This window comes from Rattus norvegicus, chromosome 2 (genome assembly GCF_021556685.1).
Source record: "Rattus norvegicus strain SHRSP/BbbUtx chromosome 2, alternate assembly SHRSP_T2T, whole genome shotgun sequence".
Classification (NCBI taxonomy): Eukaryota; Metazoa; Chordata; class Mammalia; order Rodentia; family Muridae; genus Rattus; species Rattus norvegicus.
In genome coordinates this window covers 197,797,756-197,867,581 of record NC_141535.1, presented here as the reverse complement: position 1 = coordinate 197,867,581, position 69,826 = coordinate 197,797,756, and the positions used below count along the sequence as shown (strand labels likewise).

Genomic DNA, 69,826 nt, shown 5'->3' with positions numbered 1-69,826 from the left:
CAAATCCCCAACCCCACCCCTTACAATCTTGATAGTGTCTGCTATTGGCTGAAACATTCCAGTATCCTCAGTCAGGCTAACCTCTTGCCCATCAAGAACTCGTGATCTTCCAGGCCAACCTGATCCCTCAGTCCCCTCCCACTTTGCCCGTGCCTGTTCCCTCTAAGCCGCTTATCCTGAACCTAGACAATCTGCTTAGGCTTAAAAGATCTGTCTCTGTAGTCTCTGTTCCCTGTGTGTAACTCTTGGATCCCTTACAGCCTGGTCCAGCTTACAAATAGGCCCCGAGTGTGTCCGTGGGCTCTGCTGCTCCAATTCCCCAGGTTCTCTATGGAAACCTGTCCTAGGAAGCCAGCTTGCTGCTACACAGAGCTATCAGCCACACTTCAGAAGGACCATTGCTGTTTTGGGTTCCTGGTGTGTGTGTGTGTGTGTGTGTGTGTGTGTGTGTGTGTGTGTGTGTGTGTGTGTGTGTGTGTGTGCCAGGCGTCAGTTTCTTACGATCAGTTTCCCTGACTGACCCACTGAGACACTTTTACCATCTGCACCAGCCAGGGATCTGCTTAGGATGCATCCAGTTGATGAAGCTGCCAGATGTCAGAGGCTTTAGAGCACTTATGTAACAGAAAGCCAGGAGGGAGTTTCTGTTCTTAAAGACTCCTCCTTCCCCATGTCCCTCCCCTCCCTGCCAGGTTCCGCTGCTTCCAACATCTTGAAAGCAAGAAGTATCCAGTCTGCTTGGCAAAACCCAGGAGGCTTATCCTCGAGTTGGGATCGGGTGGTGGTGCTTCATGAGTCCATGGGTGAGGGACAGTCCTGGTTACTTTGCGGCACAGGTCTCTGACTACAGGTTTGGGGTGTGCCTGCACGGCTGGCCGGGGGTTCTTGGTAGTTGTTGAACCAAAAGGAAGTGTTATTGCAGTTGGGTAGCCCAACCTTATCTTTGCCCAGCCCCAGGGGAAGTAAACCAGCTCTGGTAACCCTGACATTGTGGGTCTCCTTGCTGTGCCTGTGCAGGCTCCAGAGTAACTTTGCTAGCTCTAAGCTCTGCTTGGTTTCTTAGCGTGAGACTGAAGCAGAGTAAGGGGAAGGCACCCGTGCTAGTTCATCTACTCGTGTCACTCACCAAGCAGCAGCAGCTTGACAGTCTTGGCTTCCTTGTCAGCATCCTCCTGCAGCTTCTTTTCCAGCTCCCTGGACCTCTTGGCAAGTTCTTTGTCCTCAGCACTGATGCCACTCCCCATCTCTGCTGTCCCCTCAGAGAAGGGACGTTTTCTCTGGCTCTTCAATTCTTCCTATCTATGAGACAGAGAAAAAGGAAAACTCGGTTAGGATAGAGTAACATTCTCTTGCTCCCGTACGAGCTGAGCGAGAGTGTGGAATGGTGGTGCTTGTACCCCTGTCTACCTTGGCTCCAGACTCCCTAGCCCAGCTGGAGAACTACTTCTTAATCCAGGGATTGTCCCCTTTATGTCTAGCAGTATGACAGAGCAAGCCAATTAAAAGCTTTGCCAGTCAGATAAAGGGCAAAGGCTAACATTTTTGTTTGTTTGGTTTTGTTTTGTTTTGTTTTATGAGGGAAATGATCTGGGTTCTGACATAGCCAGAAAGAATGAGGGCTCTGGAGTTCTGAGAGGAAGCAGCCACCTCCTCCCCTCTGATGAGCTCATCTGAAGGCCTCTGGCCTGTGGACTCACTTGCTTTGGAGAGCTGAAGGTTACAAAGTCTTAGTTTTAAGAGGTCAAAGGGATAGTCCTGGCAAAAGACGGGTGCTGCTCCAGGAGCTATTACTGATCCTTTGTGCTGGCTCATCTCTCAGGATGCCTCTCCTGTCCTTAGCACTGGGTGAGTGTGACAGGGCCTTACTGTGTAGCCCTGACTTGTGCAGACTAAGCTATCCTTGAACTCAGATCTGCCTGCCTCTGTCACCTGAATGAGTGCTGATACTCAGGGTGTGTACCACCACCTGCTGTTTCATATTGTACATTGTTTTCCTGATTTTATTTCCCACTGTACGTTTCTTCCATTCAGGGACCAAATCTGATTTGCCTCTGAATCTGTGGTTTACTAGTAGGTTCTCATCAAGTCTCTGGTAACTGAAGAAGTAAAGGACGGAGTATGCGGTAGGGAGACTGTGTGTGTTTCCCTCTTGTCCCACACCAGCCTCACTTGGTTACGGACACTTTGTGTGTGTGGATGTCAAGGTCACCTCACACAGCAAACTTCTTCCTTGGGCAGTGGATGCTAGACTCTGCCTACTGAGAGGCTGGGTTAGCTCTGCCCCTCACCCTCATCTCCATGGTTCTTCCCTGAGATTGAGGACAAGATCAGGCAGTTCCCTCACAGACACCGCATACACCTCTGTGCCAGTGGTTTCATTTAAATGATTCTTTCTAGGGCAGCCCCTTTACCTAGAGTACTTTAACTCAATGGTTCTCAGCCTTCCTGCTGCTGGGATTCTAATACAGTTCCTCCTGTTGGGATGACTCCTATTTTGCTACTGTTGTGGATCTTAATGTAAATATCTGATAGACAGGATATCTGATGTGAACTCTGTGAAGAGGTCTCGATCCACAGGTTGAAAAACATTGCTTTCGGATGTTGCTAACCCATGCGTAATCCAAGGGCCAGCTAGCTGCTTCACATGCCCCGGAGTTTTGTTAGAAACACACTCTCACACCTCAGCTCAGAAAAGTCCAATAAATAACCTATATTTTAACAATTTTTCAGTTAACCCACAGGGCATTCAAGGTTGGGAAGAGCTGCCCTAAGTTCTGTGCCCTAAGGAACTGTTTCTCCCCAAACTTGCCGGCTCCTTGTGTCTATTTCCTAAAACATGGTTGGAAGATCACATGCTTTTAAAAAATGTTAATACTTTAAAATATTTGTAAAGGGTATACTTTAGAATCTATGTTTCAGTAACAGTGTAATCTCTGGATCCCGAAATGAAGCTAATATAAATGGTTATTATCATCTGGCAAGTTTGAAAAATCTGCCCTACAAAAATATAACTTGGCGTGCATACACTGGCAGTTACTCAAAAGATTTTTGATATTTTTTTTTAGCTACGTCCAAGCAGCCTAGTATAGGTCTGGACTTGTATAATGAAGGATGGACTTGAAATTCTGATCCTCCTGCTTCCACTTTCCAAGTACCCTGGAGTATAAACCCAGGCTGGTGTGCATACAAGGCAGTTCTTTTGGAACTCACTCTAAAAACCAGGCTGGCCTCGAACTCAGAGATCTGCCTGCCTCTGCCTCCCAAGTGCTGGGATTAAAGGCTTGCATCACCACTATTACCATCTGGTTGATTGGTTGGTTGTTTTTAAAGATGGATTAAATTGGTCTGGAGTGCAGTCCAGGCATCAGATTTAAGTGTCTCCCCAGGCGATTTCTAGGTACAGCTGAGGTGAAAAAGAACCCTTAAAGGTAAACGTACTGGAGCCTTTTAGAGTCAAAATTGTGTGACAGCTGAGTGACAAAAGGAGAAGCTAGGTCCCCAGAAACCAGACAGTGGAACTTGGAACCATAGCTTAGCATTTTCCTCTGTCCTCCTCTCTGTGAGTATCTGGGAGACTAGGCTACGAGAAATAGCTGTGGAGGTGCCTGCCGCCACAATCCTGCATTCCCAACCCCAAATTGGCAAGTGCTTAGTGACTTAAGGGAAAACAAAAGTCCTTTTGAAACTGTGACTCTTTGGAATCTTGGCTAGGAGGTTCCAGTAATTATACCTCACCACCAGCCCTGCCCTGCCCTGCCCACAGCGTTGGTAACTTACTCCAAGCCCAGAGCTGTGCTGAAGGTGGCCCTGTTCAAAAGGGACCTGACAGGAAAGGACTGTGCTGGGCTGTTTCTATGCCTTTGCCGCAGGTGGCTGTGCAGCTCATTTTGGGTCACGTAGCTTAGTAACTAGAGGTAACCTTCCTTTCCCTAACCCATCCCACTGGGTGAGAAAAAGAACAGTTGAGCAAGTGGGGAAAATGGACAGCTTGTGGGCCTCGGCTATGAGAGAAGCCATTAGCTTGGTTCACATGAAGAGGGGGACTCATTTTTTTCTCTCTTTTTTTCTTTTTTTTTCGGAGCTGGGGACCGAACCCGGGGCCTTGTGCTTGCTAGGCAAGCGCTCTACCACTGAGCTAAATCCCCAACCCCGGGGGACTCATTTTTTTGCAGCCTCTGGTGCTGCTTCTGCTTGGTCTGTGGCTGTTGCTGGAAGCACACCATCTTCACACTCAAGTTGAAGGATTCTTGTCCCTCCCCTAGCTGCTGAGGGTACAGCGACCCCCTGCGTCCCCTCTGGTTGTCGCCTTTGATTATTAAGTTTAGGGACGGTGTTCTGGTGAAGGGGGCAGGGCACAGAAAGTACATACAGTGCCTGCTCTAGAGGTGAGAGCAGCATAGTGACCCCCTCTGTGTGAGGGGGTGTGGCCAGCACCTGGGGTGGTGGGGTTGATTCACAGCCTTAGATGGCCATATCATTTTGAGTGAAAGCAGTTGTTATTTCCTGAGGAATTTGGGCATGTTTCCTAAATGAAGGAGATTTCAGGATCTGCCTCACATTTTGTGAGAAGCTGTGCCCCAGATTGAGTGTGGGACATTGACACAGGAAGAGCTGACTTTGGGAACTTGCAGTCCACAGGAGGAGGCTGGGGAAAGGGAGTAACAAAGAGTTGGTGCTAATACGGGGATGGGGATTCAGGGCTGTTAAAAACCTTGCTTCTACCCCCTGGTAGGTGAGGCAATTATACACACATCTCTTGTGATTTTTTAGTGTGTGTGTGTGTGTGTGTGTGTGTGTGTGTGTGTGTGAAAGCCAGCAGCTCATACCCTAACAGAGCATGCAGTAGGTTGAAGCAGGAGAAGTGTGTGAAAGCAAGGGGTGGTTGTGAGGTGTACAGACTTTCCACAGGGAACCAGGTCAGCAGAAATGGTGGATGTGAGTCTAGGAGGATGAAAGAGAAAAGGTTTGAGGTAAATGTGGGCCTAGAGAGCCTGGAGAGTTTGATGTGACAGGACGTGAAAAGGTAGGAGTGCTGGGAGATGAGGGAAATTGAGGCTGGCTAGTGAAAGGCCTGGATGACAGGTTAAAAGGGTTTGGCAGAAAATGGCTGGGTACCTGACCTGCAAACACACACGGAGAGTGGTCAGCAACTGTGGTGGGAGGAGTTAGCAGCTGGGTCAAGCTTAATTCTAGAAGAGTCTGGGAATAGGTTGGACCTTGGGATAGTGCCCTGGGCAGGTATACCTTGGAAGTTTTAGATACTTTTCCCCTGAATCTCAAAGTGGTCTGTCCTGCCAGGCTGACGTTCCCAGGGGAATGAAGATCAGGCAATCAGGGACGCGGTTCTGAAGAAACACCAGGCATGTGGTGAAGTTTGGCAGGGTTCAGGAAGGTCCGGCTGAGAAGCTGGGCGGAAGCTGGTGAGGAGGAGGAAGCTGTGTTTACAGGGAAGATCCCAGCAGTACGACTTCAGTACCAGGAAGTCTACAGCCACAGGATGACTCAGACCTGCATTCCCTATGCTCTGTTCTGCATGGCAACGTAACCCCACCACAGCTCTTGCCTGTGTTGAATGGGTGAGGTACTGATGCTTAGCTGGACGCAGGGCAGACTTCCTGACAACCACTGCAAACCATGTGAGCTGGAAATATGGAGGTGGGGAAAGGTTATGGACTGAAGGGCGTGTTGACGCTGGTGGGACTTCAAGATGAAGGCTCTCATGAACTGGTTTGCCTGGCTTGGGTGGAGGAAAGAATTGCCACCCATTGGCTGGGTAGGTAGGTAAATCTGGATTAGGGGATCCCCATAGGCCTGGCCCAGTATAAGGCGGTGACTCTAAAATTATGCCAAGACCTGCGTCTTACAGAATATAAGTGAGCATCCATGGTCACGTGGTACTTGATTGTTAATTTGGGGATTTATTTTGTTCATTTTTGGAAGTCAACAACCTCACACTGTTGAAGGGCTGCATTCAGAAGAGCCCACTTTCTAGGTCCGAGGAAGACTGCAGGAGATTGGAGAGTTCTGCTGGATTTTTGTTGATTTCTATGACAATTTTCTGTGTGTTTCTTCTCTGTGCCTGTCAGATACACCACATGATTAGGACATCCTGCTTGTGTAGTTCTTTGAATCCATCTAACTTTATGATGTAAAGATATTCATACAATTAAAAAAATTCTTCAAGAACAGTATTAATGGTTGTATTTCATTGTGTTCATTTAAACATCCCCCTGATGTTGGGCCTTTCATGTTTTCAAATTTCCTGTGGTAAACATTGCAGTACTGAACAACTTTGTGGGTATTTTTCTGACAACCCTTTTATTTAGAACAGATTAATGATTCCTAAGCCCTGAGGAAATCCCTAGAGGTTGCCACGAGGTTTTCTGGGTCCCCCTACCTTCCTGAGCCCTGATTCAGAAAGGTACAACCTTTCCTTTTGTTCTTTCTCTTTCTTTCCACATGTGTTTCCCTTTTCCTGTCCTCTTCCAGACAGTTGAGAGTTACAACTTGCACACTCTGGGGCTTTCCCTTTAAACACTAATAAAATTATTTTTGAGTTAAAAAAAAAAAAGAAATACTTGTTGGAAGTGGGTCACTGGGTCAATCAGTGAAACTTATTGAGATTCTTTATATTTTGCTGAATGGTTCTTAGATTATATTAGTGTTTATGGCCACATAATGCATGTCCCAGTTCAGTACACCCTCACCTGTATCCAGTGCTTAATAAGAATAAGGTATCTTCTTGTTCTAATTTTTAGTCTTACTGATTCTCTGTGAGCTGGACCCCCCCTCCCCAGTTGTTCTCCTGAGTTTATGGAGGCCACTTGTAGGTTTTTTTAAATTAGAGTTTTCATCTTTTTTTCATTTCTTTTTTGAAATTCTGGGGGTTGCCTTCACATGTAAGGCAGCCAGATACTGCCACTGAGCCCACAACCCCAGCCCAAGGCAATAGTTTTAAAGTTTATTCTAGTATAGTGGATAGGAGACTCCCTGGAGACCACATCGGATGCAGACAGAGAGTGGGGAGAAGAGGGGAGGGAGATGGTGGGGTGACCTGACAGCAGCCGCACAGACAACTTTAGAGCAGTTGGGTGAGGGGGTAAAAGGCTCCCCTAAGGGAGAGAATAGGGAAGGGACCAATTGCTGCTCATAAGGTAATCACTTTCAGCGAGGAGACACATTCCTTTACAGGTCTCCTTTAGGAAGGACTGCTCCTTGGAGACAGGAATGCTTGTTTGAGAGGGTGTCTGTGGCCCTATTCAAACAGCCCAAATTCACTTAACCCACAAGGAGAATCAATGTGTTGGCAATAGGGAACCCAGGCCAAAGCAATCTTAATTACGGGACAGACACAATTCTAGGCACTTATAATTATCTCATTTATCTTCATCAGAGCAGGTGTAGGAGTCAAAGTTAACCTGTAAAACCCAGAGAGAGGTTTACCATCAGTCAGGAAGTAGGTGGAGATGTCTGAATTTGAACTTAGGCATTCTGGCTAGTCTAACCTCAACATAGAAATTAATGTGGGATGGTGAACCAGCTTTGAAGGGCACACCCTGCCTGTCAATGTCTGATAGAAGGAAACAAACTTCAGGTGGGAAGGTGGAGAATTCAGGGGCAGGGCTTCTGCTTAAAACGGATTCTGGGACCCTAATAATAGCTACCTGACTTTGTGCCAGGCATTGTGCAAAGGATATTTACATTCAGTCCTCAGTAACTTCTTTGGATGAGGTGTTGTCATTACCTCATCCTATTTTACTGATGAGGAAGCTGACACACAGAAATCACCCAAGACCAAAGGGCCAAGGCAAGGCCAACCCTGGCTGGGAGGCTGCCCACGTGGCGAAAGGGAACAGGGAACACGGTGGGGGCGTGGCCAGGAGGCCGGAGGCGTGGCCGAACGGGGCGTGGCCGCGGACTTGGCGGGGCCTGGGGTAGGCGAGATTGGCGCGCAGCCCGGAAGATTACGGCGGGGGGTCGCACCTGTTGCGTGACTCCCCGGTAGCCCGGCCACGGGAGTCGGATCCCTAATTGATACCCAGAAAGTGGTGAAAAAGCCCTGGGCGAATTCCGGGTCCGGTTTTCTGGGGAGCACGTGGTCTGTTTCCTCTTGAGTGCGGGCTTGGGGTCGCGACTCCGGGGTCTCCTGAGGTCATTCTGGCCGCTGAAATCGGTGGGAGCCCGCCCCCGACCAGCTGGCCATTTTGAAAACCTGCCTTCCTTCCAGCTTCTCAGTGCGGGTGCAGGGGCCAGTGTGCGACTTCGCCCCGGTGGGGGCCCTCTCCCCTCCTCAGCCGGGCTTCCTCGCTGTGCAGACTCTCGTAGGCAGCCTTCGTGGTGCCCCTCGGGACTCGGGCAGTATGGCCTCTGGTAAGTGTGTGGCGCGTGTGTTGGTGATAAAGGGTCTCCAGGACAGAGGTGCCTTGGTCGGGTGGTAAGTGGGTGGTCTTGACAATGCCTGTAAAACCTAGGGGATATGAAGAGCCTCTAGAAGGATCCAGGGAAGTAGACCTTGAGTGTGCAGGCAGAGGGACAAGTCTGAGTAGGCTGGGGTCTTTCCCACCGACCTCAGACAAGACCCTGCCTCCTACTCTTCCTATCTTCCTAGGAGGCAGCTTCTGCCGGTCAGTGGAATTTTCCCAAGACAGGCCCCTCCCTCCTGGGCTCGAATTCTCAGTTTTGCCTCCTCCCGGAGCTGGGCTGTCCCTAGAGCAGGGGTCAGATGGAGAAGAAAAGAGGGGGGCTCTGGGTTTTCATGAGTACGCTTGCTCCGTCCCTGGAGGAAATGGATTTTGAGCTTGGAGAAGCTCAGGCGGTATTCTTGCCTATTATTTTTCTCGCTGGCTGCCTGGACCAGCCCCGCCTGGACTTTGGCTTCTTTGCCTTGAAGCTTTGGCAAAGTATGAGGGTTCCAGAGGTGGGGTGAGGGTGGTAAAGAGCTGAGAACTGGCGCTGCTGCATCTCTTTTTCTCTGCACCCCCACCCCAGTCCTAGCCACCATCAGACACGGCACTCCAGAGACTGGAGTGGGAAGGGAGGGATAAGGGGCAGGATGGAGGCCCCACTCCCCGAGGTTGCCTAGACAACATCAGAAATCGTGGCCAGGGCCTCTTCCGCCTGCGGGGCGCTGCTTCCTGCATCAGTCACTCCCGCTGGGGGCGGGGCGGAGGAAGGGGTTGGATGTGGGAGAGCTTGGCCCCAGCTGGTGAGGTTCCTCCGCTGTCGCCTTGGCCCCAGCCATGGCATCCTATCCTGGCCCAGGCAAGTCCAAGGCCAAATATCCCTTTAAGAAGCGGGCCAGCCTGCAAGCTTCCGCTGCCGCTCCAGGTGAGAGTTCTTGGCTTCAGGCATGGGCTCCCCCTCCTCTTGTCCAGGCCATTGAATGCCTCTGAGAAGGCCCCCCTTCTGCAGCACCCTCTCTGCAATGATGCCTCTCGACCTCGGTTCCAGGGCTGACTGGCTGGCTTGGTGGCGCAGGGAGGGAAATGGGAGGGGGTGCCTAGGTTTCCATGTCAGGGATGCTGCCCTCCCGTAACAAGGAGTAGGTGTGAATGTGGGTGCAGAAGCGGTGTATATGCACACGTGTCCGCTTGTGCAGATGCTGCGTGTGAAGTGTATGTGAATGGAGTGTGTGTGGGGGTGTGGGACTGACTGCGGACTGGCTACTCTGATTGGTGCCTGTGCCTATACCAGGCAGGCTCGGACTCTACTTGCCTTTCCTTATTCTTTCCCAGACCCTAGATCTAGCACTCCCTCACTGGTGAGTGGGGGTGGCGGGGGTCTGACATATGGGGTCGTGTATTGCTAGCACATACACCAGAGCTGGGGCTCCATTGCCAGTATCTGTGCTGTTTGCTTGTTCCTGGTCTGTGTTGTGAGTCTCTTCAGGGGTGTGGGGAGTCCTTGGGATGGCTGGCGGGCTGTGCACGCTGCACCCTTCCCTTTGGTTTACTAATGGGGCTAGGTGGACATCTCTGCACCATTTACAGCTGGTCGTGTAGTCCATCCAGCTGAGGACTTAGCTACTAGAGATCGTGCTTCCAGGGGTGTGTGACTGTCAGCAGTTCTCAAGTGTAATGGCTAAAGAAAGACCTTTTGGTGATTGATTGGATATTATTAACCCCTTATAGCTGCCCGTATTTACACCCTGACTGGCCTCTAGCTATTCTTACACTGCGGAATATACCTGTCTAGGCTTTGTACGGTACTGAGATATGTTCTCTGTGCTTGGATCTGTTTTCTAGGTGAATGCCCTGGGGCTAGCTTTGTGCTGGTTACTCTGTTGCTGAACCAGAGACCCTTAGGTGCTTAGACCATGAGAGCATATTGTCCTTGGGGTCAAAGCCTAGGGAAGCAGCCTTGATAATGAATGAGGAGGCCTGGAGTCAAGGTGATGGACTAAGCACCAGAATCCTGGAGCTGACGGAGTGGCCCCCTTTGGCTTTCGCCTGTATGTGTGTATATATGGTGTTGTAAATGCCGAGTTTTGGCACGGGTTCAGGGAGATGGTCGTGGCCCCGGGAGAGTGGAGGCTCTCACTGTGTCTCACCTCTGGTGAGTCCCAAGTAATTTTTTACAGTCATGTGGCAGACTAGGAGAATGATTCTGGCTGCTGGGACCCTTCCTACTCACCTAACACTTCTCTGTAGGTCCAGGGCTACCTCATAGGAAAGGGTTTAAAATGAGTGCCTTATCCTCATTTCTGCGGCTCTGTGGTCTGCCTTCAGGGGTTTTGGAAATAGTTGGTGGCTTGGCTCTTTGGGAAGCTGAGGCAGGAGGATCATGGCTCAGACACTTAAGACACTTAGACTCCTGCCTAGAAGTAAAAGTAGAAAAGGACGAGGATATAGCCCAGTAGTAGAGGACCTCTCTAGCTTACACAAGGCCTCAGGCGTGGTCTTGGTAAAGCAAAAGAGAGTAAACAAAGCCCCCAAAGGGTCTGGAACTGTGTTTAAGAAGCCTCTGGATTCCTTTTTGTTTGTTTGGTCTTTGAGACTGGGTTTCTTTGTGTAGCCCTGGCTGTGCTGGAACTCACTCTGTAGACCAGGCTGGCCTGAAACTCACAAAGATCTGCCTGCCCTTGCCTACTGAGTGCTGGGATTAAAGGTGTGTGCTGTCACCACCTGGCCTAGGATCTGAACCCTGGGTTCCGTGGGTAGGTGTTGATCTTTGCTTTTTCCTCCTATTCTGCTCTCCTGCAAGGGAGAAGTAGCATCACCTCATCCCTGCAGAGTTCCTTTCTCCTCAGTGCGCTTCCCTTCTTACCAGCCCTAACCCTGCCCTGGGCTCAGAGACCTTCTCATCCTCTTCACTGAAGAGCCCCCAGTGGGAGGTGCTTTGAGGGTCCCAGGCACCCCCAGGCTGTCCTGTGGGCTGAGGGCCCTCACCTAAGCTTTATAGAACACTTGTAGGACATTCCCCTGTGAGTCCTGGGGCTGTGGCCAGGTAGGACAAGGCTACTTGTCACCCACTGATAGCCTGGGTCCAGAGGTTCAGAGAAGCAAGTAAACAAAGGCAGAGTCCTAAGTGTCTTCCAAATGCTGTTCCCATATTCCAAGGTGCTCTTTCTGAACAGGCTGTTCTCACCCTGACATTTGCCTTGGAACTGCTAGGAAGCCTCCGTAACTATCTCCTACCCACATTAGACCAGTGGTCCATACCAGGCAGCTCCTGTGTAGCAAAGACCTTGTCTCTCTTGCGGAGTCCATAGTCAGGGCCCAAAAGACAGTGGTGGGCAGAGGAAGCTGTCCTGAGCCTGCAGGGCTCAGGGGAGGGTTGCTGGTTTCCCTCTGTGTCTCTCCTCCTACTCTTTGGCCAGCCAGGCTGTGTCCACTTTCTGTCCCCTAGGGCTGTGGTTTTAAGGAGACTTGGCCCCTCCCCTGCCAGGCTGCCTTGGCCACATCAGCTTGTCTTGTTTGTCCCTATCAAGACCCTGGATCTGGGTGGCCTCGCTGGCATGGAAGAGGTTAACGTGCTGCTACAATTCTCATCTCTCAACTCCTGCTCCTTCTCTGGATTTCTGAACTCCCTGAGCTCTCCCAGCCCCCTACATGTGGCCACCTCAGGGTCTCCCCCGCTTATAGCTGCACTTGGTACAGCCCATGCCAGCCCCTGAGCCGTCCTGGGGGACTGGCTGCAGCTTCACAAGGCAAACAGGCAGGCAAGGGGCGCAGGGCTGCTGAGCAGTACACTCTTGAACTCTCCAGTAGGGACCAAGGCAAGTAGGTAGCTGGGTTCTGACCTAGGGTGAGGACCCCTCTTGTCCAGTGTTGGGACTGTACCTGGAGTCTAGGAAGTGGGTACAAAGACCTTAGGGCATAATGCCCGAGTCCTTTTCTAAGCCAGTGGAGGTGGGGGAGAGGGTTCTGGAGAGATGGGTCTTCTACAGCTGGCAGGAAGAACCAAATGGTCTGTGGAAAGCTCCAGCAAGAGGAGGTTGAGACTGTTGAAGGACTCTGGGAGGTTCCTTCCTGGTGGGCTAGCAGTGTAGGCAGCCCAGGAGGCTAGCAGCTTCTGACCTTCAATGTTAGCCTTGTGGTAGGGCCCATGGAGAGGTCTGCCCTTTGGGGAATAGAAAAAAATCCCTGGCTTCCAACTCTCCCTTTCCCAGGGCCCTCCATGAGGCCTCCAGCCTAGATCCTAAGGCCTCCAAGTGGCACAGACTACAGCAGCTCCCTTTGGAGGACTGGCCAGTTGTGGGACAGGTAGTGTAGGATCAGTCCTCATCTTGGCAGCTCCAGGATCCTGGAGAGAACAGGCCTCCAGTGGGACACCAGGTTCCTTGCCAACCAGGCCCTCTTCTTGAGAGTTGCTTCTCGGGGGTAAATCTGACCCTGGGTTCGTACCCTAGAAATTGATGATCCTTAATGATCCTTAGTATGGCCACTAAGCGAGCGTCCTGAATGAGTGCTTGTGTGCATGCATGTGTGATGCGTGCATGCATGCGCGTGTGTGTGCATGCGTGTGTGTATACATGTGTGTGTGTACATCCCTTTTTGGAAATAGTCATAGGCAGATAAATTCTCCTGATAGAAAGGAGTGGGCTGCTCCCACCTCAAGTTGCAGAGTTGGCTGGATCCATTTGGTCCACAGGCAGGCCCAGGACCTCATCCCTGAGCCTGGGGTGGTGAAGGGCCTCTGTGTAGATGTGGATGAAAACTCTGGGGTGCCCCATATGACTGGCTCTTCTGTCTCAGTGGAATTATTGTCCAATGTCTATGCCCTGGGTTTTAATAGGGTCTGGCACCAGGGTGGGGAGGGGCTCTTGGTTTTCAGAGAAGCATCCAGGCCCTGTCCCTGCTCCCCTTGACCTTGGGACTACTGTCTCTGCAGAAGCTCGAAGTGGTCTGGGGGCCTCTCCACTGCAGTCTGCCCGATCCCTGCCAGGCACCGCCCCCTGCCTTAAGCATTTCCCGCTCGACCTTCGCACGTCTATGGATGGCAAATGCAAGGAGATCGCTGAGGTAGCACCCTTTTACCTCCTCACCTCAAACTCTGCCTCTGTTGCTATACCCTCTACCTCAGCCACCTCTCATCTTGGGACATCCTCTTGGCAGGGACAGTGCTTGACTGGCCCTGATGCTCAGACTTTTCTGGGAACCCTGGTTCCTGCCTTCACCCTTTGCCCAGGCTCTGCCGGGGAGGACGGGGCAGAGGTCTTGACGGGCCACCTGACCTTCCTCCTCTCCCGCCCTGGTACCAGGAGTTGTTCAGCCGCTCACTGGCTGAGAGTGAGCTCCGTAGCGCCCCTTATGAGTTCCCGGAGGAAAGCCCCATCGAGCAGCTAGAGGAGCGGAGGCAGCGGCTGGAGCGCCAGATCAGCCAGGATGTCAAGTGAGTCTATTACTGTCCCTTCCCTGTCCCCTCTCCTGTTGTCTCTTTGAGGTCTGCCTGGAAGGCAGCATAGAGCACATTCTTGGGAACCAGACTACTGCTGGATCCATCTTCCTGTAGGCTCTGAGTCTACTGGATAACTTACTTCTGGAGCTGTTTTCTCATCTCTGAAGTGGGGTGAGAATAGCCCAGGGTGTACAGGCAGGCCCATGGACCACATAGGATACTATGTAGACAGAAGCTGGCACTGTGCTGGGGCCTGAATGCTGCAGCCACTGCTTTTGCTCTACCAGACCTTACTCCTCCCACCTTTAGGCTGGAGCCAGATATTCTGCTTCGGGCCAAGCAAGATTTCCTGAAGACAGACAGTGATTCGGACTTACAGTAAGGAGGGCAGAGGGGCATGCGCAGATGGTATGGGGATGGGTCTGTACCATGGCTGTCTCTGACCCATTTTTAATCTCTCTTTCCTATAGGCTGTACAAGGAGCAAGGAGAGGGACAGGGGGACAGGGGTCTTTGGGAACGTGATGTGGTACTGGAACGGGAATTTCAGCGGGTCATCATTTCTGGGGAGGAGAAGTGTGGGGTGAGTGTGGAGTGAAGCCTTAAGTTTGCACCCATGTGATCTAGAGGGTTCTGGCCTGGGGGACTGGTGGGAGCTGGAGAGGGTATTTCCTTTTCTGGTGCCTGGAGTAGCAGAGGTTTCGGGTTCACTGATTGGGTGGGACCAGAGAAGGCTGGAGGTTCCTGGATTTGAGGCCTTTGGGGCTGGGGGGTAGGCAGTGTGAGGGCTGGGCAAGGAAGTGACATGGCACAGAGACCAAAGGAAGTGGCTGTTTGTCCTTGTCTTCAGGTGCCATTCACAGACCTCTTAGATGCAGCCAAAAGTGTGGTTCGAGCACTGTTCATCCGGGAGAAGTACATGGCCCTATCGCTGCAGAGCTTCTGTCCCACCACCCGCCGTTACCTGCAGCAGCTGGCGGAAAAACCCCTGGAGACTCGAACCTATGAACAGAGTCCTGATACCCCTGTGTCTGCCGGTGGGAGCTCCCATCCCTCTCCAACCCCAACTGTCCTGGGTGTCTAGGCTTGGAGCCTAAGCACTTCTGCCCTGTCTTCATCTCCCCGACCTCTCACCCCAGGCTCTTCCTAGCTTCTTGACATCCAGGAGGGTGGAGGGTGGGGACCAGAGCTACTCTTGGGGCTTCTGATGTACCTTGTCCTTTATGGAGCCTGTAGACTGGGCAACTGCTGGCCGTGAAGCTCCTAGTCTTGATTCCTCCTCTTCTTTGCAGATGCCCCAGTGCACCCCCCTGCGCTGGAACAGCACCCATATGAGCACTGTGAGCCAAGCACCATGCCTGGGGACCTGGGCTTGGGTCTGCGCATGGTACGTGGTGTGGTACATGTCTACACCCGCAGGGACCCTGATGAGCAGTAAGTGTGGTGTCGTGTGTTGGGGTACACCATATGGAGTAATGCATTGGCTTGGGAGGGGCCAGGGGGCTTGCTTGGCTTGCTCTCCTCACCCAAGCTTCCTGTGTGTTAGCTGTCCAGAGGTGGAGCTTCCATACCCTGACCTACAGGAATTTGTAGCTGATGTCAATGTGCTGATGGCCCTGATTATCAATGGTCCCATGTAAGTTTCTGCCTGTCCCTTCAGCTCGTCTCACAGCCCAGATTCTCTAGCCCCAGCCCTGCCCTGCCCTGCCCCAGACAACTGTCACCTTGTCTCCTGCCACTCCCTGGTCACCTACTCCTAGTTGGCTGCCCTCTTGGCTGCCCTTATTCTGTGTGTTCCGGTCTTCAACTAACCCAGGAGCATTCACCCGAGCCTCTCTCTTCCTGTCCAGAAAGTCATTCTGCTACCGCCGGCTTCAGTACCTGAGCTCCAAGTTCCAGATGCACGTTTTGCTCAATGAGATGAAGGAGCTGGCTGCTCAGAAGAAAGTGCCACACCGGGACTTCTACAATATCCGTAAGGTGGGCCTCAGCTCGTGGCTCTGTGCCTTCCTGTTGTCCCTCCCACTGCCGCTAGCATTCAATATGAAAGCCCTTTTATACCTACGGCTTGGGCCATGGGCCCTTCCTTTAAAAGTGAAAATTTTATTTCATTTTAATGTAATTTTTTGTAATTAATGCGATTTAATGTAATAGAAATTTAAAATTTAAAAATACAGAATAAGTTTTTATTACATTTTAATTAATTTGTGGATGTGGGCAACTGGAAACAGAGGAGCTTACCAGGAGTCACTTCTCTTCTCCTACCATGTGGGTCCTGAGGCTCTTGACTTTCTCAGGTTTGGTGGCAGGTGCCTTTACCTACTGAGCTGACTCTCCCAAACTTTCCATTTGTGTGTGTGTATATATATATATGATATGTGTATGTGTGTGCATGTGCGCTTATGATATGTATGTGTATGCATGTTTGCAAGTATGTGTGTGTATATGATATGTGTGCATGTGTGTATGTGTGTGTGTATGCATGTTTGCAAGTATGTGGTCGTGTGTGTGTATACATATGATATGTGTATGTGTGTGCATGTGCGCCTATGATATGTATGTGTATGCATGTTTGCAAGTATGTGTGTGTGTGTATATGATGTGTGTGCGTGTGTGAATGATATGTGTGCGTGTGTGTATGTGTGTGTGTATGCATGTTTGCAAGTATGTGGTCGTGTGTGTGTGTGTGTGTGTGTGTGTGTGCGTGTGTGTGCTTGTGTATGCATGTATACATGTGTAGTAGGAAACCAAAGTTGACATTGGGTATCTTCCACCTTCTGTATTGAGGCAGAGTTTCTTCCTTAACCCAGTTTCAACCCAGACTTTGCTGTTGGTTAGTCTGGCTCACCAGCTTCTCTTCTGTACCTCCTCTGCCTTCCTCATATTAAGATGATAGGCAGGCTGCTGCATGTGCTTGGCTTTTATGTGGGTTCAGTGGATCCCAGCTGCAGTCCTCATATTTGTATAGCAAACAAACACAGATGGCGGAGCCATCTCCCCAGTCCCAAGGCCTACCCTTGGTTGGACACAGCAGTCCTTCTCTACCGCAGGTGGACACACACATCCATGCCTCGTCCTGCATGAACCAGAAGCATCTGCTGCGCTTCATCAAGCGGGCGATGAAGCGGCATCTGGAGGAGATCGTGCATGTGGAGCAGGGCCGAGAGCAGACGCTGCGAGAAGTCTTCGAGAGCATGAACCTCACTGCCTACGACTTAAGTGTGGACACGCTGGATGTGCACGCGGTCTGTCCCGTGGGATGGGCTGGGGTGTTGGTCAGTACTGGGGCCAGGGATCAGGGGTGACCTAGGCCTTCCCATCTCCTCCAGGACAGGAATACCTTTCATCGATTTGACAAATTCAATGCCAAATACAACCCTATTGGGGAGTCTGTCCTCCGAGAGATCTTCATAAAAACTGACAACAAGATTTCTGGGAAGTACTTTGCTCACATCATCAAGGTATGGAGACCATTCTCCCCTGCTGAGCTAGAGCCCACGTGTAGGAGGGCTCAAGGGACAGGAGGAGGGAAGTGAGAGGCCTGATGAGACATGTGGTGGGTACACGGGGCAGGGAGGAACCTAGGTGTCGTTGCTTCTGGTGTCTAGGAGGTGATGTCAGACCTGGAGGAGAGCAAATACCAGAATGCAGAGCTCCGGCTGTCCATCTACGGGCGTTCGAGAGACGAGTGGGACAAGCTGGCCCGCTGGGCAGTGAACCACAGAGTGCACTCGCCCAATGTCCGCTGGCTGGTGCAGGTGCCCCGCCTCTTGTGAGTGTCCCTTAGAGTGGAGTGGAAGCTCCATAGGTGTACAAGGGGCCAGGGCCTACCTCCTGCTCAACTGAGCGGCCGAGCCTTCAGTGCTGAACACTCTGAGTGCCAGGACAGGTCTCCCAGGCCAACCCACAGTTGGTCCAGCCTGGTTTGTCTGGATGTCCCACTCTCCCACTGTGGTTCAGATGCACCCTGGTGCTTCTCCTGACAGCTTTGACTCCTACTGGCCTGCTGTTGGCCCTGACCTGCATATGTTTGTCCCCTGTCTCCCTGCAGTGATGTATACCGCACCAAGGGCCAGCTGGCCAACTTCCAAGAGATGCTGGAGAACATCTTCCTGCCACTGTTTGAAGCTACTGTGCACCCTGCCAGCCACCCAGAGCTGCACCTCTTCCTGGAGCATGTGAGGAGTGGCATGGGCCGGGAGGGGCAGGATGCCTGGGCTCGGGCCCAGCCGTGGCTATGGGCCTGACCACCAGTTCTTTGCCAGGTGGATGGTTTTGACAGTGTGGATGATGAGTCTAAGCCAGAGAACCATGTCTTCAACCTGGAAAGTCCCCTCCCAGAAGCTTGGGTGGAGGAGGATAACCCTCCCTATGCCTACTACCTGTATTACACCTTCGCTAACATGGCCATGCTGAACCATCTGCGCAGGTGCTTACACCAGGAGTGTCGAACCCTTGCTCGCTGCGCTTTGAGTACCCTGAGCTGAGGTCACAAGTGCCCCGACACACACATTGCTCCTGCACCCAGACCAACAGACTCTTTTTCTGCCCTTAGACTTAGTTTTTCCATCCTTCCCTGTCAAGGGTCTGCCCTGTCTTCTCTCCTAGCTCCCCACTGCCTGTCACTAGCTGGAGTACACACATAGGAGTGATGTGGGATCTGGGGGGCAGGCGCGCTTAGGCGAGCCCAAGCTCTGGAGCTGACTCTGTCTTCATCCCCCTCAGGCAGAGAGGTTTCCACACGTTTGTGCTGAGGCCCCACTGTGGGGAGGCTGGGCCCATCCACCACCTGGTATCAGCCTTCATGCTGGCCGAGAACATCTCCCACGGGCTGCTTCTGCGAAAGGTCAGGGTCTACACCCCAGCCTCCACATGCAGCTGTTTGCCTTCCTGATCCTCCTCCTCCCCCAGCCATGAGATCAGATTCCTCCTTCCCAATATAATTAGCTCTTCCCACCCATCCTCTAGTTGGGGAGCCCAGCCCAGGACTCATCATTCTTATGTGGGACCTAGCCTGCACCCTCACACCCCCTTCCCCTAAGCCCCAGGACCAGCATGCAGGCCATCCCGCCCTCCCAGCATTGAGACCACCTGACAAGTCCTCCATTCCTCCTACCTGCCCAGGCCCCTGTCCTGCAGTACCTGTATTACCTGGCTCAGATTGGCATTGCCATGTCCCCACTCAGCAACAACAGCCTGTTCCTCAGCTACCACCGGAACCCTCTACCTGAGTACTTGTCCCGTGGCCTCATGGTCTCGCTGTCCACGGATGACCCCTTGCAGTTCCACTTCACCAAGGTCAGACCCAGGCCAGCGGGAGGGCAGCCAAGGCCGGGTGTCTGGGGGATACTGGGTGTCTCTGGGTTGGTGCTGCCCCCTTGCTGGTGGAACTTAGCAACTGTTAGCTAAGTCCTTGAGGGAGGGAGAGAGGGACTACAGGGCCTGATGCCTCCCTCAAGGAACCTGGCCTGTGCAGGAGCCCCTGATGGAGGAGTACAGCATCGCCACCCAGGTGTGGAAGCTCAGCTCCTGTGATATGTGTGAGCTGGCCCGAAACAGTGTGCTCATGAGCGGCTTCTCTCACAAGGTACGACACTGAACTTGCCTGGGGCTGGGCATCACCTTTCTCCCTTTGCACTTTGGGTCCTGTGATCATGATCTACTGCGTCTCTCCCTGATACCTACACCCCTGCAGGTGAAGAGCCACTGGCTGGGACCCAACTATACCAAGGAGGGCCCTGAGGGTAACGACATCCGCCGCACCAATGTGCCGGACATCCGAGTAGGCTACCGCTACGAGACCCTGTGCCAGGAGCTGGCGCTGATCACACAGGCCGTCCAAAGTGAGATGCTGGAGACCATCCCAGAGGAAGTGGGCATTGTCATGAGCCCTGGGCCGTAGGGAACCTGGCCTGAGCAGTGCGTGCCCCATCTCAGCGACTTGATTGTGTCTGTGATCAGACCCCTCCCACCTGGTGTGGTCTCTGCATGTCTCCGTGCTATGTCTCTGTCCTGCATGTCTTTGACCATGTCTTGCCTCTGGGCCACCTCAATGAAAGCCAAGTCCAAGAATCTGCTTCGTTATTGTCTCAGCTCAGGTGATACCTGATGGCTGAGATTTTAAAAGTTGGCCCTGCTAGTGACCCGTCCCAGAATCGTCAGAAGTCTGGCTGTCCTACGGTGTCTTCAGTGTCCACAGGGGCTTGGGATGGTTGTGTGGGGCTGGCCCCTTGAGCCCTGGAAGCCCAGGCTTTGGTTAGAGTTCAGGTTGAGTTTCTCTCCTGTGTGTGTGGCCATGGGGCAGGAGATCATTATATCTCTGCTGTGGCACTGGCTGCTCAGCCTCTGAAGCCCCAGCTGGTCTGTGCTGGGCAGAGCAGGACTTGGGCTCGCTCATGGCCCTGGAGGCTTGGCCTGAGGGGCTGGACCACCACTCATCAGCCTCCGGTTCCTCCCCAGTCCACGTGTTCCTTTGTTACCAACTCCCTTGTACCCCCATGTGAGGGGCAGCTGCCCTGAACCGTCTACAGTTGGAGGCTGCTGGAGTTGGAAGGTGCTGGGACTGTCACTAGCCCTGGAGATGGCACCTTCTTTGGGGTTTCCAGGTCTTTGACCAGACCCAGTTCCCAGCTCGCCTCCTGTGTTATGTTCTAGACAAGGTCTTTGCTATGAAGAACAGTGTTTCATATGACCCATTTTTCCTAGTGCATGAGAAATAAAAAGATTATTTAATTAATGCGGCACGTGAAGGTCTCTGTTGGTGGAGGGAGAGGAAGGGTGGCAGAGTGGTAAGACACTCTGGTGGAGTATCACATGGGCCGCTGTATAACAGGCTGTCAGTCCTGCCGACGCTTTTGAGCGCCCGGATTACAATGTATGCTGCCAGCCTGTGAGGTACAGCACATTCTGAGGTGCGTGGCATGGATGAAGTGGATTGTGTACACACTGAGGTGTCTATAGGAGAAGAGATCCCATTGAGCCTCACCCAGTTTGCCCCTTCTGAAGGGGTCTTGAGGCTCCAGGTCCACAGTGTGTATTCTGGAAGGATGACACCCTTCCCACCTCGTGCCTCCTGTGTAGCCTCTTAGGACATCGAGGTAGATGGGGACATAAGTCCCTACATGGCTGGCTGAGGCATTTAGGGGGCCTGTTTAAGATGCTCTTCCCAGGTCCCTCCCTCAGGGGTTCTGACACAGGTAGTGGGTGTGGTGACAGATACACCTACCTGTCAGGTTGTAGTGCGTGGGTCTGGAGCTGCGTGTACTGGAGTCCATTGCTCACAGTGCACCTCCACCGAGTCTGTGATACAATGTGCAGAGCACCTTTTTGCCGTTAAGGTGGCTAGAACCTGCTGCCCGTGTAATGGAGGGGAGCAAAATGGACTCGGTAGCACAGGGTACTTACTACATAGGCAACAGATGCTTGCAACAGCTGCTGCTGGGTGGAGAGGGATTAGGGGCTGCTTGCCTCAGAATTGCAAGCCTGTGTGATAAGAGGACCTGGTTGGGAGCCCGTGGAGGTCAGCATCATGCCCCACTCCCAGCCCCCCTGACTCTGAGCAGCAGGTAGGAAGGCCTCAGACTGTAGCAGGTGTCCCAGAGACCCAAGGCAGAGCTCTGCCTCCCACGGGCTCCTAGCCAATTCATTTTCTCTGTTTATGTATCTAAACTGAAGCTGCAGTTAGGGCACGAGCAGAAGGCTGTACAAACAAAACTGATTTCTGCCTAGGGAAATGAGCTGAGGGGACAAAATGGCCAGCAACAGAATAGAGACAAGCAGCCATGTCTGAGGTTCTCCAGGCCTCACTGGGCCTTCTCTGCCCTGCCCCCACATTAAAGTTTTTCAAGGGTGATGGCACTGACTTTTGGAAGTCAAGCAACCTGGATTAAGAGATCCTTCTACACTGTTCCTTGAAGGCCACCATTCCCTGTCCACACCAGCACTGAGGACTCCATATTCTTCTCTGAGTTTGTCAAAAGGTCAAATCCTTTCCTTCATTTTCCTGTCCAACTCTTCTTAGCTTGTGCTGAGGCCCAGCCCTCAGTGCGTCGCTCGCTAACTAACAAGGTTTCTTAGCAACCTCTCGTTTCACACGACCTGGACTTTGGTTTTTCATTTTTCAGACATTTCTCTTAAACATTCATCAAGAGTGGATCTTTTGAAAAACATCCTTTTTAAAGCTTGATTTTGTGGTGCTAGGGACTGAACACAGGACTATATACACTAGGTTAGTGAGCGGTACACACAGCCTAGGAATCAGCAACCTTTAAACGATAAGGGACTCTGCTTTGATAATGGGTCACATGAACTTACTGGCTGACGTTCTCCAGTATAAACAAGGCTGAAGAGACACATCCCTGGCTCCTAACTGCCAGTAGGAAACATGGACGTGGTGGTCATCACTGATGACCACAACAGCTGGAAATGAACGTCACCACCAGGCTAACCAGGTATGGCATGGTCAGCCCCAGATCTGACTGATGTGCAGCTCAGAGATCTAGAGAAACAGGCAGAATGATCCACTCCCGCCCGCTGGCTTGGCTCCATCGTACTGACATCTTTAGAAGACAGCACGGACTGAGATGAAAACACAGGAGGGAGATACCGGGAATCTTTTTCTGGGAATACAAAACAAAGACACACGTATAAGTAAAATGCTTCTGTAGAAAAGATTTCTTAAAGGGGGTTCTTTGACGATATAGGAAAATAGGAAGCAAAAAGCCCATTCCCACTACCAGTTGTACCAAGTATGACCACATACCTGAGCTATATGTATGCACGAATATATTTTACATATTGACATTTTCCTTCTAGTTCTTTTTTTCTTCAAAAAGCCTTTTTATTACATATTGTGTGCTCGCGCATGTGCATACATGTGTGCATCTGCATGAACTCGTCATGGAGCATATGTGGAGGTCACTTGGTCCTCCTACCACATGGGTCCTGGTGAAGGGTCAGGTGGGAAGGCTTGGCACCCATCACTTACTGAGTTACCTTGCCATCCCCACTTCTTGTTTGCAAGTAGCATTTTGTTTGTTTTTGAGACCCGGCCTCCTGTGCAGCTCAGGCTGGTCTTCCACAAAGCCTTCTCTGTGTGGAGATCATGCCGCCACATGATAAGTTCAAGGGAGTTTGAATCGAGACTATGTTCTTGTTAAATTTACCTTTACAATTATTAACCCATCTTTCACGTTCTGTTACTGCCATCTATAGATGTAAATTTTATTGCTGTGTCCTGCCCCATGACGGTTTACCACCGTAGCTTTTCTCTGTTGAGAATAACCAGGCCTGGGCTTGTGAGATGGTAGAGGTAGATGGTCGATGGTAGCTGGTAGAGGTCATTGATGCCAAGCCTAGCGCCCTGGCTCAGTGCTTGGGTTTTACATCGTGGAAAGTGAAAGTTGATTCTGGAAAACCCCTCCAGGAACATGCTCCGTGGCACGTGCATATGCGCACATGCTCAAGATGTAGAAGGAGTAGTAAGTAGGCCTGGAGTGTGACTGGCTGCGCACTGTGGAGCCATGACCCCTGGCCTCAGCTCTACTCCTGATCTGTGCGACCTCAGGCAAGATGCTTCCTTCTTTGTGCCTCCAGGTCCTTACCCATAATGCTTTCCTCGTGTTGAACTGGATTTAAAGCATTAAGTAAGATTCTAGTAAGCTTTAGCTTTGGTTTGCACAAGGCTTGAGAGTCTCATGCTAACCTGCATGCCCATAAGAGAGAATTAATTGCCCAGTTTGAGATGTCTATTTCACTTGATAGGATGAGGCAAAGCCCTTTCCTGGCTTGCTTGCCCTCTGCCTGGTCGGACCTCTAATACAGGCTCCCTGCCAGCCCCTCCATGTGACCTGTGTGGGGGCTGAGTGTGGACCCCTCCTGAGGAAGGTAGCACCTTACCACCCTCCAAAGGCTGACCTTGAATTCACTGTGTAGTCCTGGCTGGGGCAGGAACCTCCCTCTCACTTGCTGGGTTGAGATTGGTGGTGGACTTTTAAAACCAATGCTTTAAAATGCCCCGGCATGAAAACAGTAGAAGAACTTTAACCCCTTGTGGCCCTTGGACTGGCACAGGGTGACGTCTACACACCTAGGCACTGCAAGTAGCCAAGTAGACAGCAACCTGGGCTGCTCTGAGGGCGCCCCCTCCTGGGGAGCTGGAGAGGTGCAGGTGGGGACGTTTCTTGCGCTCATCCAAATGCTGTCACACTATTGCCTCCTGGGTGAATTTATTCAAGGAAAGTCCAATAGAACATTTAAACATTAACTCATGTTTAGTCTAATGTTCAATAATTCACTTTGTCTTCCATATGGGAGCAAAGTCGCTCAACTTGACCTTGCCCGGTTGATGACTTGGGGTAGGTGGTCTCTCCAGACAGAAGCTGCAGGGGCTCATGAGCATCTGGAGTTGGGGGACCCAGGGTCGCCGGTTTTGGATGTAAACCCCGCAGAGTGGACTTTCAAAGGCTCAAGGAAGGCTGGGGAGCTAGAACTTTGGAGGCTATAAAATAAGAAAAAGAAGAGAAATCGAAACTAACAAATGTTTAAAGAAATGCCTTCAGAAAATAGCATGTCAACTTCAATATTTGTTAATTTTAGTATCCCTACAAATGTCATTATATTTGGAAACAGTTTGTAAACTGGATTTGGCAAACACTCCAGAATCCGCAGCATGACTGTAGTCATAGCCAGTTCTAAACTAAATGAGTTACTCATAGTCTGGTAACTTCAAAAGCAACTTCAAAAGCGAGTTGAAGGGGGCCCCTTTAGTTTAAACCAAAGACAAGTTACGTCAAATGAAGATATGGGTGCATTTGAATGTTGGTTACTCTTGGAGGGGAGGGTCCTCAGAATCAGATGCAGGGTCTGCACAGGGCTCAGGAGAGCCCTGCCTCCCGCCTTCTTCCAGAGAAGATTGGTCCGGCCTTCAGATCAGTGCTTCTCCCTGTCTGCCTCTGCTGTCTCTCCTGTCGGCAAAGCAGCCACATGAGTGGTTAGATAGATGTCCGTCTCCACTTCGCTCCTGAAAAACTGGCCTGCTTGTGAGCCTGTTAGCTGGCAGAGTGAGCCCTGAAACTTCAGGCAGGTAGGAGAGTAAAGCCCAGCCTACCCCAGCCTGGGGCCCTACGAAAGGAAACGAGGGGACTAGGCTGTTTCTAGCACCCTGCACCCTGTCAAAGTTCTTTCCGTGTGAGTGTGTAATGTGCTTGGGCTGCTTTGCACGTCAGGCAGCATCGTAGCCCCACTCTCTCTATCCCAGGCTTGACCTCACCATGTAGCCCTGGCTGGCTTCGATTTTGTTTTGTTTTTGTTTTTTCCGGAGCTGAGGACCGAACCCAGGGCCTTGTGCTTGCTAGGCAAGTGCTCTACCACTGAGCTAAATCCCCAACCCCTGTTTGTTTTGTTTTTTTGTTTTGTTTTTCCTGTCTGGCTTTGAATTAGCAGCAGTCATTCTGCCTCCTAAGAACTGAGATTTCAGGCGTTCTCCTCCTGCCCCCAAGAGAGAAACGCCAGGGTCAGTGAGGTTGGGGGTGAGCTGGCTCCACTGGGACGTGCAGAGCCACCCTCCTATGGCCTTAAAGGTCTGTATCTGCTTGAGGGCAGAAGTTGTCTCTGAGAAGGGACGATGTCCTGCCTCATCCTGGTATGAGTGATCTGGATGAGGCCGGTAGCTGGGAGTGGAGAAGAGCGTTTAGAGAGGCAGTTAAGATCTGTAGTTAAGCGGTGTGGTGGTGGCAGTGCACGCCTTTAGTCTCAGCACTTGGGAGGCAAGGGCAGGGGCAGGGGCAGGGGCAGGGGCAGGAGCAGGGGCAGGGGCAGGGGCAGGGGCAGGGGCAGGGGCAGGGGCAGGGGCAGGGACAGGGGTAGCTGGATCTCTGAGTTTGAGGCCAGCCTGATCTACAGAGCGGGTTCCAGGACAGCGAAGGCTACACAGAGAAACTCTGTCTTGAAAAACCAACCAAGCAACCAAAAATCTGTTGTTATTGACTGGAGGGCTGGCTAAGTGGTTAACAGCTCTTCCAGACACTCTCCAACACCAACATGACAGCCCACAATTGTCTGCAACTCTGGTTGTAGGCAATCCGCCGCCTTCTGACCTCTGTGAGAATATGGTGAACAGACATCCGTGTGTGCAGAACACCCATGCACATAAAATAAAAATAATGAGTACAATTAAAAAGAGAGATCAGTGGTTAGGGGTTAGCAGGTTAACAATTGGTAAAGCCTTGCCTTTCAAGTACAAAGAGCTAAGTTCAGTTCCCAGAACCCCAGTGCTGGGGAGGTGCAGGTAGGAGGTTCCTTGGGGCTCACCATGCAGCTAGTTTAGTCTAATTGTCTCAAACGAGGTAGACAGTGTTCCTGAGGATTATATCTGAGGTTGTCTACTGGCCTTTAATGTGTGTGTGTGTGTGTGTGTGTGTGTGTGTGTGTGTGTATGTGTGTGTGTGTGTGCTTTAAAAAACAGGGCGGCATAAGTAGCCACAGTGTCATGATTGGCTGGCACAGTCTGACAAAAGATTGAGAGTTTGCATCCTGAGAGATGATGACAAGTCCTCATCTTTCCTTTCATAGGCAAGAGAACGAAAGCTCAGAGTCCATACAATTTTTCCAAGAGCTCGTGTTATGTTGATAAATGACAGTGCATCAGGCTGTGTGTGTACATTGTCACGGGGCAGAATACCCAGGATAAAACTTAAAAGCAGAAGATCATTTGGTCCACATTCAGAGATCTGTATCCAAGGCCACGTGCTCCTTTCGCTATGGACTGGTGACTTTCCACATCCGAACAGGGCACAGGCTCTACTGTTTGTTGTGGAGATCAAATTCTGTGTAGTTAGGGGTGAGTTTGAGCAGGGGACTTGGACAATTTCTGGCTTGTATCAGAAATTCTACTGTGGGAATCTAGAGAAGTTTAGGTCAGTTACTTTTTGGAGAAAATTATTCAATCTGTTTTATGACACCCAGTTTTTCAGGTTTAGGTTTTACAAGAATATCATGGGTTAAACAGGAATGTGGCTATGCCTACCCACATCCTCAAGGCCTTTTAGAGCAAGGTGGGGTCAACATTGTTCAGAGGGGACTATGGCAGAGACAGCTGAGCGGCCAGCCATATACCTCACCTGTCTCAGGCTAGGAAGTGAGGCCCAGTATTTAATCTTTGAACATCCTTTGGGACACCCTGGAGGTTTTGGTCAGGCCCTAGATAAAGGCCTGAATGAGGAACAGAAATAGTGGGGTTTAGGGTGAGGGTAGAGAGTAGAATAAGGATGGATCTGGGCCTCCACTAAGGGCACGCTTTCTTTTCAACATAATACTTTTTTATTTCATGTACCCTGATCACATTCACTTCCTGGTCCTCCCAGACCCACCCCCTAATACTTGTGATCCCTCCCAGTAAGAAGAAGGAGAAGGAGGGGGAGAGGAAAGTGGAAAGGGAGGGAAGGAAGGAGGAGGAGGAGGAAGAGGGGGAGGAGTAGCAGCAGCAGCAACAGTCACACTCCCAGCAGCCATCCCCTTAAAGAAAACTGAGTTCTTCCCCACCCCACCACTTCCAGAAACCATCAATCGTGGAGAGCAACACTTATCATCCTTATTATGATTTTTAGAGTTCTTTTTCAATGGCTTTCTAGTCTGTTACTCTTGTTGTTGTTTTTGGTTTTTTTTTCAGAGTAGAGTGGGGGTAGGGGCTGTCACGGAAGCCTTTTGTGTCCGGCTTTCTCGACTGTGCACCTATAATCATCAATACCACTGCAAAAGTAGTTTCCTTGCCCTTTGCAGTCAGCAGGAGCATGGATCACGGACTCCCACATGGTTTCTGGTGACATCCTGGTCTCTGGTGTTGGCACATACCACGGACCTCAGCACGGTCTCCAGTGGCAGTATAGACCATGGATATCAGTGTGGCCCTCTGCCGCTGCACGGGCCATGGACACCATCATAACCCTTAGCAGCAGTGCAGGCCGAGGACATCACGTGGAAGGGCAGACTTTTGAAGGCAAGCACCCCGGTGTCTCTTAACTCCCAGGATTTCCTCCTCCTCTGTTCCTCCTGCACACCCCAGCCTTGGTGCTGAGCACCCTGGGGGAGTTCCCCCAGTCATGAGTCTTAGGAGTGACAGTGGAGACTCAGACATACTGTCCCCCTCCCAGGGCTCCGGAGCTCCCAGCCTGCACCAGCCAGCCAATATTCTCTTTATCATGCTCCTTTCTAGCATCGCTTTGCTTTCCAGATGCTCACAGCCCACTGGACACCATCCCATTTATAATCTACAGCTCACGCATGGATGTCTTTCTTTTCTTGGCTTTGGATTTTTAAAGTGTTTGATTCCTTGAGTTTCACATCATGCACCCCAGTCAGTCCTGTTCATCTTCCTGTCCCCTCGTAGCCACCCTTCAGCCTTGCAGTCTCCCCCCACTAAATAAAACACACGCAGTATGTCCCACAGTATACCTCTGTGCACACATCCACTTTCCAGTGTTCAGTGCAATGAGTCGTCGGTCTGGTTCAAGGCCTCTGGCTTCTATGACATCATCAATATTAGATCCTTGTCCCAGTTGTTCTGTTGTTGCCCTGGGTCATGGAGATCCTACAGCTCTGGATCAGCAGGACTGGCCCCATCATACATCTGCATGTATGTGTATCAGACATTTGCAGATGATACAGATACACACACACACACCACATGCACGCACGCACACACACACGCACACGCACACGCACACACACACGCACACGCACACGCACACACACACGCACGCACCCACACACGCACACACACACGCACACGCACGCACGCACACACCCATGCACACACATATGCACACACACATGCACCCACACACACACACACACACGCACGCACACACACACACACGCACGCACATATGCACACACACATGCACCCACACATGCATGCTCATGAACACATGCACACACACAATTTCCTCCTTCCTTTACTCCTCTACTTCATCAAACTGGTCCTGGACCTTGAGCCTCTGTTACCCAGCAGTCACTTCTCCCAGGCTGCTTCTCTGGTCTCTTCTTTGAGGTTTTCCATTGTGTGTGGGTCACATGTGGGTCTTGGAGCTACCTTCTGGTCTCTTTGTCTTTCTGCTGCCCGTCTTGTCACCAGACAATCCTGTCTCCTGAGAAGGGCTAGGAGATGCTTCTTCCGCAGTTAACTGTTCTTTGCTCTTTTTCTCTCAGATCTTGGAGTCAGAGGCTCCTGCGGGGACAGACATGGGGAGGAGAGCACAGGAGAGGAGAGCCTTGGCAGTGTTAGTAGAGGCCCCAGGTTGGGTGAGTATATCAATCAGCAGGTGCTACAGTGAGTGAGGAGTTGATGTTTAGGAAGCTCCAGGCCTCACAGGCCAGATCCTCAGCTGGAGGCCTGGAGATGGCCAATCCTGGAACCGACTCTGTCTCACCTAGGAGTGAACCACTGAGCCCCATGCAATAAAGACTCAAATTACCAAACATGGGGTTTGCAAAAATGTCCATCAGGAGTGCTTTGGGGAGCAGGAGGTTGAAGCCATGGTTTTGAAAAGCAGGAGTCAGTCTTGCATCACCTCTTTTTATGCATCAATGTGGCCTGATTAGAGACATGCTCATCTGCAGTGCAGTGCCTTTGTGCATTCGGAAGCTCTTCTTCCATGGCTGATACTGCTGCCTGCAGGGAAGCATGGCTGTCAGATGCAGTGGTCAAGAGGCTCTTGTTTTACTCTTGTGGTGGCCTTGCCCTGGGGTCCCTGAGGCCTTCCAGATTCATCTGAGTCATCATTGATACCTCTGGTTCTTTAAAAAATGTTTTAAATTTATTCTTTGATAATTATGTATGCAATATATTTATATGTTATAAAAATATAAGCAATTTATCTTGACCATAAGTTTATCCTATGCCCCTGCCCCACTACTGGCCCTTGTGCCTGAGGTTGCTACTTGACTGGGTGTGGAGGCAGCAGGCAGCCTCCTACATGAGCCGACATCAGCTGATGGTCCTGGTACTCCTGTCACCAAACAGAAGCTGAGTACAGCTGGAGGTGTTCCAGTGTGGACATACTTTTCATATTCACGCCAACGTATCCCCAGGGACCCCACTGCAGGGAATCCTGATGTATGGCTGCTTTTCTCTCCTCTGTCATGTTCTGTTCCCATGAACCTTGCTCGGCCTTTGCATCATGAACAAACCCACGGCTGTTCTTCACACCATGCCATCTTTGTAGAAGAAGGGGGGCTCTCTGGGAAGAGAGTTCTGGGTCCAATAGCTCAGAGAACTGGTGGCATCTTTGGTTAAAGAAAAATATCTTCCCTTTTAGGTAGTCATGCCTGTATGGCTGGGTGGTGTTTGCTGATTGAAGACAAGTTCTTCCATATAATGGGCTAAAGGAACCTTAAGACCACTTCCTTGTAGTTGCACATTTTGGACACCAAGGGGCACTGTAGGAGTTGTTGATGCCGGAAACCTCGTGGGGATTTAAGTCTCTGCAGCGCACTAGTTACCTCATGCTGCTGGGTTGACTGGTGATCAGGAGGTCTAGTAACTTTGGGATGTCGGGATTTTCCTGTTTTACTTGTTGACCTAGTAGGTCTGGGGTTTATCTAGTCCCTGTGGCAGCTTTCTGAAGAGAGTCTCGGGCTGTAAACATCTAGGAGGAGGAAGTTGTAGCCCATGCTCTCTGTACACACTATCAGCATTTACAAATAGACAGGAAGTTTTGCCAGCTCCCATACATGAGGAGCTGGGCCCCTGTCAATAAGAGACATTCACTCAGGACTTCACCTGTCCCTCCCCCACTGTAAACACTAATACCAATCTTGTGGGCATAACTATTGTGAGCAGATCAAGTGTGTTCATAAAATAAAACTGAGAAGCAAAAATGCATGAATACATATCGCTGTGGCTGGGACTTGCATGCATCCAGCTTTTTAGCTGTAGTCCTCTAAATATCTTAATGAAGTCTTTTTTAAAAAATGAATTTTTATTATATTGTATATAGCTGGGCATGTACATGTGGAAGTCAGAAGACAACTTTGTGGAAGCCAGTTTTCTCTTTTTACTTTTACGTGGGTTCTTGGGATCAAATTCGGGTCAACAGACTTGTGTGGTGTTAAAAATCAGAGTGATGGAGCTGGAGAGAGGGCTCAGCGGCTAAGGGCATTTGCCATTCTTCTAGAGGACCTGATTCAGTTCCCAGCACCCACATTATGGCTCCAGCTCCAGGGGATCTAAGAACTCCCCTCTGACCTCTGGCGGCACCAGCATGTATGTACACATGCACATACACACACTTGTACACATGCGTGTACACAGCTACACATACCTGTACATAAATAATAACTTGTAAAAGTCGGAGTAGCAGTGTTAGGAAAGAAGCTGATGTGAAATTGCTCTTCAGGAGTGATCTTAGTTAGATGAGAGAGCCTCGTGACCATGGAGAGGGGCTGTAACTGGACCTTGAGGTAAGAGATCAATTTGGATCTCTAGCAGACATCCTATCAGAGAGAGCATGGTAGAGCATTCAAGGAAAAGAGAGGAGGTGTGGTGGTTCCATTGAAAATGGTCCCCGTAGGCTCACATATTTGAGCACTTGTCTGCTCCCCCACATGGTGGCACTATCTGGGAAGGTTACACTCTGGGTAGGAGGAGGAGCCTCGCTGGAAGGAACCAGGCAGTCACTAGGAGCAGGCTCTGTGTTTAGAGCCTTGTTCCACTTTGAGTTTGCTTTTCTCTGCCCCGAGCTTGCACTCAAAGATGCCCTCTCTCCATTTCCCACTGCTAGCCGTCGTGGCTCCTCTGCCGCTATGATGTGCCTTCTGGAACTCAATACCAAAATAAACTCTTTCATCCACAAGTTGCTTTCTGGTCATGGTACTTGATCATAGCAACGAAAAGTAATGAATGCAAAAAGTTCCCCTTTAAAACTCGGAGAGGAGCTTCACTGAGAAAGAGAAAGTGGGGCTGGAGAGATGGCTCAGCGGTTAAGAGCACTGAGCTCTTCTAGAGGTCCTGAGTTCAAATCCCAGCAACCTCATGGTGGGCGGCTCACAATCATCTGTAATGGACATCTGATGCCCTCTTCTGGCATGTGCAGACAGGGCACTCACATATATTAAATAAATAAATAAATAAATAAATAAATAAATAAATCTTTTAAAAAAGAAGAAGAAAGAAAGGAAGGAAGGAAGGAAGACAGACAACAAGAGATCATATGCAACATGATGGGGCCTAGAGAGGAGAGACAGAGAGATAGACAAGAGTAAAAACGTCTTAATGGGGAGGGCATCAATGGGCGAAGACCATTCTTTCCTTTCATTGCTGTGATAAAACACCGAACCAGAGCAGCTTTAGGAAGAAAGAACTTATTTATACCAGAGGGGTAGAGCCAATCTTTGCTCTGACAGGCAGTCTGAAATTAGGGTGGTGGGAGACAACTGGGGAGGGGGGCTACAACACAGGAGGTAGGGCTGGGATATAAAACCTCAGAGCTGCTGGGCAGTGGTGGTGCATGACTTTAGTCTCAGCACTCTGGAGGCAGAGGCACGTGAGTCTCTTGTGAAGTCGAGGACAGCTTGGTCTATAGAGTGAGTTCCAGGACAGCCAGGGCTACACAGAGAGACCCTGTCTCAAAAAATCAAAACAAACAAATAAACAAAAACAAAAGTCTTTAAAAATCCCAAACAAAACAAAACAAACAACCAAAACCCAAGCTACAAAGCTTACTCGTAGTGACGACTTTCACTTTCCCAAACTGGGACCAAGAGCTTAAGCGCATCACCTTTGGGAGACATTTCTCGTTCAAACTATAGCAGACAGGTTTTACTACGACTGGCCTGTCCTTAGAGTTAATTTCATCAAGTGGTTTTGGAGTATTATGCCGCACATAGAGGGAAGCAGCAGACTGGGTGCTAATAAGGCTAGAGTAACTCAAGGTAATTTGGGCTTTGGAGTTGGACCAACCTTTCTGTTTACATAAAAAGAACCATTCTCCACACTCACGGATGCTATAGGCTTTACCAGGTGTGTTGTCTTCATCAAAAACAGCGATGGCGTTGCATGCCTGACGACCCAGCACCAGGGCGGCAGAGGCAGGGAGATATGGAGTTTGAGGCCAGCCTGTGCCTGCATAGTAAGACTTTGCCTCAAAACACACAGGAGGAAACCACCCTTGTGGGCCTCCCTACCTTTGTGTATCATTGGCTGTTTGGGGCTACAAGGAAAAGCGGAGTAGAAAAGTCGAACAGAGGGTTTGGAAGCCCTGCGAGCACATACAGTGAATGGCCGCACCCTTGTCGGTAGGCAGATCAACTTTACTTAGGGTGATTTAAGGCTTATAAAGTTTTGGGGGACTGAGGGTAGGAATATCCAGGATGGCAAAGGTCATTGGTGGCTTAGGGTAACTGGAATGCCTCATTAGTGTGGGGAAGCATTTAGGAATCTCAGGTAATGGCTGAACAGGTTTTGTCAGGAGAAGGGTGATTGATTCTATAAACTAATTGAGGCTACGTGTTCCAGGACAGCCAGGACTAAAGGTAAGAAAACCACAAAACAAACAAACAAAACATCAACTAAAAATGAACAAACAAACTAAGAACATGGAGTGCTGGACCATGGCTGAGTGGCACAGCTTCTTCAAATGTGAGCAGCTCTGCGTTCTTCCCCGCCGCTGACAAACTGTAACGAGACAAAGGCCTCAGCATAGGCACTTCAACAAAGAGGTGGAATCCTGGAAAACTTCATCTTCCACAAATGCAGATGTGTGAAAAAGAACGTGGCCTCACTTACTGGGACGTTTCAACACTTTTACATGTACGGGCAGCTCACACACACGCAGAGTTAGGTGAGCCCAAGGATTTTGGAAATGCTGGCACAGGTTCTGGAATCCAAAGGCCAGGGAGTCTGGAGTGTCCAAGGCGGTAGCAGGAAGCTTGGTCTGCACTTGCAGAGACAAATAAGCTCTCTGTTTGTTCTCTGTAGCTGGGCAGACAGGATAGTGCTGAACGGGCCCTGGTGGGAGAGGCTATTCAAAAAAGTACATTTATCTGTACTGCCACACTATGGGCTCCAAGAAGTTAATAATTTCCCATTAATCCCACGATGGTGGAAGGGAAAGTCTTCATGCCAGCCCAAGAAGGAACTTGCTTCCCATGAAGAGATTTCACACAGTCTGACCCTTGTCTGACCTCCAGGCAGGACAGACCAGAGCCAAGAAATTATGTGAGCGCTGGGCGGGACCAACCTCCCACATTGGTACCCAAAGACCAGCTTGAGTGTCACCCGATCTTATTATTTGCTCTTTCCAATGGGACTGTGTTGAATAGCTCTTCTTTCTACGCACTTCAATATCACTTGTCTCTTTAATTGGTGTGCTGGGGACGGATGGCTCAGCCTACCTTGCTGGGATTGCCAGATCCCAGGCTCTGACCCTAAGATCCCGTAACAGTACCACACTGAGGCATTATCTTCCCTGACTCGTCCACTCAAACTCCCACACTGATCTCTGGAAACACCTTCTGGGCAAGCCCTGAAAATGCTTCACCACATTCTTAGGCTTTCCTTCCACCCAACGAGATAACAATAGTACACAGATCACAGAACTGCTAATTCCCCGCACAGGCTGGCTGGCTGCCCGTCTTAAGCATTCAGGATTTCAACATTTGGGATTTTAATCTTTTGAGGTTGTGATTTTTCATAGTTAGAAATTTTAATCTTTTGGAATTTCAACAGGTAGGATTACGGCACTTAGGAGTCTGTCTTTTAGGGTTACAAACTGTTAGGTAGATACTAAAATTCGCTATCACTGGGAGAAACATGAAGGAAGCAGGTGTCAGGCCAGAAGGGGCAACTTCAGATAGGAAGAGCTAGAAGGGTAACTTCAATGAATGGCTGTGTGCGACTTGCCAGTGTGGGAGTCAGTCAAGGGCAGAGTCATCACCATTCAGGACAGGGCCTCCTGATTCTGGACCAATGAAACTAGGAATTAGGGAGATGGGGAGAGCCAAAAACATTGGTTATTTTTTTATTTTAATTAATTTTACTCTGCCCTAATTTCTTAAAATTCAATTACTTTTAGAGATGCTAACACATGTGTGTTTTAGCTTTACAGAAGGTTTGAGCAACGTGAGACACGTACTTATAGAAAGATTGCTAAAGAACTAGTTATGGTAAAAATAAACGCTTGGTGTGTTATAGGACAGGAAGAACTATAAATAACAACAATCCATGTGCTCTTCAGAAAGCTGGAAGGAAAGAGTCTGGATTTTTTTTAACTATAAAGAAATAATTAAGTGTGATATATATTTAACATGATTTAAACATTACATGGCATATAAAATCAACAAAAATAATGTGATACCTACTCATATGTGTAATTTTTTTCTTTTTCTTTCTTTTCTTTTTTTTTTTTTTTGGAGCTGGGGACCGAACCCAGGGCCTTGCACTTGCTAGGCAAGCACTCTACCACTGAGCTAAATCCCCAACCCCAATATGTGTCATTTTTATGTAACAGTTAAATATAAATTTAAAGGGGCTGGAGATGTAGTTCAGTTGGTAGAGCGTTTTCCCAACATGCCCTGGGTTCGATTCCCACTACCACATAAACCAAGTGTTGTGGCCCAGGACGGTAATCCCAGCACTCAGGAGGTGAAGGCAGAAGGGTCGGCAGTTCAAGGTCATCCAGGTTCATAGGGAGCCTGAGGCCAGCTTAGAATAACTAAGACCCTGTTCCAAAATACATTAATAAATTTAAAAATAGCTCAAAAGTTTAAAAACTTTTCTCCTCTTGGGTTATTTTGTGTCTAGAGAAAAACGAAAAGAGAGTGGTTACTCTAATTAAAGAAAATAATTAGGCTAGACAGTTAATTGCATTAACTGCAGTAATTACAGAGAGACCCAGTTATGTGCACAGAATAGGGAATGGTTTTCTGCTTGTTTAGAAAACTTATCGCTCACTGATAAATTTAAAAACTTGCTTTATTTAGCATGGCCAACAAATCAATTGCGTTTTAAATGTATGTAGATGACGGCTTTAAAGCATGTTTTCCTGCTGAGCCGTGGGCGTTCTTTGTTTATTTTAGATATCCACCCCTCATTGGGCATGGGATTCACAGATGGTTTCCCTACTCTGCTGGCTGCTTGCTGTACCTTGTAGAAGCTTTGTAGCTCGCTGGCTCCCTCTTATCTTCTACCTTTACCTTTGCTGTCTGCGTCTGGCGTCATCCCCCAGAGGACTTGCTTAGATCATTGCCCCAAAGTGTTTTCTTCTAAGGGTTTTATAAAACCAGGTCTCAAATTTCAACCTCGAGTCCAGTGCGACTTGGCTTGAGTGGATGGCAGGAGGCTCCAGTTTAGTTTTGTGACTGTAAAGCGGGGAATGATGAAGGGCAGTTCTTCCACAAATGGTGCTTACAGCTAATTATGTGTCTCCATGTGGCTATGTGTGGGTGTCTGCACTTGAGTGGAGGTATCTAAGAGGCCAGAGGTGTTGGATCCCTCTGGGGCCAGACTTTAAAGGCAGCCACGTTGAAAAGAAAGAAGAAAATGGCTGTGAGCCACTTGATGTGGGGGCTGGGAATTGAACTCAGGTCCTCGGGAAGAGTAGTATGTGCTTTTAACTGGTTCAGAATTTTAACTAATTTAACAATGATGTGCACTTGTGTGTGGTTATGAGGATGTGAGTGCAGGAAGCTCAGAGATGGCATTGGATCTTTTGGGGCTGCGATTGTAAGCACTTGTGAGCCATCTGACATAGGTGCCGGGAACCAAACTTGAGTTATCGGCAAGAATGGTATGTGCTCTTGACTGCTGAATAATTCTCCAGCCCTTACTTACTTGTTTTTATTGGCACTAGGGATTGAACTCTAGTCTTTGCACACGCTAGGAGGGTGTTCTCCCACTGAAGCACACAACAAGGTTTTCTATGAGTGAGGTTATGAGCTTTGTAAATCACGGTAAATTTCCTTTCCTTTGCACTGTAGGTGCCTTTATGCCTTTGGCTGGTCTGGCTGCTGGGCCATGGCTTCCAGGGCTTTGTTGAACAGGAAGAATGAGAACTAATGATTCAACAATCAGTGAGGGGCTGGAGGGAGGGCTCAGTGGTGGACAGCACTGGCTGCTCTTGCAGGGGATCCAGCCTCAATTTCTGGCACCCACGTGGCAGCTCAGAACTGTCTGGAACTCCAGTTCCGTGGCATCCAGTGCCCTTTCTTGACTTTTTGGGCATCAAGCACATGGCGCACAGATATGCATGCTCTCTGAGGAAAAAATATTCCCCATTTTTTTACAGCCATTGTGATGTAGGCTTTTTATTATGTTGACATCTGAGTATAAGAATACTCAAAAACTCCTGTATTGATGTTTTGAGTAATGTATTTATGTATTACATTTTATGTATTATGTATTATGTTTGAGTATGTATTTTATGTTTTGAGTAATGAGAGTGGTTGAATTCTATAAGACGCTATCTAAATGATACCTGATTTCTCTATCTAAATGATACCTGATTTTTGTCTTTCGGTCTGATAACATGACAAGGCCAATTGATTGATTGGCATTTGTTGAGTCATCTTTGCAAAGAACTAGAATAGACATCTCTCCAAAGAAGACATGAAGACATTTAAAAGATACGTTAAAAGACTCTCAACATCAAGCCCGCAATTAACTATCTCTTCACACCTAACCAGAGAAGCTACCTGCCCCGTCCCTGAATATCAATTACAGAAACTGGAATGCTCTTATGCAGTTGGCAGGAATTAAAAATGGTGAAAACTCTATGAAAAACAATATGGAGGTAGTTAAAAAAGGAGAAAGTACTACATGATTCCAATGTTCCCGTGTCTCGTGATATAAGCTGCTCCCCACTGAAATCAATATGTCAGAGCAATATCGCCATTATTCTGTTGATTGCTGCACCAAATCACAGCCAAGGCATGCGAACGACTTAAATGCTCACCAGTGGGTAGTGGAAAATGTGGTCTATTACTTAGCCTTAGTGAAGAAAGAAATTCTGCAACATGCAACAACATGGATAAACCGGGGAAGTGAAATGAACTATTTGTAGGGAAACATATGTTGCAAAATTGCACTTAAAGGAGATGTCTAACAAAAGGAAACTTGTACCAACAGAGTAGTACAGGGAGGGAGTCTGCCTGGGGCTACTGGAGCAGAAAGTGCCAACTGCCATTGAATGGGTACATTGCCTCAGTGACTCAAGGGAAATATGTTCTATGTGTCCGCGATAGGACATTGGGCTTACAGTTAACAGAACTACACTGTGTGCTTTAAAACTTATCCAAAGCTTTAAGTAGGGCGTGGCGGTACACTGTGTAATCCTAGCACTTGAGAGGCAGAAGCAGAAAGAGGGAGACTGTGAGGCCAGCCTGGGCTACCTACAGAGACCCTATCCCAAATACAAAGAAAGTAAGGTTTAGTATATCACTTATTTTTTTTTTTAGTTTATGTGTAAAAATCAACTATAATCTGTCACAAAAACAGTATCTTTTTTTTTTTGCTACATAATGCACTTTAATGGTAAATTCTTGACAGCACAATGTCTATCTGGCAAATCTTCTATTTGAGCATCCATCCAGGCACCTCTGGAAAAGGTGCACCCACTGCATTGTCCACTTGTCAGAGGAGCCCTAAGAAAACAAAAACTTACTCATCTGGCTTAGAATGGTTAAAGGTAATATGTTACCAGAGTAACCTCAGAAATAAAATGGACTGGTTTCAAAGGTGATATCACTTGTATCATTTGGCAGAATCATTGGATTGTTGGTTGCAAAAACAGTATCTTAGCCAGGGTGTCTGTTCCTGCACAAACATCATGACCAAGAAGCAAGTTGGGGAGAAAAGGGTTTATTCAGCTTACACTTCCACATTGCTGTTCATCACCAAAGAAAGTCAGGACTGGAACTCAAGCAGGTCAGGAAGCAGGAGCTGATGCAGAGACCATGGAGGGATGTTTCTTACTGCTTTGCTCTCGTGGCTTGCTCAGCTTGTTTTCTTATAGAACCCAGACTACCAGCCCAGGGTAGTACCACCCACAATGGATTGACCCTCCCACTCTTGAGATCACTAATTGAGAAAATGCCTTACAGCTGGATCTCATGGAGGCATTTCCTCAAGGGTGGCTTCTTTCTTTGTGATAACTCCAGCTTGTGACAAGTTGATACACAAACCAGCCAGTACACATAGCAGGCTAAGGGAGTGGATTTAGCATGCTAAGTAACTTAGTTATTGTGCACCAGGGTTCTTAGAGCTCTTTTCTCATGAAATCATTCTGTTGACTCTCCGTGCTTTTCCTTTACTCTTAAATGTTTTTGTTGGAAAGTTGCTTGGAGAGTCCTGATCTGATTTTATTTTCTCATGTTTTGAAATGTGATAATGGAGGCTGGAGAGAAGGCTCAGTGGTTAAAAGCACTGACTGTTCTTCTAGAGGCCCTGAGTTCAAATCCTAGCAACCACATGGTGGCTCACAATCACCTGTAATGGGATCCGATGCCCTCTTCTGGTGTGTCTGAAGACAGCTACAGTGTACTCATAGAAATAAATACATCTTTTAAAAAAAATGTGATGACGGAGGCTGGAGTTTAACAGCATGTACTGCTCTGGCAGAAGACCTGAATTTGGATCCCAGCACCCACACTGGGTGGTTCACAACCTCCTGTAACTCCAGCTACAGAAGACACAGTGCTTCTGGCCTCCGTGGCCATCTACAGTTGTGATCACATACACACAATTTTAAAAATCTTCATATATGTTAGTATAGACCTAAATTCACCCTTAAAATATAGACCACTCTGGAATGAAATCACTTCTGGTGTCCAAAAAATTTATGTGTGTGTGGGGGGGGCAGTTTCTGTCTACTTTGAATGCATTGGAAATGTAGAGTTTTTTGACTTTGGTAAGAATTATAAAACCGCAGTAACAGATTAAAGCAAAACTTTTTTTTTTGGTTTTTTTTTTTTTTTTTCGGAGCTGGGAACCAAACCCAGGGCCTTGCGCTTCCTAGGCAAGCGCTCTACCACTGAGCTAAATCCCCAACCCCTAAAGCAAAACTTTTAAGCCACCTGTGGCCTGTTCACACCTCGCACCTCTCAGGAGGGTGAGGAGATATCGCCAGGAGGTTGACCTCAGCTTGAACTTAATAGTGAATTCCAGCATGTGTGAGATTCTCTTTCTACAAAACAAACCCTAAGACTAAAACAAAACAAAATTCACAGCCACAGCAACAATACAAACAATCCCTCCAAGAAAACCCCCAAACTTAAAAAACAACAGTAGACTTTTAGCTTTAATACAATTGAAGGAAATATTGTTGAGCATGGGACCTAGGCCCGCAGAGAAGTGCTTTAGGCCCGCAGAGAAGTGCTTTAGGCAAGCAGTGTGCTCAATGAAGCAACAGTAACATAGACAGTGATCACCTGGAAAAGACAGGCTGCGGTGGAATCTGGAGAGATCGCTTCTAATTCTACAAATGAGTGACTCGAAAGAGCAGAAAACCCAGAAAGCTTTGGGTGCTCATCACGGGGTCAGGATGGGTGTTCGTGTTTTCAGGTAAACTTCAAAGGTAGCTGAGCAAAATCGTCTCATGGGACATAAGTCAGCAGCAATAACAAACCAAAGAGGGCTGTGACTTCACAGATATGACCAAAGAGGTTTTGAAAAATATGTCCTCCTGCCAGCGGTGTGCTGCTAATCAGTGTAATGTGGGATGTGGAAGAAAGCCAGGATCTTAAAGCCCCTGCCAACCTCTAAGTGGATATTTATGTGACTGACTGCCTCCCACAGTGGATTGGGAATGTGCTCTGATGACTTCCTTTCTCCCTCCCTGCAGGGCAAATGGAAGTGTTTCCTTTCTTGTAGTGCTTTAACTGTGGCCATATATACACATATACATACATACATACATACATACATACATACATACATACATGTATATATTCATATATTCTCAGGGGAAAAATAGAAAGAGATAGTAAAATTGTCAAACTAAATGAACAAAGCACTCTTAGCCCACATAGCTTAACATATTGCTAGTAGTTTTAATGAATGGTAGATCAATCCCTTCTAGGCCTAGGAATGACCTCCTGATGAGTTAATAAGATGCTGGCCCACGTGTTTGAAAGTTTCACCCCCAGGCTTAGATGCTATGTGAGTACAGTGAACTACAATGAGGAGTGTGAGGGCTTCATTCAGCACCTGCAATGTTATCAGAGGTACCAGCCGCAGTGTCAAGCTGTCGTCTACGACATGAGACTACTTTTAAAAGGCCTGAGAAGAGTTTTCCTTGAGTCAACAGAAGGATTTTATGAAACTCTAAAGTATTTATCCATAGGTTAGTATCGATCATCTCAAAGAGAACATATTCCCTCCAAAGCACTGAGCACTCGTTCTATTGGAAATGGTTTTGTTTGTTTTTGTTTCTTTCAAGACAGCCCTGGCTGTCCTGGAACTCATTCTGTAGACCAGGCTGTCCTCGAACTCATACTGGGATTAAAGATGTGTACCTCTACCACTTGGTGGCTATTTTCTATGTATGTATGTATGTATGTATGCATGTATGTATGTATGTATGTATGTATGCAGGTATGTATGCAGGTATGTATGCATACATGTATGTATGTATGTACGTATGTATTGCATGTGTGCAAGTGCCCATAGAATCCAGAAGGGGCGTAGGTCAGGAAGTAGTGAACTACCTGATCTTGGTGATGAAAACAAAAACCACGATTACAGCTCTGTGTTAGCTTAGGTCATAGACGTTTATTACATGGGAAATCCAAGACAAGTAAATTTGTTCTTACACCATTCTCTTAAAGGCAGGTTAAACAAACAGAGTACACAGTAGGATAGCAGGCTTAAGTGACTTCAAGGTGTATTATTAACTCTTGTTGTGAGGTCCAGCAAAAGTCCCAGTCTCTTAGAACGTAAGAGATATTTTTGTCATAATGTGTTGTCACAGTCCATTCTTAACATTAATAAGAATTTTAAGTATAGTCACCTGCCACTTTAGGACATTTTAATTAATGGACCCTGTAGACTCAGGAAGAATGATAAATGGAGCTTAAAATCCTTATCATTTGATAATCTTGTAGGAGTCTTAAAGTAATAACAAAATGCAGTGGATGTGTGATGTCTGTTGTACAAAATGAGGGCTCACTTCCCTAACCGCCCTACTCCCGCAGACTACAGTCTTTGAATACATACAACAATCAATGTTATGTGAAACACTGTGCCCTTCGGTGAACAGCAGCCATAGACAACTCAGACGTCTCTTTCTTGATTGCATTTGCTATAAGCTAATCCTGAGTTGTCACATACTGGCCCTGTGTGCCCTCGGACATTTCAGATGAAGTCTTAGGTCTGTGTAAGTACACCAGGACGGTCACACAATAGAGAAAGCTACCTCTGTTAAGAGACATGTATTTGTTTTAGTCCTTGGATAATACAGACATCCTGACCATGTATGAACATTCAAATTTTCCATTTTCCCACTTTTTTTTTTTTTGAGTCAGGTTTATCTGTGATAGAAATAATCTCTTTAAATTCAGATGAGGAACCTCTGAACAGAGACTGCTTTCTGCCAGGTGGAAAAACATCACCTGGGGACCACTGTCATCAGCAGAGCCCTGCGGAAGTCTGTCTTGTTTGACAGCAGGGATGAAGTACTTAATCAACACTCCTGGTTGGGGACTCCTCTTGTGGCCTGACTGAATTTCCGAGAGCAAACCGGGCAAGAGGGCAGAGCAGCCTAGCACAGACAAGGAGTCAGCTAGAGCTCTGCATCTGCGCACTCAGCAGGAAGAGTGGGCGGAACGGTAAGCGGAATCGCATATTACGTTTGTCCGGTCTGTTGGGGGCGGAGCTCAGTAATTTGACGTCTGTCACGGGAAAAGCTGTAGGGCGTGGTGTGTGTTGCGGGGCAGAGTCTGGAGGGGCAGGATCACGCCCGGGCACCAGCCCCGCCCAGCTACCCGAGGGCTCTAGGATAAAGTCAAAGCTACTCACACCGGAGGCTAGTGGACTCAGTCTCAGGCACCAGCATCATGCCTATGACACTGGGTTACTGGGACATCCGTGGGGTAAGCGACCACCTGATGAGTGGGAAGGATTGCAGGGCGAAGATAAGGCGAGGGGGGTAGGGGTGGGGCGCTAGAGGAATCCCTTGCTTGTCTAGCTGAGGATCTTGCACACATTTCCTTCAGTGCACCCGTGTGTACGCCCTTGGAGGAAGTGACGTCACATAGAAATCCCCCGGCCCCATTCCTGATTTATCCCTGCAGCTGGCTCATGCTATTCGATTACTCCTGGAATACACAGACTCAAGCTATGAGGAGAAGAGATACACCATGGGCAACGGTAATGCCATTCGTCGACTTCTCCTGTTCATTGGTGCTAAGCAATTGGTGCCTTCATTACATTACACGCCCACCCTCCCCAACACACACACACACACACACACACACACACACACACACACACACACACACACACACACACACACACACACACACACACACTACAGAGCTCCCCCCCGGGTGGACTTAGAATCTGCCTTTCTGTAAGCCCCAGAGCGTTGGGCTTGACCTTTGAATATAGAACTCTGGAAGTGGAGGGCTGGGTCCCCTTCCTGTTGAAATTAGGTCACATTCCCCATGAAGACTTGCCTCAACCTTTTCTAAGGTTAAGAGCTGTAGGGCCCTCAGTCCTAAGCACTCTTTATCCCTGAAGGGTCACTGTTCGAAGTTGCAGACACCTGCTTAGAGGGTTGGGTCCCTGGAATTGGTGTGTTAGACACTGGGCTGATTTCTTTATGTAATCTTACCAATCACAGCTCCTGACTATGACAGAAGCCAGTGGCTGAGTGAGAAGTTCAAACTGGGCCTGGACTTCCCCAATGTAGGTGCGGGGAAGGGGAGGTTTGGGGAAGGTCTGGTGCTCTCCCATGGCTGAGGGGGCTTGGAATCAACACTTCCTTCTGTTCACCTGCTCTCATTCCTGGTGGCTGCTGGTGTTTCTTAGATGGGAAAGGCTGTGTCCCAGCTTTTCCATTCAGTGTGCAGTGTGTTCATGAAGGCCTTCACATGCTAGCCATGATGACATGCTAGCCACGATGAATGCCAGGATACAAGTCTGTCCTAATCCAGAGATGGTTGGGACCTACTATCCCATCTGGCCATCCTTTCTTGTCCAAACAGCTGCCCTACTTAATCGATGGGTCACACAAGATCACCCAGAGCAATGCCATCCTGCGCTATATTGCCCGAAAGCACAACCTGTGTGAGTGGGGCTGGCTGCAGGGTGGTGCACGGGGGACAGCCTCCTTGGCTCAGCTGGTATGACGTGTCTGTGCTGTGTGTCCTTCAGGTGGGGAGACAGAAGAAGAGAAGATTCGTGTGGACATTTTGGAGAACCAGGCTATGGATGTCTCCAATCAGCTGGCTAGAGTCTGTTACAGCCCAGACTTTGTGAGTCTCGTCCATCTCCCACCCTATGCTGGACCAGGTAGTGTTTGGATCAGGAGTCAGCTCTCTCAGATTCCCAATCTGCACAGATCTTATATACCTTATGAATTTCTTAGCCACTTACCCTCCAGGATGTTTCGTCTGTTGTCCCCATGACACTGAACTATCAAATGAATACTCACATTTAGATGCCACCTATTTTAGGGTGCAGTCCAGACATCCCGGAGTAAACGTTAAGTTCCTACATAGTGAGCTCATGTTTTTCTTTTTTTTTTTTTTTTCCGGAGCTGGGGATCGAACCCAGGGCTTTGCGCCTGCTAGGCAAGCGCTCTACCGCTGAGCTAAATCCCCAACCCTGAAGTCATGTTTTTCAAGTGTTTTCCACCTGTGCTCTCTACCTCTACCAGCTAGTTCATATCTTTGCTGTTCACGAAACACACACATACCCCATGCATTACAAAAAGAAGTCCAGGGACTGTCACAGAACCCTTTCCAGCCTGTCAAAGTGCTTCTCTCCACACCCACAGGACTCAGCATGTTATTCCATACGTAGCACAGGGTCAGCCTGAAGGACGTTCTCTCCTCTTCTGCTTCAATTTCTCCTCAGTTTATGAGAAGTCTAGTATTTTTCACTCTTCTGAGAGACATTGTGTGGACCTCTTATCTCCTCCGAGTATTTTAGTTCTCAATTCTTTGATGCTACCTGGCATCAGTACCTGCCAGGTGCTTAGGGCACTCCTAGGTGTGGGCATCAGGAATGATGCTGCCCGCTGTGGGCAGTGTCTTACTCCTCCCCGGCTTGCCACTGCATTTGAAGGGTAGGGTGGGCTACTGAGGAGTCCAGTAAGTGCTCATAGGTTAGATCAGAGCCTGGATGTTGACTGAGTCTCCATCTCAGTGGAGATGGCTGCCCACCCCTGGTATTTAGGGCCATGCATGGAGTCCTTCTCCCAGGGAACTTCCACAGTGACAGCTCTCTCTGCCTCAGGAGAACCTGAAGGCGGAATATTTGGAGCAGCTCCCTGGGATGATGGAGCTCTTCTCACAGTTCCTGGGGAAGCAGACGTGGTTCGTTGGTGAAAAGGTAAAAGAGAAGAAGTTGGGAGTTGTCATTCTTTCAGGGGACAGAATTCCATGCCCTCTCATTCCTGGCCTTTTGCAGATTACTTTTGTAGATTTCCTTGCTTATGATATCCTGGACCTGCACCTTATATTCGAACCCAAGTGCCTGGATGCCTTCCCAAACCTGAAGGACTTTGTGGCCCGCTTCGAGGTGATGTCCTGACCCTGCTTCCCCTCAGCTGTCAACTTCTCCTTGATGTTTTCGTGGGTTTGGAGATGAAGTGTTGATAAGTATCAGGAACGGAGCACTTGCTCTCTGCCAGAACCAGTGCTGAGCGTCTTACCTCTGTCAGTCAGGCTTATAATGATCAGTATCCCTCTGTGGCGGGCAGAGACGATGACCAGTCTCATTGCTCAGCTAAGGAAATGTGAACGTGTAGTTACACTTGCCCTCAGGGTTCCGGCACTAGCAGAGCTGTGCCCAAGGTCCCCATTGACTTCCTCCTCCTCAGAGCAGCAGGTAGGGACTGCAATCCAGGTTAGCAGAGCAAACTAGAGAAAGCTGGCATGAAGTACCAGGATGTAGAGAATATTTGTACCTGGCCTGTTGACTGCTTTGCTGAGACTTGTGTTGGGGCTGAATTTCATCCTGAAATGTGTGACATGGGCTTTCCTCCCTCCCTCCTGTCCTTTTTTATTTTGAGTGTCCAAGTGTTCTGTGGGATGGCATTATAAACTTATTTTTACTTGTTTTCCTGATCTTTATATGAGGCAATGCAATGCCCAGTAGGAAAGGACAAGGTGGTCCTTATACCCACCTCCCACCTTGGAGCCAAGTGTGTCGGATAACACTAGGCATACCAGACTGGGAGGTGCGTGGGGTCCCACTTGGGTGCTGGGAAGCCCAGATTTACCAGAGAATTGTCATCTGATTACCTATGCCAGTTACTTTATTAGAAATTTGGGGATTGGAGATCTTAGTCTGATGGACTTTTCAGTCTGGAATTATCTTTTCTCTCCATTCCTTATCAAGTGATGCACATTCTCAGCTAGTTCTCATTCGGTCCAAGCTGAGTGGCTTTCAGAGGGAAGAGACTATGGAGAGCTGAAGGCTGCAGCTTTAGGTTAAACGGGAGCTTGGTTCCCTTGGATACAGGCAACTCTGGACCTCAGTGATCTCTTTAGAGCTATTCTAGGGGCTCACTCTCCTGCTAGAAGGCCAACAGCACATGTAACTGTCATTGCACCTGGTCCATGTCTGTATCAAGGCTGGAGACAGGACTGGTTGGAGCTCAGTATCATGTACAGAAGCTTTCTCCTTAGGGAGCCAGCAGAGTGAGCCTGGCTTTTCTTTTCTTTTTTTTTTTTTCTTTTTTTTTTTCCGGAGCTGGGAACTGAACCCAGGGCCTTGCACTTGCTAGGCAAGCACTCTACCACTGAGCTAAATCCCCAACCCCTGGCTTTTCTTTTCTGCTCTATCTGTATCTATAAACTTTGACCCTGGTTTTGCTGAATCACTGCCTCTTTGTCCTGCTAGATCGATTCCTCCTCAGTGTGTAAACCCAGGGAACATGGAGTTTCTGTATGCAAGAGGAGCATGTAGACAGAAGGGTGACAGGGTCCCTTGGGGAGGTCAGGAAGGGAGTGTGCCGAGAGAGTACAAAATTTGAGAGACAGAGGCCAGGCTAATCCCAGGTGGGTGCCACATACTAGTAGTGAAGCTGATTAACCTTTTTGACTCTGAGCAAACCTTAGTTTTTGGTTTTCTGTTTTTCTCTAACTCTCAGGGACTGAAGAAGATCTCTGTTTACATGAAGACCAGCCGCTTCCTCCGGACACCCCTATATACAAGGGTGGCTACTTGGGGCAATAAGTAGGGCTTTGACTCGGGCAGGAAGTGGGAACCTGGGGTTCTGGGAACAGTTGAGATTCCCGTATCCCTGGCGCTACCTTCTACCTATCCCCTTCCTGACTGCAGAATGTCAAGGGTCTCCTTTCACCCAGTCCTTGCCCCTTCAAGCCCTCTACAGCCTAGGCCCCTGGTTTTCTTTAGCAAAGTGCCCTTCTAGCATGACTGTGTCCTGTGCCCACTTGATGGCTTTCCTGTCAGTTGCTGTGCTGCTGTGAAGAGTTGAGACTTCATCAGCGCTCAGCCTGGGACTCCCCATGCTTGTCTGGAGACTGGAGATGCCTGATGTATGGAGGTCCCTGCACAGCTCTTTTGGATCTCTCCTGTAAAGCTCGAATCACACTGGCTCTGGCTTCTGCACTGCCAGCTTTTACTGCGATCTCCAGTGCCTGCCTAGTGACCCTGGCAGACACTGTGTTCACAGGGATTTCAGTTGGATAGGCAGGGGTTTGGGACTTCCTGGCCTCACCTGAGTTTCACAGGAGGCAGCTGCAGAAGGCTCTGTGGAGCTCAAAGGGAGCTTGGATCTCTTTTATGCTAGCAGCACTGAGGTTTGTCACCCAGGTCTCAGGGTTGGGGATCCAGGCTGGTGGGAGTCCCCAACAGTAAGCCAGGATCCTCTCTGCCAGCTGTGCTATGGCTGCCTTATATCTGTGTCTCCAGGATCCTGTCTCTGATGCCTTCAGGGTATCCTGTCTTGGTTACAAGGGATGGGGAACATCTTGGTTAATCCCTTCTCTCTGTGAGTTCCCGTGAAATAAATTTCTTCATGTTCATAATTTCAGATGTTTTTTCCTACCATTTATATCGGCAATATTTTGGATAGGTATGGAATCGTAGAGGGAACTTTCTGTTTCAGGTGGCCTCTCCCCTTTTGGAATTGCAGTGTTTCTGGTGAGCAGAATCCAGTCACTCTGACTAGGATTCTTTTGTACATGTTCTACTTTGATACTTCAGAAGGCCACCTTTGTCTTGAGATCTCCAAGTCAAAGCCTTGTTGGGATCTGTACCGGGCCTGGTGCTTCTTCACACCCTCTCGTATCCTCTCCCACTCAGATTTAAAATACAGTTGCTTTGGGTTAACAGTGCTGCCCCTAAGGGTCAAAGGCCACTGAGCAAAAGCCACAGCAATCATGAACAATCCTTTTTTGAATTGTTGGTCAGGTTGTCCAAGAGACTCCCAGAACACCCCAGGCTATCTGTCACTATTAGCATTGGTTAAGTCCCTATTGCTGAAGACACTATACACCTCAGACCCGGAGGCTCCTAAGCTGGATTCCCTTGAAACCCTCTCGGCAGTCTCTCTCTGTCTCTGTCTCTGTCTCTGTCTCTCTCTCTTTTCTTTTTTTCAGAGCTGGGGACCGAACCCAGGGCCTTGCGCTTGCTAGGCAAGTGCTCTACCACTGAGCTAAATCCCCAACCCCTCAGCAGACTCTCTTAACTGGAGCTCTGAAATCTCTTCACCTGGCTCGCTAAGTTCCCATGCCATGCCAGCCCCACCCTTCCAAATTCCCATGGCTAGTTGGGGTGTATGTCTCATAAATGCACACTTTGCCGCCATACCTTTCTCTCTGGAACCCAGTTGAGTCGCAGTGTGAAGAACACCACACAAACCTAGTTTAGAATCAGTTGGTAACACGATCGCTGGACGTAGCAACTAGCGTCCTAATCTGTAAGCTATCCTACGTTATAGATCCTCTGGTAGCGGATCCCAACGGGTCCTCCACCTGAACTGGTGGTCTCTGCTACCTACATTTTGGCCTCCATGCTCATCTCTCTGGTCCAAAAGGCTGCATCCCTCTCCTCCCTCTCCTGCTTCCCCTCTTTCTCTCTCCGACCCAGAAGTCCTGCCTACCAGCCCAGTGACTGGCTCCTTGAAATCTTTATTCATTAGGGGAAGGTTCTGCCACACTGTGGTACCTAGTCCCAACTGATAGCATCTGCAGCTCAACTCCTACATCTAAGGCTCAGGGATCACTTCAGAAGGGTGGGTGGGAAGACTGTTTAGAGCCAGAGGAACAAAGAGCTTGCTGTGAGACTGTATCTCCTAGGAATGTTAGACGTCTCCTGAAGTCTCACCAACATGGCTGCCTAAACCTGAGCTGAACAAGGACAACACCAGGAGACATGCCAAAGTGGGCAGCGGGAAAACCCATGAGGCCTCAAACTAGACAAAGAACTGCAGGCAACAAAGGAATGCTGGGGGTGGGGAGCGGGGGGGGGGGGGGGAGCGGCGACACTCTGGTTAGTTACCCAATACCAATGGTCAGTCCTGAAAAAAATACAAGAAACATAGACTAAACAGAATGTATTTGGAATTTATAGTATGAGTGTATAATATATATACACATATATACATATTGTGTATATATGCAACATAGAATATATATGTGCAACAATTAATGAAAATAGAAGTATATGGAAGCGTCAGGAGGGAGGAAAGGGAAGGGGAAATGATGTAATTATATTATAATCTGAAAAATAAAAGAACTAAAAATTTAAAATAAAGCTCATTTCAATATTTTTTATAAGTCTTACTTGTTGGGTTACATTGTATGAAGGTGTGTCTCCGTATATTCAGTTACTAATTCAGTAAGGATTTGTTAAAAAACTATAGTCAGAAATACATCTCTAAAAATGACTTAAGATTTACATAGATATTTCTCCAAAGTGAACAACCACTCACTTAGCCCATGGAATCAGGACGAACACCATTAGTTAGCAGAACAGAACACTGTCTAAACCCTGCATAACCCTAGATTACTCCCTGTAGAATGTCTCACATCCAATGGGGGACAGGAGTTGGTGAACTTGTGTCAGATCTGGTCCTTCATGTGCCTGATGTTCTCCTGAAGTGACTGAAAATCATACCTAGAGTGAACATTAGGACATTCTAAGGTTTCTAAGAGCATCGTGAGCCTTCTTGACACAGCAGAGCGAGCAGTTAGTTTGTAGGCAGGGATTTTACTCACTCCACGCTCACCTGGGTTTCGTGGGTGACTACTTGGTGCAGATGAGTGTAGTCTCATGTCATCTCAGTGTCACTAGGTGTGTGGGTTTCACTAACTCAGAAGCTTCTCACCAGTGTCGTGATCATCTCTCAACTCTTTCCCCTGGATTTAGTCCTTTTATTTGGATAAATCACCGAGTAGCTAATTCAAGGTACAAGGCAAAACTACTTTATTACTTTATAAGAGATTATCTTGTGCTCTTCACATAGAGTAGTTTAAATTTTGGTGACAACAGTAAGTCTTATTACACAAGCACCTGGTGGCCAACAATTTCAATTCTTTTCCTCCCTCCCTCCCTCCCTCCCTCCCTCCCTCCCTCCCTTTGTTATTTCAAGCCCTGGCTGTCTTGTAACTCACCTGTTAGGCCAGGCTGGTCTCAGACTCACAGACAACCCCCGCCCCCACCCTCCGGCAGACACACACACACACACAGATACACACACAGACACACACAGACATACACAGACACAGACACAGACACACAGACACACAGACACACACACACACACACACACACACACACACACACACACACACACACACACACACACGTGCACTTCTGCCTCCTGACTGCGTTCTGGGACAAAGATGTATGCCACCACACGTAGCTTGAATGCTTTGCAACGCTTGCCTAGCACTTTGTAGATTGTTGCCCATACATGTTTTCACCCGAGTAATTAAAGTCCTGGGAATCTCCCTGATCAAAGCTCCGAGTCACTTCCTACCCATTGCCTAGTCATTTCCTGGGGTAAGATGGAAAGGCCCTGAGGCAGCCCACTCCTTGTTTCCTTAGAGGTGTTGTAACTGTGAGTCTGTTAATCTTATGTAAATGTCACATACATTCCAAGACATCATCCCTCATTATCTCCAGAAAAGCTTAGTTAGCGTTTGATTGAGTAGAGGAGGTAACGCTCAGCTCACCGCTCACCGCTCACTTGGAGGAGCCTCAGATACTCACTTGGAGCCTGGATAATTCTAACACAGAAGGGTGAATTAGAACATTTCACCTTCTCCTGTCTCGGACTATAGGTCTTCTGCTCTAAGACTTGACAGAACTTTACAGCCTTGCCCTCCACTCATCTGCCCTTCAACTTGAAAGAGTTACGCCTCCGATTGAGTCCTATGCTTTGAATTGCAGAGACCATGAAACTTCCTTACGCCACGACCTTTCACCCACGTCCAGTCATAAGTTACTCATATCTAATCTATTGCTATCTCTTTGTCTGTTTGTATGGAGGACCTTGAGTATATAAAGCAAACAAACATAAAAATTAATTACAATAATGAAAGAATAAGTCTACAAAGAAATAACACATAGCACTTCCATGGGGGGTGGGAGGCATTTTTCTGTTTGGAACAGATTGGATGAAGGTTTAGAGGTAGGATATCTTTTTCTGTTTCTAGATAGTCTCTCAGCTAATTATTGGTGATTTTGAGGGAGTCCAAAGGGAAAATCAGCCTGCTCATTTTGCCCAATTCTTCGGTACGGAACTATCTGGGAGGTTTGCAAGGCTGGGCAGGCACTAGAAGGAAGTTACTGTTATGGCGACCCCATCATAGCAATGATGTCCTTGGTCCGTGGTAGCCATTATGTGCTTTTATATTTAATTCTTGCCTTGTGAGGCATATGTTTGTTTTCTTGCTTTTTATTTTCAAGGTTTATTTATTTTTATTTTATGTATATGAACATTTTGGCTGCATGTACTATGTGTTCAACGTGACTGCAGAAGCCCACAGAGGCCAGAAATGGGCACCAGGTCTTCTGGAACTGGAATTATGGCTGGCTACAAACTGCCATCTTGGGTACCTGGAACTAAACCCAGGTCTTCTGCAGCAAGTGCTCTTAACTGCTGAGTCATCTCTCCAGCCTAGGATTTCTTAGGAGTTGTAAAAGAAATGTTTATTATGGAGCTGGAGAGATGGCTTGAAAGTCATAAGCACTGGCTGAGTTTCTAGAAGATCTAGGTTCAATTTCCAGCACCTACATGGCAGTTTACAACTGTCTGTAACTCCAGTTCCAAGGGATCTAACACCCTCACACAGACACACCTGGAGGTAAAAAAAAAACACCAATGTATATAAAATTAAAAAAAGAGAGAAATAAATGTTTATTCCTTAAGAATAGGGAAAATCTCCCACTCCTTTCGTGAACATGCAGCCAGATGCCTCAGGGTTTCCCCAGGGCAAGACTGTGGCTGCTAGCTCCTCCCCTCCCCCAGCAGTTTCTCGCCCAGCCGCTGCTCTGCTCTACCTGTCACTGGCCAGCATTTCTAAGGCTATGTTTCTCCAGCTGTGGTTTTTCAGTCATTCATGGCTCACAGACTAGGTAGGGTCCCCTCATCTAGTCGTGACTACATTTGGGCTGAGTGGTTCTTTGATGTGGGGCCCTGCTATGCATTGTGGGACAAGGCTTCCCCATCCTCCACCCACTAGATGCTACAGCACTCCCCAGTGCTGACCACTCAGAAAGTCTCTGAGCTTTGTTAAATGTATCAAGAGCTGCAAATTGCTTCCTGTACACACCAGTAGTATGCTGGACAGAGATTCCCACTTTTAAAAAGATAATAATAATAATAATAATAATAATAATAATAAAGGAATACAACTCATGAAACTATTATGGGTCTTGTTTGGTAAAACTTTAGTTTAGCAATATGAGTGTGGTCCTTATCATGTGGAGAACATATTCCCTTGCTTATTTTTCATTTAAAAATGACTTAATTTGTAAATTATGGTTATGTGTTTGTGTGTATGGCTATATGACTGCAGGTATTAACAGAGGCCAGAAGGGGGCGTGAGATGCTTAGAAACTGCACTCCGGCAGTTGTAAGCTACCAGCTGTGGATGCTGGGATGGAGGACCATTCCAGTCATGTGTTCTTAAACAGTAAGCCATTTCTCTCTTTGAAAAGCAGATTCATACGTTTATATTTTAGCATACACAAAATCATAAAAAGTCATATGTAGGCACAGGATACCATGTGATGTTTCTGATACACTGAAATATTATGTAATGTTGAAACCAGGCCAAACGTATCTATCCCTTAAACATATATCAGTTCTTTGCAGTGGAAACATTGGAAGTCCTTCCTTCTGGTTATTTGGATAGATACAAACATTGTCATTATCAACTACTGTAAAACAGCACATCAGAATGACGGCAACCTAGGATGACACTCTGAACAGCTTGTCTCCTCAGCTTCTGTGACCCCCATTCCCATGGAACCACCTCCCCCCTTCTCTTCCTCTTCCTCCCCCGCCCCACCCTCTGTCTTCCTCCTTTGAGGCATAATCTTGTATGTGGTCACTCTACCTTCACAGTCTGATGATCCTCCTCCCTCTGCGTTCTGCATGCGGGGATTATAGGCATGCAGTATACTGGCTGCCTGGAGCCTCATCTATTGTGAGATGAACTGCTTTAGCTCTGACTGAAATCAGGTAGAATTTATCTCTCTGTGCCTAGAATGTACCATTTAGCTTAACGATCTCTAACTGCATCCATGCATGTTGCATGATTTCAAGATTTTATTCTTTAGAAAATTTTTTATTATAATGATTAATTAATATTAATTATATGAATTAGTAGATTTAATTGGCATTTTAACATATGCATATTTTGTACTTTGATCATGTATACTTTCTTTATAGCTTATTGTTTCCCTTCCACAGCCCTCCGTTCTTCCCTCAGTACCCTTCACAATCCCTAATTGTCCCACTCATCTGTAAGGTTTATTGCACAGTTGTTGGGAAGGTAGCAGAAAAGCTAGCAACAAATTCAATAGAAAAGCTCGACACAGGGACAGAACATAACCTTCTGAGGTGACTGACGGTATATGCTCCCTCCTATGCCTGAGCCAGTTTCTAAGCAGTGTCAAAGTGTTTTGTGATGTTCTGAGTGGGCAGTGTCTCCACTTCTACTTTGTGTGGTGGCCCTGCCATCTACTCCCTGCCCTCCTGGTGTCCACAAACACCTGGAAGGCAAGGCACAGGGAAGAGGGAGCCATTAGCACACCGGCTTCTGGAGGCCTTTCTTCTCAGCATCTAGGAAAGGCTGACCTGCAGGAGGATGCATCCGGAGCTCATCAGACATTTGCAAAACTAGGCAAAGACTGCTTCTCCTTCCTGTCCTTACCCCTTTGAGGACACTGCCCCATGTGGGAGACAACACTCAGTGAGCGGAACCTGGTGTTAGCAGTCAGGAGACCAAGAGTCTGTGAGAAAGAAGATGTGTTTAAAAGCACCAGGATCTGGTAAGGACAGAAGTGGACCTTGCAATCATAGGGAACGGCTTTCGGCATCCTCTTCCAGCAGTATCCACGTCTAGGGTATGGGAAGCCCACAATCACTTTCCAACACAGGGACCTCTGTTTCTTTACATGAGAGAAAGCATGCAACATTTGTCATCTGCGTCTGGCTTATTTCACTTAATGAGATGCTCTCCAATTCCACGTACCTTTACGCAATGACAGCTTCATCCTTTATGGGTAATACTCCAAGGTAATTTTATTTAGCCACATATCTGTTACAGTGCACGTAGGTCACTCCCATAATTCAGCTACTCTAGCTAGTAAACACGGGTGTGCCACCATGAAACGGGATTGTATGGCTGACTTTTTTTGTTGTTTGTTTTGTTTTATTTTCTGAAGAACTTCCATACAGTTTTTATAGAGCTGTGCTAATTTGTGCACTTAGTAACCGTGTATAGCTATTGTTCCCTCCACACCCTTGATGGCATTTGTTATTTTGTTTTTAAATGGAGTTCTGACAAAGCTGAAGTGAAATCTTAAGGTAGCTTTCTTTTGCTTTCCCTTGGTGACTAAAACTGTCAAACATCTGCTGCTGATCTGTGGCAGTCCTTTCAGAACATTTTCTCATTATTTGTTTGTTATTTGCTGTTATGGTTTTTATCTTTTTTCCTTTTCACAAAATCCCACTATATAGCCCAGGCTGGGGTCAAATTTGGGATCCTCATGGCTTTGCCTCCTGGTATTTGGATTGTAGTTATGTACTGTCATACTTGGCTCAGCTTTTATATTCCTTTCATATTTTGAATATTAATCCCTGGTCAGGTGAGCGGCAGGCTGAGACTTCCTCCCACTCTGCATGTCTTCTCCCTCTCCTGAGAGTTTCCCTCGCTGTGCAGCAATTTTCTTCTTGATGCTCTCTCACTTGCCCATCCATGCTCTTATATCTGGGAGCTATGGAACTCTTACATTAAGGTCTTCTGTTCCTTTGTAATCTATTTCTGTATAGAATGAGAGTCAGGGATCTTATTTCTATCTCTTGCATGTGACTATCCAGTTTCCCTAGCATTCCTGGTTAGAGACTTTCCTTCTTTATGGCTAAATAGTATCCCATGCTGCACATGGACCACATTTTCATTATACATTTGTCAGAGAATGGGTTCTTAGATGGCATCCATTTCTTGGCTATGGTAAAGTGCGTTCTCCTATCATTCTAATTTCATTTCCTGTGGCTATATATCCAGTATTGCTGGATCACATGGTAGCTCTAGTTTTGACTTTTTAAGGATCACCAGGTTGTTTTCCTTAATGGCTGTGATAGTTTGCACTCTTACCAGCATTGTCCAGTGTTCTCTCCTGCCCAGATTCTAACCAGCAGCTCCCCTCCCCCATCTCTTTTTTTCTATGTGAGAATGGCGGTTCTTTCTGGGGAAGGTGCGTCCCACTGTGGTTTGCTTTACATCTTCCCAGTGCCTGGTGATCATGAATATCTTTAATGCACCCACTGGTCTTATGTGAATGTGGCCCTGAGCTGCCCAGCTGAACAGAGTCCTGCAAGCTCTCTGCTGTCTATGAAAGGCTACAGACCAAGGGGACACTACTCTCTCAGACTTGAGGCATCCTGTTTTGTCCTGGCTCAGCCACCAGGAGCCACCCAGAGCCAAGGCAGGGAGTTGACGGTGAAGAAGGAACAATGCCAGGAAGATAATGAACAGGGTTGCACTGTGGACCCTCCTGGGTTATTGGTTTTATTGCTTGTATTATAGGACCTTGATATTTTAAAAGGCTTACAAGTTTTGGAAGAAGTGAGTCAGGCTTTAAACAGAAGCTATAGGATAGTGGGTTTGATTATTGCTGGTATAGTGGGATAGCTATTTAATTAATAACACTCTTGCTTTGACTTTTGTTAATCATTTAGCAAAAATGTTTATGTTTTGAGTATTCAAGAAGATTTATGCATTTGGAACAATGGATCGATGATCTTTGTGTTACCTGAATGGTGCTAATGCTGGAGATAACACTGACTATCCTTCACAGGAACGCCACCTGTGTGAAGCTGCTAAGGACCAGGGAACCCTGCCCTGGTTGTGCGGACCTCAGACATGGTTCCATTGCCTGCCGGTCATTCAGGAGAGGGTCGGCTGATCCTGAACTGTCAAGAGAGAGACTTTGGCATCTTCGCTGCTATTGTAGCAGCCATTGCTGTTGCGGCCACTGTGGCTGCAGTGTCTGGGATTACCCTCCCCCAGTCTGATGTTAAGGCAAGCACAGTGGATAAACTTTCAGGAGAAGTTTGCTGACAGTTGGGAATTGTAAATTTAAATCAACAGTCAGTGCTTTTTTGCAGGAACACCTTGATCTCTTTTGCCCCTCGGTGTTAATGGCCCTTGGACCTGCCCGTAGTTAGCCTTTTGTTTCCTTTCACATGTGCAAACAGCACTCCCAGGCCTGGGCAGCAACTAAGCAGGCATTGCTCTGCTTGGCAGGAGACAATCCCTCTGCCCACAATTGGCTCAGCCTTTATGAGAAGCAGTTAGCGAAAGATGGGCAACTCTTTGGGACCAATTCCCGACAAAGGCAGGGGCTTTGAGACTGGCAAAGATTCCCAAAGATGGACAAGGCTTTGCCCCTCCAAAGTGACCTAAGACAGGCGCTACTTAAAAAATTAATAAAGGAGGACTGGATTCGACAGTGTTTACCCCCTGCTGAGCCTTGCTGATGTATGTGAAAGCCTGTTTTGAAGGACCATCTTGGCCTTTCTGTTGGGCCATAGGGGGTAGGTAACACCTGTGCACTATATCTTTGATCTCAACTTTTAGTTCTGTTTTCCTGCTGAGAATGTAAACTTGTTTCTCCATTGTGCTTCTACTCCATGGGCTTGCGGTATATATTCTGTGAACCTCAGTAAAAGCTTTGGCATTTTTTGTAACACAAATGACCTGAGTATGTGTTTTCTCTTAAACCTCATAGGTCTACACCTGCTTCTCAGTACAGTGGCGGTGCGGGCGTCATCATTCCGCTTTGCCCATCAAGAGTGTTTACAACTTAACTGCCATTTCCCTGAGGACATAGCCAACTAGGAAGTCACTGGCAGCCCAGTATGGGCTGAAGAAATAAAGTTTCATAGATATGAGAAAGAAAGTTGTAAAAACAAGGTTTTGAGAAATAAATCTGATGTCAGGTTGCTTAATGTTATGACAAAGTTTTGGTGATCAAGATATTGAGTCAAGAATGACCAGACTATTCTGACCATAAGTTAGGACAAAACAAAGATAACTGTTCTCAGAAAGACCCCCCTACCCCTCCCAGTGGTAAATCCTGAGAACAACCACAAGATGTCATCCTGACCCTGCCCGACCACCCAGTTCCTCCCCATACTTCTAAGGGATGTGTCAACTTAGCCCTTTCCCAGTGATTCTCCAAGACCAGGTGTAGGGCTGGATGAGGAAAGTAACCAACTGAGCCAAGAACAGCCCCTTGAGCAGGCCAGCCAATACCTGACCAGATCCTTTGTCCTGTGTTCCACCAATGAGAATAAGGCAGCTAACCCTGTTGCTGAAGTCTGCCCTCTGTAGAGAATAAAGGATGTGTGCTTTTGGGTTTGGGGTTGTCTCTCCCTGCATGGATGAGCAACCCCATGTACGTGGATTATTAAACCTCTTGCTATTGCATCGTTCCCTTGGTCAATTTGTGATCTGTGGGTTGTGCTCCTGAGGTAAGGCCACTTTGGGGAGGGAGTCTTACAAGAGGCAGCTGACCAGTCTAGCCCTTCCTTTAGCTTCTGAGTACCTCAATCTGTTCCTGGGACAAACCACAATGATACTGGACAGAACTTTTCCTCTTCTTGCTAGTGTAATGTCTGGAGTTGGCGAAAGGTAGGATAGTGGTTCAATTGGAGACTACAGCCAGGTCCTGCCTCCCTTCTGACCACAGTCTATAAGAAGGCTGGAACAAACATATCAAGCTCATGACACTGGGATGCTGGGACATATGTGGGATGAGTGAGGGGCTTCACAGGAGTGGGGAATAACTAGGAATATATTTGAAGGTATGGGTTTAGTTCAGAAGTTGCTGGAAAGCTTTTCCTATCAGGAGGTTAAACACAAGAGTGTTTGTGTTTGTGCATGTGTGATGTGTGTACAATGTGTGCATGTGTAGAGGGCTGGTTGTTAGTAGTAAGGTGGAGACTTGTCAGGCAGTGAGGCAGTCACTCTGCCAGGGTTTCATCGTCTCTGACTTGTCATCAATCATCATGGGTGGTTCACACCGTCCTCCAGCTTCGTCCACAGATCCAAGCCACTTGGAGAAGAGCAAACACTCTGTGTGCAATGGTGATTACCCCATATTTGTCAGACTTTTGTTTAATTTCTAACCATCAATGTTCAAGAGACCATGCCTGTCTCCTGTTGTTGGACTGCTCAGGCTTCCTCCTGCTGGAACTATAATGTGCCCTTCCAAAAACCTCCTTGAGGTTGATCTTCCAGGACAGGGCAATGGAAATGAAGGGCTTGGTTTCCCTCTATTGTAATTAGGCCACATTCCACATTGGAGGGTACGGAAACCTGTATAAGCCTTAGTGAGATAGGGCCCACAGTCCTACCACAGGGATGATGTGAGCTTCATTCCTGCAGCCTTGGGATGGGAAACAGTGCGTGCATGAGGCTGCAGGTTTATTGATTCAGGGATTCTTGTCCTTGATTTCTCAGAAGAGTTGTCAATAAGGGAGAGTGAACACAGGGTGATCTCTATATCATTTTGTCCACCACAGCTCCTGGCTATCACCGAAGCCATGGCTGAGTTGAAAATTCAAGCTGGGCCTGGGATTCTCCACATAGGTGCAGGGAAGGGGAGGTTTGGGGAAGGCCTGGTGCTCTCACCTCATCTCCTGGCCTGGCTGAGGGGTTGGGATCAGTGTTTCTTCTCTCCTGTTCCATCCCTGCTGGCTGCACAGTGTTTCTGTGATGGGCTGTGTCCCGGCTCTCCCACTCAGTGCACACCGTGCTCATGGAGGGTTTCCTGGGGCAGGCACACTGAGTGCCAGGTACCCCATAACCTATCTGACCATCCCTGCTTGCCTATCCAGCTGCCCTACTTAATTGATGGGTCACACAAGGTCACCCAGAGCAATGCCATCCTGCGCTACCTTGGCCGGAAGCACAACCTTTGTGAGTGGGGCTGACTGCAGGGTGGGGGACAGAAGCTATGGCTTCTTGGCTTGGCTGGAGCAGGATGCTGAGAGTGGGTCTGTGTTGTGTGTGCTGCAGGTGGGGAGACAGAGGAGGAGAGGATTCGTGTGGACATTTTGGAGAACCAGGCTATGGACACCTGCCTACAGTTGGCCATGGTCTGCTACAGCCCTGACTTTGTGAGTTCCACCAACCCTGAGTTGAAGCTGGCCCTGCACTCTTGCTCTTGCATCAGCTCTAGCCCCGTTTGCCACCATAGCCTCTCAGTGCTACTCATGGTACAGTGTTTGAAATTGCCGACAGAGTAACCCCCAAGCTCAGTTTGCCAAATGAAAACTTCTAGTCATCGCCCTAAGATCGTATCTAGATTCTCCACAGTGACACTTTAGTCCCTGCTAGGACAGACAGAGTGTGATCCCTCCAGTTCTAGCTGCTGGTTCTGTCCTGAGCTGTGTCTTTCTGTTGTCCTGGGGTCTTGCCATGTCTGCAGCCCTCATACTCACACTATGAGAAGACACTGGGGCTAGGGAACACTTCCTCCCAAATGGCTTCCCAGAGCTGTGTCCTTGACACCCACAGAGAGAAGCAGATGCTCCCAATAGGCAACTCAGTCAATCAAAGGCCTTGGATCCTCCTTCCATTTCATTTTGTCCTCTCAAATTCCCCTCATTTCTTTGGAACCTGTACTGAAGTCCTCACCGCCCCAGTAGGCAGAACACTACCTGTTTCCTGGGCCATTTCAGCTGTTTGCTTCTGCCTCATGTGAGGTCAGAGTTCACAGTCACATCTGTCTCATGCAAGGTGCTTCTGACAACGGTGGTAGAGACCAAGGGACAGAGCTGTATCCTGTTGAGCTATTTTCTAAGAACAGAATAATCATTGTGGTACTCTAACTTAATGCCTGGACACCACTTTGAGATGCACCATGTCTGAGGATATGGGCATTGTGCTTCAGGAGAAATGGAAGCCAGAGGACTTAGAGGGCATCCCGAGCATCCCTGGGTAGATAAAGCTCTACTGTGAGTTCTTTGGGCTCAGCTATGGTTTGCAGGAGGTAAGGTAAAGGGATAAGGCTGAAAGGTCACTCTTCTTCCAGGTTTGCCAGTTCTCAATGCCCTCACCTTTTTGCAGAGCACCCATCTGTGTGCATTTCCTCACCTTTCACCAGCCCTGTGCCCAAACACATTCCCAGACTGGAAGGCTTTCATAGCTCAATTTTAGGTGATCTTTCCTGGGTCCCCTCTTGTAGAGAGCGGCGTGGCGAAACAAAGATGGCGCTGACATCCAGCCTTGTCTGGATATAAACGACTTACTGCGCATGTGCAGGCTTGTCCCCTTGCTAGGGTTCCCTCTAGTGGTGAACAGCGGTACTGCACATGTGCGGTTTATGCACCAGGTGTTAGTTGACCGTTAATATGCTAATGAGGTGATTCATTCTCCGCCAATCCCTGGAGGACAAGTAGTGGGGTGATCCAAGCCCCACCAATCCCTGAGAGATAATTAGCATACTGTTGTCTATATAAGCCGAGCGATTTTGCTGCTCGGGGTCCCTGTTCAAGAGAGCTGTAACACTGAGAAGAGCTGTAACACTAAGAAGAGCTGTAACACTGAGAAGAGCTGTAACACAGTAAAGGCTTGCTCGCAGAAGAATCCTGTTGCCGCGCATCGTTCTTGCTGGCGGGACATTGGGCGCGCGACACCCTCTCCTTTTGGATGGCCTTCTTCCTTTCCCCCTTTCCATAATGCCTTCCTCAGAATGAAAATGAAGAATAACTGGTATTGATTGATGACTGGACCTGTGTTCAATAAAGTCTTACATCTACTGAATGACATTTGTCATTACAGCAACCTACGAAGTGGATAGAATTATCCAGAGTTACTGAATAGGTAGTGAGGATGGATGCATACATCCTCCCGTGGTGTGGGTTCCTGTGGCAGATGACAGTCACTACTGTCCTCTCCTTCTCTGTCCCTGATTTAAAACAAAGAGGAAAACTGTGGTCAGGAGTGTGTAAGTGACAGGCATCTGCAGAGAGAAAGTACTTTCTCCCACCCTGGCTGACAGTGCGGTGGAAGAGTGTGGGAGGCCACAGTCCAAGGCCAGCCAAGCCTGGCCTCTTGGGTACAGGCAGCCTTGGAGCTTTGAGTTATTCACCGCTTGTCTGGGTGCTCAACTGGAAAGATGGTACAGCATAATGCCTTTCACTAGCAGGGCTGGGAAAAATGGGGTGGATACATTCAGCTTCTAGATTTCTGAGTTTAGATTTTCTGCATCAGGAGAATGGCCAAGGCCACTCCATTATCTCTTTGCCAGGTCACCTATCCCTCTGCTCATTCAGTCAGGATTTACTGAGGTACTGGGTGAGATCTTTGCTCTCTTCTTAAGTACACTGGCACGTTACTGGTCCCTTTAACCTGCCCGGTCCCTCCCCCAGCAAGGAGGAGCCTGCTGGTGAAAGAACAAGAGTGACAAGGATTTCTTGCTTTGAGAGAGGACTAAGAGGGCAAAATGGAAGCTGCACAGTCTTCCCCTGTGTGGACAAGGGACAGACTGCTGCCTTTCTAGCTGTGTGAGCAGGAGGGAAGCACTTAGCCTCTGTGTTTGTTGCTCCCACGCCAAAAGAGCATCTGCTTCCTTCTCAGACCAATCTTACAAAGATGGCCTTTGGAACCCAATACAAGGCTGCAAAGCCTAGACCTAGGGGCATTTTCATGACCACCCCTGCAGGCTCTGGCCCTTGGGCACAACTGGTCCTTTCCCCCAACCCAGTTTCCTCTTCTTTCCATTTACCTTTCTCCATTTCTTCTTCCCAGCCCTTCTCTCAGCCTAGGTTCTCACTTCCCTGGTCACTTGGGCTTCCCATTTCTTCATCAGTCTCCTTTATTCCTTGCCTATATCCTACATCCAGACAGTCTTCTGCCTAGAGGGAAATTATTCTGACCCCAGAATCTGCAGTATGGACTGAAAAACTAGACCCACACATGTGCTGCCCTGGTCTTCAGGGTGAGCAGCCAAGTCCCGTCTGATCCCCAGTAAGGTCTGAACCACGTTTGCTCTGTGTCTTGTCTAACGATCGGTGACTCCCGGGACTGTGTGGATTTTGTTAGGTGGTCTCTGTTTTGTTTTCCACAGCAGGACCTGGGTAATGGGGATGCAGGGACTGTTAGTCATTTAAGATCCTTGGTTTCTCTAGTCTTTGGCCTTTGGTCCTCAACCAGAAGAGGCCCCTTTCTTTGGACCGTTCCATTTTTGATATGAATGGCAGGGTTTGGCACATGGTTGGTGTCTAGGAAATTTGGAATCTGAATGAAATTACCTCCAGAGAAATTTTGGCCTACCCATATGTGATGGTTTGTGTATGCTCGGCCCAGGGATGGCCCTATTAGAAGGTGTGCCCCTGTTAGAGTAGGTGTGTCACTTTGGTGTAGACTTTAAGATCCTCATCCTAGCTGCCTGGAAGCCAGTATTCTGCTAGCAGCCTTCAGATGAAGATGTAGAACTCTCAGCTCTGCCTGCACCATGCCTGTCTGGACACTGTCATGCTCCCACCTTGATGATACTGGACTGAATCTCTGAACCTGTAAACCAGCCCCAATTAAATGTTGTCCTTATAAGGTTGACCTTGGTCATGGTGTCTGTTCACAGCAGTAAAATCCTAACTAAGACACCATACAACCTGCTGTAGGGCTTAGAGCTCTGGAAAGAAAAATCTTATCCAGAGACGTTAGAGCAATGCGTCCATGCAGAGGTACTGGGGTTCAAGTCAGAGGGTCTCTCAGCTAAGCAGGCTCATTTAGAAGCTGCCGCTGTCTGTGGAAGAGCATGATCGGGATGGGTAGGCCTGGCGTGCTGGGCCCCAGTGCCACAGTGTATGGTCAAAGATACTGTGGACATTTTGCATCGAGCTGCCCGTGAAGAACGTGGACACATTGCAGAAGTACCTAGCGAGCATGTTCCTATGGCACGGGTTGGATCACAGTGTCTGACCTTCGTCAGGCAGTGCCTGCAACCTGTCTGTGCCAGGCAGCACATCTGGATGAGAGCCCTGATGGGTGTTGTCTTCAGACCCCCTGCCTGCTGCTGCCTACTGCAGCTGAGGAACAGGCAGGGTTGCTGAAATGAGCCGGGAACTAAGAGATAGAGATCATAAGGTAAAGATTAATAGAAGTGAAATGTCCACCAAACTGGTAAGTTCACGTTATTTCAGTCAGCGCTTGTTAAATTTTAACTAAAAGACAAAGAAGATAAGCTGGGAAGGATGTGGTGAAGGCAGGAGTGGCAGGCACTCTAATAATGTTGAGTAAAGAGAATACAATTACCAAGGACACCAAAGTAGACATGGACCTAGAACAAAGGTTGGCAAATGTTCCCCCATGAAAAGCCAGTATTTAGGCTTCGTGGGTCATACACCCTCCTCTGTAGTTTCTCAACTCTGCAGTTAGAAGGGAGAAGCAACAATACAGCTCTGGCCGTGGTAGTGCTGGTGGTGCACATCGTTAGTACTAGCACTCCAGAGGCAGTTAGGAGGGTCTCTGTGAGTTCGAGACCAACCTGGTCTACTTAGTGAATTCCAGACTAGCCTTGCGATGTCGACCAATCCTGTCTCAAACAAAACCAACCAACCAAACAACACCCTCACAACAGAAACAATCAAGTACAGGAAAATTAATGTGTTCCAAGAGACACAACATTAGCAAATCACTGGATTCAAATGTGGACAATAGACTTGAGTAGACATTTCCCCAGTTCAACATCACCAATTGCTAGAGAATTGTGACCTCTCAGCTCATTCACTGTCTTACTCAGCTTCTATGGTTATGATAAACCACCGTGATCAAAGCAACTTGGCTGGGGTGGGCCTCACTTGGTGTACATTTCCACAGTACAATGAAGGTGGGCCTCATTTCCACATTACAGCCTATCAGATAAGGACATCAGGGCAGGAACCTGGAAACAGGGAGTGCAGCAGAAGTGTGGAGGAGATCTGTTCACTGGCTTGCTCACCTCGCTTTTTTGTACCATCTAGGACCACCTGCCCACCCCCACTCACATCAATCAGTCAGAAAACGGCACTGCAGACTTGCCTACAGGCAACCCTTGTGAGGGCATTTTCGGAATTGAGAGTCCCTATCTCAAATGACTCTACTTTGTGTCAAGTTGACAAAATATTAACTAAGAACACTGAGCTCATCTTAACATACACACACACACACACACACACACACACACACACACACACACACACACGTGTATAAGGGCCAGTGACCTCAAAGTTGGGGTCCTCCTCAGTGCCTGTCCATCTTTCTTTGAGACCTTTCTGAATCATTCAGTGCTTTGGACTGGGATGAACCAGGGTCAGGACTCTTGGGTTCCTATGAACCCAGGTCCTGTTTCCTATTTGAACTCCTTGTAGCCACTTACAATATAGGTCACTCCCTATGTTGGTGCCACTGACTCTGCAAACCCCTGTACCAAGCGAGCACTGCTATTAGGACCCACCTATCCCAAGACAGTGTCTGTCCTTTCCAGAGTGGACCTCCAGCTCCGAGAGAGTAAAGTCCTGTCATGAACTCTCTCTACCTCTGGCCCCGGTCCCAGCCAAGGATGGGTTAAAGCTGATTCATGCTGCCTGTGCATTTCTGGGTTAGACAGGCTTAGTCAATGAGAACAAGAACCCAGAACTCCAGGTTGCTATTGTCATGGAACCCTGATTTATGAACTCTGCAAGCCTCTCCCGGTGCAGTCCCTCTCACATCCGCATGAATCAGGTAGCTCAGAAAACCACTGTCTGCCTTCCAGTCTGCTGCACTGGTATACAGTGATGTTTTCAGGGTCAAAAGAACCTCTGTTCCTCTCCTTCCCTCCTTTCGACCCCAGTTACTCCTTGGCTTCATAGAAATCTTCCCAAATGCTTCTCTCATTCTTCTGACGTCTTGCTGGGTAAAGCTCTTGACCTTTGAGGGGCAGTTTCAGTGCCTTGCTTTCTCAGCCTGTCCACTGTGGGATGCGGTCAGGTATTCACAGCCTCCTGGACTTAGCCAGCAGAAGAGAGATTACATCAGTGGCAACACATGCAGGGGCAGAGGCTTGTTTTTTTGTCTTTTTTGTTTTGTTTTATTTTTGTTGTGCTGTTTTTTTCTTTTTCAGATTAAAATATTGTTTCTAAAGGTGTGTGTGTGTGTGTGTGTGTGTGTGTGTGTGTGTGTGTGTACATATTTATGGGTACCCTAAGAGGCAAGAAAAGGTGGTCAGTCAGATCTTCTGGATTGGTGTTACAGGTGGTTGTGAGCCATCCAATGTGAGTGTTGGGAACCTTCCAGAGCAACAAGGGTCTTAATGTCTGAGCCATTTATTAAGTCCATGTTGTTGATGAACACACTGCATCCCATGCTGGTCTTGAGACCACTATATAGGCTTCAACTCACTGCAATCTTCCTAGCTCACCCGCCTGAGTAGTGTTACAGATATACACCACCATGGCAGGCTGGCAGTACCATATTCCTACTTGGTTTCCCATCCCTTCTGTAGACATCAGTTTCACCTGATGTCCAGCCAGTGCTGATGTGTTGAAGCTTCTACCATAAGCCAAGCCCCGGTTCAGGAAGATGGCTGCTCATCCTGCCCAACTGGGGCCTGCACAGCCTTACCAGGACACCGTCTCTGCCAGGGAACTTGTGCGTGAGAATGATGACAGCTGGTTTTGGCCTCAGAAGAAACAGAACCCAGAGTATCTGGAGACCCTCCCTGGGAAATTAAAGATATTACAGATTCTGGGGAGTGGTCAGTGCTTCCCAGGCACAAGGTGAAAGGAAGGGAGATGCTCCTGCTGTCATGATGGACTGGAAATCTCTCCGAATCTGTGAACCAAATACATCTCTTGGGATCGGTGAGATGGCTCAGTGGATTAAGGCACTTGCTGCCAAACCTAAGTTTGATTCTCAGGACTCACATACTGGAAAGAGAGGACTGACTCTAGTAAGTTGCTCACGTGGTACAGTGCTTCCTCCTCCCAATAAACAAGCATTAATTAATTAATTAATTAATTAAGTCATAAGACACGTTAAAGAAATGTGTTGTCTATGTTAGCTGTTTTTGTCACAAGGATAAGGAAATTGATTAATATATGTTCATGAAGAGCACAGATGCCCTTCAGAGAACCATATCCAGTTAGAGCCCCACTGGGAAGCTCTGACTTCCTAGGCTGTGGTTGGTGCTGGGTCTGAGTAAGTACCTGGTGTCCTTTCTCAAGGACTATGTCTTGAACATCTTGTGGTGTGGTAGTTTCTTTTTATCTCCTTCTCCATGTTAAAGTATGGGTCTGAATTGTCCCTGTCTGGCTAGTTTTATGTCAGTTTAACACAGGCTAGTCATCAAAGAGGAGGAAGCCACAGTTGAGAAAATGCCTCTTTAAGATTGTGTCCTAGAGGGGTTGGGGATTTAGCTCAGCGGTAGAGCGCTTGCCTAGCGAGCGCAAGGCCCTGGGTTTGGTCCCCAGCTCCAGAAAAAAAGAAAAGAAAAAACAAAAAGATTGTGTCGTAGGCAAACATGTAGGGCATTTTCTTAATTAGTCAGGGAGGGTCTAGGCCATTTTTGGCCTGGGGGATGCTATCCCTGGAATCGTGGTGCTGGGTTCTATAGGAAAGCAGACTGAGCAAGCCATGGGAAGAAAGTCAGTAGTAAGTAGCTCCCTTCCACAGGTTTCTGCCCTGTTTGAGTTCCTGTCCTGACTTTCCTCAGAGATGAAGTCGTATAAGAAAAAAAAAAAAAAAAAAACAACAACAACAAAACAACCAAAAACCAAAAAACAAAAACCTTTCCTCCCCATGTTGTTTGGGTCAGAACATTTTATCACAGCAACAGGAACCCTGACTAGTGGTGGGGGCTGGAGAGATGACTCTGCTCTTCCAGAGGGCCTGAGGTTCAATTCCCAGCACCCACATGACAGTTTCACAATGGCCAGTAACTCCAAGATCTGGCATGCTCACACAGTCCTGCATTGCTGTGTGAGGTAAATCACCAGTGCACATAAAATAAAGTTAAAGAGAAAAGAAAGAAAAGAAATCCTGACTAAGACATCCCTCAAAGACTTATGTATTGAATGAAGGCATCGTTCTCAGTGTAATGGTATTCAAAGGTGGGCCTTTAAGAGGTGACTAGATCATGAGACCATGACCCATCAATGCCGTGGAGTAGGTGTGGATTAATAAAAGGCTATTGAGAGGTGGTGGACACCCCCCGGCGGGGTACTAATAGGAGGAAGTAGGTTTTATGGGTGGGCATGGCTGAGGGGTATATTTCCCTTTTACTTCTTGGTTTCATCACACCATGTGGTGAGCAGCTTTTCTCCAGCACCCACTCCCACTCTTCCCCATCATGGAGCCAAGAGATCATGGACTGAAGGCTCTGAGACCATAAGGCAGAATAAGTATTTCCTCATTTGGACTGATTTCCTGTCTTACTTTAAGCAACACCTGACTGTCGTGCATTTTCTTGTAGCTCACGGCTTCTCTGTGAAATGAGGCAGATTCTCATTTTCACACCACTGTCCTCTGGTGTCAGAGAGAGACAGAGAGAGAGAGACAGACAGACAGACACACACACACACACACACAGAGAGAGAGAGAGAGACAGAGAGACAGAGAGACAGAGAGACAGAGAGACAGAGACAGTGTGGGGAGGGAGAAGAAGGGAGAAGGAGGGAGAGGAAGACCCCAGACTCTGAGGTGCACATGGTACCTACTGGGTGCTGGGGAGCCCAGTCTGGTCCTTGTCTCTCGGATAACCATGGACCACTAACTTATTTTCAATAACCACACAACCTACTTTGTTATTGACTTTGGAATTGGAAATGGTAGGTGAATGGTATTTCAGCCTGGAGCCTGTTCTTCTGAACCACATCCATCAAGTTGCACACTTTCTCAGCTAGTTCTCATTGTGCAGAGCTGCCATGGCTGTGGGGAGAGAGGAAGGATGGAAGAACAAAGGGAGAGGTCTGTGCTTGAGGCTGGCTGCATCTGCCTTGCTGGGTACAGGGAGCCCTGGCCGACTTTGAACTCTTAAGAAACTATTTGCCACTCGCTGTCCTGACATGAATGGCCTGGAATAGACGAAGCTGTTATTCAGACCAATCCACTGGGGAGCAGGTCGGTTTTGGCTCAGAGAGGCTAACCTCAGGCTCCCCAAGTGGGCAGCGTGGACTTTCTGCTCTTGGACTTGAGGGCAGCCCTAATGAGTCTTTCTTCCTGGACCTGCTGGTCACAGGAGAAGATCGCTTCTATTCTGCAGGGATCTGTCACACCCCTTTGTCCTGTTGGAGGTTCAACTTGTGTGCAGACACGGGCTAGAAAGAGCTTAGCTGTGAACCAGGAACATGGCTATGCATGTGAAGAGAGAGGGATGGGGTCCTCTGCAGGAGGATGGGAGACAGGAGCCTAGGGACCTCACCAAATGGCATCCACAGAGCCCGTCTGACTGGGGCTCTGTCCCACTGACTAGCTGTGTAAAGAGAAAGAAGTTGCTTAAGCCTTCTGCACCTCAGGTTCCCTCCTGACCAGGAGCATGGTCGGACAGATTTTGAAGGATTCTTGAGTGGGTGTCCATGTCTGCACTGATATCTACTGTGTTCAAAGCACCCTGTAGAGGGTCTAGATACCCTCTCCGTCCTTCCGACTCCACCTTCCTCACGGGTGACTCTATCCAGCTCTGGATGAACGATTTCTTACGAAGTAACAGTATACTTTCTCTGCTATGCATAGGTGGGGACTTAGGCTCAGAATAGACAGTAAGTTACAGCAGTCCTCTCTGTGCTGCCTCCCAGGTGACCATTCATGCCTGATCCATGTGTAATCCTGACAACTGGTGCAACATGTAAGTTTTAGGCAGGTTTTGTAATTTTATACAGCCAGTTTCTGGAAACCAGTGCCTGGAAAAACATCACTAGTACTCATTTTCACCTCATTCATGTCTTAATTTTTATCCATATTTTGTGGTATTTATTAGATGCAGTCGACAAAGCATTAATATGCATCTGTGGAAAAATGTATCCTCAACTTTGAAATCGTCTGTTCAGATTTATAATAGTTTTATTCTGCCTCCTGATATTCACTAACTTGGA

General features: G+C 48.2%; 3 protein-coding genes and 2 non-coding genes across 15 annotated transcripts in view; 2 read left to right on the top strand and 3 right to left on the bottom strand.

The window, feature by feature from the left end:
• The window catches only part of Gnat2 (G protein subunit alpha transducin 2), a 10,167-nt gene extending 8,554 nt beyond the window's left edge, over positions 1-1,613 (bottom strand). The window contains exons 1-2 of one of the 3 annotated variants that reach the window (XM_087629244.1): positions 1,408-1,613; positions 1,127-1,299 (exon numbers count right to left, since the gene is read on the bottom strand). In XM_087629244.1, coding sequence (XP_087485370.1) covers positions 1,127-1,244 — 118 coding nt within the window. In that variant the 5' untranslated portion in view covers positions 1,245-1,299; positions 1,408-1,613. Of the gene's footprint in view, positions 1-1,126; positions 1,323-1,407 lie in introns of those variants that run through there. The other 2 variants (NM_001108950.2, XM_087629236.1) reach the window with 2 other exon arrangements.
• A 6,279-nt stretch (positions 1,614-7,892) lies between these two features.
• Positions 7,893-20,581, top strand: Ampd2 (adenosine monophosphate deaminase 2). Of its 5 annotated transcripts, none has more exons than XM_087627744.1 (19): positions 7,893-7,934; positions 8,228-8,370; positions 13,333-13,463; positions 13,703-13,833; positions 14,149-14,217; positions 14,310-14,421; positions 14,689-14,875; positions 15,131-15,272; positions 15,385-15,474; positions 15,689-15,818; positions 16,889-17,083; positions 17,168-17,299; positions 17,447-17,610; positions 17,890-18,016; positions 18,104-18,267; positions 18,564-18,684; positions 18,963-19,136; positions 19,315-19,425; positions 19,534-20,574. In XM_087627744.1, exons 2-19 carry the CDS (start codon positions 8,361-8,363, stop codon positions 19,738-19,740), a joined length of 2,397 nt encoding a protein of 798 aa, XP_087483870.1. In that variant the 5' UTR covers positions 7,893-7,934; positions 8,228-8,360; the 3' UTR covers positions 19,741-20,574.
• A 17,952-nt stretch (positions 20,582-38,533) lies between these two features.
• LOC120101236 (small nucleolar RNA SNORD47) lies at positions 38,534-38,610 on the bottom strand. Its single transcript, XR_015679167.1, has one exon. It is a non-coding gene; the product is annotated as a small nucleolar RNA SNORD47 (small nucleolar RNA).
• A 4,130-nt stretch (positions 38,611-42,740) lies between these two features.
• Positions 42,741-48,050, top strand: Gstm4 (glutathione S-transferase mu 4). Of its 5 annotated transcripts, none has more exons than XR_015668074.1 (8): positions 42,741-42,917; positions 43,119-43,194; positions 43,670-43,734; positions 44,034-44,115; positions 44,203-44,340; positions 45,289-45,384; positions 45,463-45,573; positions 47,150-48,050. XR_015668074.1 is itself a non-coding variant. In NM_001024304.1 (8 exon segments), coding segments are annotated over 8 exon segments (657 nt in total). In that variant the 5' UTR covers positions 42,792-42,881; the 3' UTR covers positions 47,240-48,050.
• Positions 48,051-54,509: 6,459 nt separating this feature from the next.
• Positions 54,510-54,641, bottom strand: LOC120101212 (small nucleolar RNA SNORA71). The gene has a single exon (XR_015679005.1). It is a non-coding gene; the product is annotated as a small nucleolar RNA SNORA71 (small nucleolar RNA).
• Between the last annotated feature and the right edge of the window lie 15,185 nt (positions 54,642-69,826).

Coding starts and splice junctions, on each gene's coding strand:
- Ampd2 (XM_087627748.1), top strand. CDS start 9,181: ATGTGGGAGAGCTTGGCCCCAGCTGGTGAGGTTCCTCCGCTGTCGCCT. Junction 14,218..14,309: donor GACAGTGATTCGGACTTACA/GTAAGGAGGGCA, acceptor TCTTTCCTATAG/GCTGTACAAGGAGCAAGGAG. Junction 15,819..16,888: donor ACTTCTACAATATCCGTAAG/GTGGGCCTCAGC, acceptor TCTCTACCGCAG/GTGGACACACACATCCATGC.
- Gstm4 (XM_087631140.1), top strand. CDS start 42,882: ATGCCTATGACACTGGGTTACTGGGACATCCGTGGG. Junction 44,116..44,202: donor TGCCCGAAAGCACAACCTGT/GTGAGTGGGGCT, acceptor TGTGTCCTTCAG/GTGGGGAGACAGAAGAAGAG. Junction 45,385..45,462: donor CGTGGTTCGTTGGTGAAAAG/GTAAAAGAGAAG, acceptor GGCCTTTTGCAG/ATTACTTTTGTAGATTTCCT.